Genomic DNA, 70,254 nt, shown 5'->3' with positions numbered 1-70,254 from the left:
ACGTTCTGTTGAAACGATCCACCAGACCATTGGTCTGGGGGTGGTATGCAGAAGAGAACTTGTAGGTGACCCCACATTCTTTCCACATAGCCTGCATATACTACGACATAAAGTTGCTGCCACGATCCAACACAACTTCTTTAGGGAAGCCAACCCTAGTAAATATGCCAAGTAAAGCTTTTGCAACTGACTTGGCAGTTACAGTTTTCAATGGGATGGCCTCAGGATATCTGGTTGCATGGTCGACCAGCACCAGGATAAACCTATTGCCCAAGGATGTTTGCGGGTCAAGGGGACCAACAATGTCGATCCCTACCCTTTCAAATGGTACCCCCACAACTGGGAGCGGTACCAACGGAGCTTGGATTGTCGCGACAACCTTACCAGACAACTGGCAGGAGGCCCAACTCCTGCAGTGACTTTCTACTTGCACCCCCATCTTGGGCCAGTAGAAGTGCATGGATAACCTTTGCTTGGTCCTCTTCATACCAAGGTGACCAGCAAGGGGCACTTCATGCGCCAACTGCAGGAGGAAGGGCCTAACAGCAAGGGGAACCACCATCCTCCTATGGTCTCCTTCTGTAGACTCTGTGGGCTCACTATACAGGAGTCCACCTTCCCAATAAATCCTATGCGTCCCAGGAGGTTCACCCTCAAGCTGGGAGCAGGCCTGTCTCCTTAGGCCTTCCAGAGATGGGCACTCACGTTGGCCTTTACTGAATTCGTCCCTATCAGGACCTCCTTCAACTAACAAGTCTTTTAGTTCAGGATGGTCGTTGGGGTCAAATACTTCAGGCATCGCCACCTCCTCGTCAGGCCCGGGCGATTGACCAACTTCCTCCACCGCAGTGGTAGGCGAGCTCGGGGGAATATTCTCTTTCCCTCGTCGTGACTTGTTGACTCCTTTCGCCTTGGGTTTCCCCTTCGGCTGGGGCGGCATATTGGTCTTGGCCAATGCTGCCAGTCCTTGAGACCGTGTGTAGGGTCTTTCGGCAGTGTCTCCTACGAGCCCTAAAGCTCTGAGATCATTACCTAACAAGACCTTTCCCGGGACGTTTCTCTGAATGCTCACTGGAATCCTGACTGCTGTACCATTTAAAGTAAGATTTACAGGTATTACTGGGAACATACGGAGTGGGCCGTCAGCCAACTTAGTGGGCATCAGAGTAGCTCTGGCAACTTCCTCTGAGTCTACCAAGGTAGAATCCACTACAGTGCGACTGCACCCACTATCCCTAAGAGCTGGAGTATCTACTCCATTGATCAGCACACTGTCTTTAAAGTAGTGCTTGGTATTATCTGGAATCCTAGCATAAGCCTCTGCGACTTTAGGCTCCCAGGAACCCAGGGAAACTAAAACTACCTCAGCCTCTATCCCGCTGGGAAATGAGTCTGAGGAGAAGGATGCTCCTGTAATCTCTTCTTCCTCGTAGGAGGAGAAGGCCAGATTAGCGGAGTGGACCCCCAAAGGTCTAACCTTACACCGGGGATCCCCCTTCACATGGTCAGTTGCTCCACAAGCAAAACAAGATCCATTGGGTATGTTTACATAGGGAGGCTTATTGTAACCAGAGTTCTGTTTCGGAAGCTGACCTCCACTACCCTGTGAGTTCTTTTGTGTCTTACCCTTATTTTTCTTTTTGTGGCCCTTATGAGAAGAAGATTTATCAGATTCTCCACCCTCCTTATCTTTGGACTTTTTCCCTTCCTCCTGCTTACCAGGATGAGTTTTGTCCTTATGGGACACTCGATGTGACACCCATAAATCGGCTGCAATGGCCAGCTTCTTAGGATCTATCTCCTTCGAATCGGCCAAATGCTGCTTAAGCTCCGGGGAAGAAGATGCAAAAATGTGTTCCAGCATGACAAGATTTATCATGCCTTCGAAGGTAGAAACCTTATAACTTTCGACCCAGCCAGTTAAGTTTTTCAAGGATTCAGTGACATAAGATACCCAAGTACCACCTTCCTTTTTCTTATACTCTCTGAAACGTTTCAAATATTGGGCCGGAGTCTTCCCAAACTTTAAAATGAGAGTTTGCTTTAACATTGCGAAATCAGCTCGCTCAGCCTTCGACATTTCCATAATGGCACTACAGCCAGAATGGGGCAGTCTGCTGAGTAACCAGGCAATCTTATCAGCATTGTCAACTTGTTGGACTTCGCAGGCATACTCAAACGCATTCAGCCAGTCCATAATGTCATTCCTTTCCTCATACACACTGAGCAGATCTTTCGGAAACCGTGGATGAGAGGAAGCCCCAGGCCCATGTCCAGGACCCTTGGACCCATTTGCAACCTGAAGCTTGGCCAGTTCCAACTGGTGATCCCTGTCTTTCTGTTTTTCTGCCTGTTCGATTTTTAGTTTGGCTATGCTGAATTCAAGCTCCTGCTGCCTAAACCGCAGCTCTTGCTTCTTGAATTCAAGCATAGCCTCCCCATCAGCACTGGCAGAGGAAACATTAGACATCTCATCCTCCCTGTCTTCGTGGTCGCGGTGGATCAGTGCAGTGGCAGAACCGTCGGTTCTACCAGTGAGAGCAGCCCCACCTCCTTCCGCACTGTCCTCAGAAGTTATAGCGTCAAGCTGCGCTTCTTGCCACGCCACGATTCTTTGGATCATATCCAATTTCGTGCCTTGAGAGGAAACACCTCTCCCCGCACACATCTTTTTCAATGTTTCTGATTTGGAAGCATTTAAAGTTAACAAGGTATTTGTTTCCATACTGTTAGATAGGACTATGGCCTTTTTAAAGTTATACTAGAACAATTCACTACGTGTCCTGGTTGGAATAACCTGAAATGCCTTAGTTCGTGCGCAACACTGGATACCTTCAGTCATATCCCACCGCTGTACACAATTTGTTAAGACGGATTTCTGAACTCTGTCCTGGTGGCGCAGAAGTTCAGAAGGCCAACCTAGTTACTTGGAACAGGGTAACCTCTGGACGAGCCAGACCAATCAAGGTAGCAATCGCGGCGGTCAAGACTAGGTCTCAAGAGGGGTGAGGGTGACTGAAAGCCCGCAATGAGCACACAAAGCAAGAACACTTACAAACTACTCCAAACAGGTGTTATATTAAAAATATATACACATTTATTCCAAGGCCTTTAACACAATGACCGTAGCGAGAAAATCACAATATAACTATAGTAAACCAACACATACCATATCAACACAATATATATACAAATACAACAAGTCTCAAGCGTTAGATGCACAAAATGTGTAGTCCACCTAAAAGGGAGGGAAAACAGGCAGTGCAAAATAATGCTTAGACCCAGTCCGCCTTCAGAGGCACCTAACTAAAAGGAAGTCCGAGCCCTACGAAGAGTGGAGCCTTGTGCTCAAAAGTACCTGCACACGCTGGTGCCAACGGGCAAAAGGGGAGCCTCTTCAAGGGAAATCAGGCAGTTCAGTTTAGTGCACAAATGAAGAAGGACAAGTTCCGCAACTCAAGCGCAGCCTCCACTGTGGGCAGAAGCAGAGCGCGAGTACGGAAAAGGGTGCTGTTTTGACACAGCGGGAAAACGCTATGGGCTCCTGCAGGAGGGCGACCAGTTCCTAGCTATGCTACTCACCGGTCCCCGATGCAAGCAGACCCAGGCTTCTCCGCGTCAGTTTCAGTCGCTGGCAGGTTCAGAAGAGCAGGGAACGTCTCGTCGTCGTGTTGAGTCTGCAGCGGCAGAGTTGAGTAAAAGACGTCCCAATCGAAGAAACCCGCACAGTTTGTTACCACAGCAGGGCAACGGAGCGGCCGTGTGTATCTGAGCCAAATGTACACTACTCACTTCAGACCTGGGAACGCCAAGTGTACGAAGCGTGTGAGAGTGCTATAATACTATACAACCTGGCGGCGGTTACAGAGCAAGTCTCCCGTGTAAGCTGGTCAGTCTACTGGATGGCCCAGAGGCGCTTCCGAAGGCTTACTGGCAGGAGATGGTGAAGATGCCGAGAATAGCTGTTCCCACTATTCCAAGGGTCGAAGTACCAGTACAGGCCTTCTGGTTCGATCAATGGTAAAAAGGGTGTCACAAGGCGACAGCGGTGCAGAGGGGAAGTCCTTCAGCGGGACACCAGCGATTCCTCGGTTCAGCCTCTTGGTTGCAGGATACTTGACACCTGTATTCCTTCGTTCGTGAGAACTCAGGAGATCGACATGGTAGTGGTGTTTCCAGCCCCCTCTTATCCACGGTTCCCTTCGTGCCAAAACGGAGGGGACCCAATGGGAGATCCGCTCATCAACACTCACACCATTCGTGGACCAATCACGGACCACGGTGGTCCCAGGCATTCACACCACCCTAGACTCTCTGGCACCCAGGATGTGTATTGGGACCAGACATCCCAGCCCACATCCTGGAGGCACACACAAGACATGTAGAAGCCCGCGAAAGCATCCGTGTTTCGCGGGAAAGTACATGCCCAAATAAGGATGGCCCCGGGTCGGCTCGACCTGGGGAAGGTGAAGGGAGCAAGACGGTCAGCGGACAGGACAAAGGAGCCTCGTGGTCTGGCCATTTTGGGAGCCAGGCCACCATTTTGGGTTAAGCGCGAGAAACGCGCTTAGAACGCCAAAAGGAGCTCAAAACACAAGAAACGATCGCTGCCACCATTCCCGTCCGTGAATCACTTGCACCGATCAGTTACAATCCTAAACGAGTATCTAGGGCCCGTAGAAGGCTAGAGACCCAAGAGAGCTGTAACTTAGCTTACAGTGCCCTCTTGTGTCATGTTGCACGAAAGCCGCAACATGATAAAAGAAACTACGGAAAACAGCGTTTCCCGGTACTGACTGTCTTAAGGGCATGTCAGTTTCCCCGTAAGAAAGGAGCGAAAGCCCAGAGGCGTGCGGCAGAAGGCTGCACTTCTCTGGCAAAGTCGAGAACAAGGTGTAAAACAACAGCAAAAAGTTTAGGGGTTGCCACATGGAAGGAAAATTACCTACAATTACGAAATCTTTCCTAACAGTGGGTTAGTTCCCATTAGACGAGAGGACCTTTCTGCCTCTGCAGGTCTGAGCGTCATTTCTCTAATGGGAAATAGCTGCTTCAGTGTCAATGGGCTAGTTCCCATTAGACGAGAGGACCTTTCTGCCTCTCCAGGTCGGAGGGCCGTTTCTCTAATGGGAAATAGCTGCTTCAGTCTGAATGGGCTAATTCCATTCGACGAGAGGACCTTTCTGCCTCTGCAGGTCAGAGGGCCGTTTCTCTAATGGGTACCAGCCTTATCAGTTTGAGTAGGCTAGTTCTCATTATTATGCAGGACTTGGCCACTCGGGGCAAAAAGAGCCATTTCTCTAATGGGAACTAGCCTTCTCAGTGTGAATGGGGTAGTTCCCATTAGACGAGAGGACCTTTCTGCCTCTGTAGGTCAAAGGGCCGTTTCTCTAATGGGAAATAGCTGCTTCAGTGTGAATGGGCTAGTTCCCATTAGACGAGAGGACCTTTCTGTCTCTGTAGGTCAGAGGGCCGTTTCTCTAATGGGAAATAGCTGCTTCAGTGTGAGTGGGCTAGTTCCCATTATTATGCAGGACTTGGCCACTCTGGGCAAAAAGAGCCATTTCTCTAATGGGAACTAGCCTTCTCAGTGTGAGTAGGCTAGTTCCCATTATTATGCAGGACTTGGCCACTAGGGGCAAAAGGGGCCATTTCTCTAATGGAAACTAGTCTTCTCAGTGTGAATGGGCTAGTTCCCATTAGACGAGAGGACCTTTCTGCCTCTGTAGGTCAGAGGGCCGTTTCTCTAATGGGAAATAGCTGCTTCAGTGTGAATGGGCTAGTTCCCATTAGACGAGAGGACCTTTCTGCCTCTGCAGGACGTAGGGCCATTTCTCTAATGGGAAATAGCTGCTTCAGTGTGAGTGGTCTAGTTCCCATTAGACGAGAGGACCTTTCTGCCTCTGCAGGTCAAAGGGGCGTTTCTCTAATGGGAAATAGCTGCTTCAGTGTGATTGGTTAGTTCCCATTAGACGAGAGGACCTTTCTGCCTCTGCAGGTCGGAGGGTTGTTTCTCTAATGGGAAATATCTGCTTCAGTGTGAGTGGGCTAGTTCCAATTAGATGAGAGGACCTTTCTGCTTCTGCAGGTCGAGGGCCGTTTCTCTAATGGGAAATAGCTGCTTCAGTGTGAATGGGCTAGTTCCCATTAGATGAGAGGACCTTTCTGCCTCTGCAGTTCAGAGGGCCGTTTCTCTAATGGGAAATAGCTGCTTCAGTGTGAGTGGGCTAGTTCCCATTAGACGAGAAGACCTTTCTGCCTCTGCAGGTCGGAGGGCGGTTTCTCTAATGGGGAATAGCTGCTTCAGTGTGAATGGGCTAGTTCCCATTAGACGAGAGGACCTTTCTGCCTCTGCAGGTCAGAGGGCCGTTTCTCTAATGGGAAATAGCTGCTTCAGTGTGAGTGGGCTAGTTCCCATTAGACGAGAGGACCTTTCTGCCTCTGAAGGTCAGAGGCCTGTTTCTCTAATGGGTACTAGCCTTCTCAGTTTGAGTAGGCTAGTTCCCATTATTATGCAGGACTTGGCCACTCGGGGCAAAAAGAGCCATTTCTCTAATGGGAACTAGCCTTCTCATTGTGAGTAGGCTAGTTCCCATTATTATGCAGGACTTGGCCACTAGGAGAGCAAAAGGGCCATTTCTCTAATGGGAACTAGCCTTCTCTGTGTGAGTGGGCTAGTTATCATTATTATGCAGGACTTGGCCACTAGGGGCAAAAAGGGCCATTTCTCTAATGGGAACTAACCTTCTCAGTGTGAATGGGGTAGTTCCCATTAGACGAGAGGACCTTTCTGCCTCTGCCGGTCGGAGGGACGTTTCTCTAATAGGAAATAGCTGCTTCAGTGTGAATGGGCTAGTTCCCATTAGACGAGAGGACCTTTCTGCCTCTGCAGGTCAGAGGGCCGTTTCTCTAATGGGAAATAGCTGCTTCAGTGTGAGGGGTCTAGTTCCGATGAGACGAGAGGACCTTTCTGCCTCTGCATGTCGGAGGGACGTTTCTCTAATGGGAAATAGCTGCTTCAGTGTGAATGGGCTAGTTCCCATTAGACGAGTGGACCTTTCTGCCTCTGCAGGTCAGAGAGCCGTTTCTCTAATGGGAAATAGCTGCTTCAGTGTGAGGGGTCTAGTTCCGATTAGACGAGAGGACCTTTCTGCCTCTGCAGGTCGGAGGGACGTTTCTCTAATGGGAAATAGCTGCTTCAGTGTGAATGGGCTAGTTCCCATTAGACGAGAGGATCTTTCTGCATCTTCAGTTCAGAGGGCCGTTTGGGACAGTTCCCATTAGACGACAGGAACTTTCTGCCTCTGCAGGTCGGAGGGCCATTTCTCTAATGGGAAATAGCTGGTTCAGTGTGATTGGGCTAGTTCCCATTAGACAATAGGACCTTTCTGCCTCTGCAGGTCGGAGGGCCGTTTCTCTAATGGGAAATAGCTGCTTCAGTGTGAGTGGGCTAATTGCCATTAGACGAGAGGACCTTTCTGCCTCTGCAAGTCAAAGGGCCGTTTCTCTAATGGGAAATAGCTGCTTCAGTGTGATTGGGCTAGTTCCCATTAGACAAAAGGATCTTTCTGCCTCTGCAGGTCGGAGGGCCGTTTCTCTAATGGGAAATAGCTGCTTCAGTGTGAATGGGCTAGTTCCCATTGGACGAGAGGACCTTTCTGCCTCTGCATGTCGGAGGGCCGACTCTCTAATGGGAAATAGCTGCTTCAGTGTGAATGTTGGCTACTTCCAATTAGACGAGAGGACCTTTCTGCCTCTGCAGGTCGGAGGGTCGTTTCTCTAAAGGTGAAATAGCTGCTTCAGTGTGAATGGGCTAGTAGTACCCATTAGACGAGAGGACCTTTCTGCCTCTGCAGGTCAGAGGGCCGTTTCTCTAACGGGAAATAGCTGCTTCAGTGTGAATGGGCTAGTTCCCATTAGACGAGAGGACCTTTCTGCCTCTGCAGGTCAGAGGGCCGTTTCTCTAATGGGGAAATAGCTGCTTCAGTGTGAGTGGTCTAGCTCCGATTAGACGAGAGGACCTTTCTGCCTCTGCAGGTCAGAGGGACGTTTCTCTAATGGGAAATATCTGCTTCAGTGTGAATGGGCTAGTTCCCATTAGACGACAGGACCTTTCTGCCTCTGCAGGTCGGAGGGCCATTTCTCTAATGGGAAATAGCTGCTTCAGTGTGAGTGGGCTAATTACCATTAGACGAGAGGACCTTTCTGCCTCTGCAGGTCAAAGGGCCGTTTCTCTAATGGGAAATAGTTGCTTCAGTGTGATTGGGCTAGTTCCCATTAGACAAGAGGATCTTTCTGCCTCTGCAGGTCGGAGGGCCGTTTCTCTAATGGGAAATAGCTGCTTCAGTGTGAATGGGCTAGTTCCCATTGGACGAGAGGACCTTTCTGCCTCTGCAGGTCGGAGGGTCATTTCTCTAATGTGAAAAACTGCTTCAGTGTGAATGGGCTAGTAGTACCCATTAGACGAGAGGACCTTTCTGCCTCTGCAGGTCAGAGGGCCGTTTCTCTAATGGGAAATAGCTGCTTCAGTGTGAATGGGCTAGTTTCCATTAGACGAGAGGACATTTCTGCCTCTGCAGGTCAGAGGTCAGTTTCTCTAATGGGAAATAGCTGCTTCAGTGTGAATGGGCTAGTTCCCATTATTATGCAGGACTTGGCCACTCGGGGCAAAAAGAGCAATTTCTCTAATTGGAACTAGCCTTCTCAGTGTGAGTAGGCTAGTTCCCATTATTATGCAGGACTTGGCCACTAGGGGCAAAAAGGGCCATTTCACTAATGAAAACTAGCCTTCTCAGTGTGAATGGGCTAGTTCCCATTAGACGAGAGGACCTTTCTGCCTCTGCATGTCGTAGGGCCGTTTCTCTAATGGGAAATAGCTGCTTCAGTGTGAGTGGTCTAGTTCCCATTAGACGAGAGGACCTTTCTGCCTCTGCATGTCGTAGGGCCGTTTCTCTAATGGGAAATAGCTGCTTCAGTGTGAGTGGTCTAGTTCCCATTAGACGAGAGGACCTTTCTGCCTCTGCAGGTGCAAGGGCCATTTCTCTAATGGAAAATAGCTGCTTCAGTGTGATTGGCTAGTTCCCATTAGACGAGAGGATCTTTCTGCCTCTGAAGGTCGGAAGGCCGTTTCTCTAATGGGAAATAGCTGCTTCAGTGTGAATTGGCTAGTTCCCATTGGACGAGAGGATCTTTCTGCCTCTGCAGGTCGGAGGGTTGTTTCTCTAATGGGAAATAGCTGCTTCAGTGTGAGTGGGCTAGTTCCCATTAGACGAGAGGACCTTTCTGCCTCTGCAGGTCGGAGGGCCGTTTCTCTAATGGGGAATAGCTGCTTCAGTGTGAATGGGCTAGTTCCCATTAGACGAGAGGACCTTTCTGCCTCTGCAGGTCAGAGGGCCGTTTCTCTAATGGGAAATAGCTGCTTCAGTGTGAGTGGGCTAGTTCCCATTAGACGAGAGGACCTTTCTGCCTCTGCAGGTCGGAGGGACGTTTCTCTAATGGGAAATAGCTGCTTTAGTGTGAATGGGCTAGTTCGCATTAGACGAGAGGACCTTTCTGCCTCTCCAGGTCGGAGGGACGTTTCTTTAATGGGAAATAGCTGCTTCAGTGTGAATGGGCTAGTTCCCATTAGACGAGAGGGCCTTTCTGCCTCTGCAGGTCAGTGGGCCGTTTCTCTAATGGGAAATAGCTGCTTCAGTGTGAGTGGTCTAGTTCCCATTAGACAAGAGGACCTTTCTGCCTCTGCAGGTCGGAGGGACGTTTCTCTAATGGGAAATAGCTGCTTCAGTGTGAGTGGGCTAGTTCCCATTAGACAAGGTGACCTTTCTGCCTCTGCAGGTCAGATGGCCGTTTCTCTAATGGGAAATAGTTGCTTCATTGTGAGTGCGTTAGTTCCCATTAGACGAGAGGACCTTTCTGCCTCTGCAGGTCAGAGGGCCGTTTCTCTAATGGGAAATAGTTGCTTCATTGTGAGTGGGTAAGTTCCCATTAGACGAGAGGACCTTTCTGCCTCTGCAGGTCTGAGCGTCATTTCTCTAATGGGAAATAGCTGCTTTAGTGTGAATGGGCTAGTTCCCATTAGACGAGAGGACCTTTCTGCCTCTGCAGGTCAGAGGGCCGTTTCTCTAATGGGAAATAGCTGCATCAGTGTGAGTGGGCTAGTTCCCATTAGACGAGAGGACCTTTCTGCCTCTGAAGGTCAGAGGGCTATTTCTCTAATGGTACTAGCCTTCTCAGTTTGAGTAGGCTAGTTCCCATTATTATGCAGGACTTGGCCACTCGGGGCAAAAAGAGCCATTTCTCTAATGGGAACTAGCCTTCTCATTGTGAGTAGGCTAGTTCCCATTATTATGCAGGACTTGGCCACTAGGAGAGCAAAAGGGCCATTTCTCTAATGGGAACTAGCCTTCTCTGTGTGAGTGGGCTAGTTATCATTATTATGCAGGACTTGGCCACTAGGGGCAAAAAGGGCCATTTCTCTAATGGGAACTAACCTTCTCAGTGTGAATGGGGTAGTTCCCATTAGACGAGAGGACCTTTCTGCCTCTGCCGGTCGGAGGGACGTTTCTCTAATAGGAAATAGCTGCTTCAGTGTGAATGGGCTAGTTCCCATTAGACGAGAGGACCTTTCTGCCTCTGCAGGTCAGAGGGCCGTTTCTCTAATGGGAAATAGCTGCTTCAGTGTGAGGGGTCTAGTTCCGATGAGACGAGAGGACCTTTCTGCCTCTGCAGGTCGGAGGGACGTTTCTCTAATGTGAAATAGCTGCTTCAGTGTGAATGGGCTAGTTCCCATTAGACGAGAGGACCTTTCTGCCTCTGCAGGTCAGAGGGCCGTTTCTCTAATGGGAAATAGCTGCTTCAGTGTGAGGGGTCTAGTTCCGATTAGACGAGAGGACCTTTCTGCCTCTGCAGGTCGGAGGGACGTTTCTCTAATGGGAAATAGCTGCTTCAGTGTGAATGGGCTAGTTCCCATTAGACGAGAGGATCTTTCTGCATCTTCAGTTCAGAGGGCCGTTTGGGACAGTTCCCATTAGACGACAGGAACTTTCTGCCTCTGCAGGTCAGAGGGCCATTTCTCTAATGGGAAATAGCTGGTTCAGTGTGATTGGGCTAGTTCCCATTAGACAATAGGATCTTTCTGCCTCTGCAGGTCGGAGGGCCGTTTCTCTAATGGGAAATAGCTGCTTCAGTGTGAGTGAGCTAATTGCCATTAGACGAGAGGACCTTTCTGTCTCTGCAAGTCAAAGGGCCGTTTCTCTAATGGGAAATAGCTGCTTCAGTGTGATTGGGCTAGTTCCCATTAGACAAAAGGATCTTTCTGCCTCTGCAGGTCGGAGGGCCGTTTCTCTAATGGGAAATAGCTGCTTCAGTGTGAATGGGCTAGTTCCCATTGACGAGAGGACCTTTCTGCCTCTGCATGTCGGAGGGCCGTTTCTCTAATGGGAAATAGCTGCTTCAGTGTGAATGTTGGCTACTTCCAATTAGACGAGAGGACCTTTCTGCCTCTGCAGGTCGGAGGGTCGTTTCTCTAATGGGAAATAGCTGCTTCAGTGTGAATGGGCTAGTAGTACCCATTAGACGAGAGGACCTTTCTGCCTCTGCAGGTCAGAGGGCCGTTTCTCTAATGGGAAATAGCTGCTTCAGTGTGAATGGGCTAGTTCCCATTAGACGAGAGGACCTTTCTGCCTCTGCAGGTCAGAGGGCCGTTTCTCTAATGGGAAATAGCTGCTTCAGTGTGAGTGGTCTAGCTCCGATTAGACGAGAGGACCTTTCTGCCTCTGCAGGTCAGAGGGACGTTTCTCTAATGGGAAATATCTGCTTCAGTGTGAATGGGCTAGTTCCCATTAGACGACAGGACCTTTCTGCCTCTGCAGGTCGGAGGGCCATTTCTCTAATGGGAAATAGCTGCTTCAGTGTGAGTGGGCTAATTACCATTAGACGAGAGGACCTTTCTGCCTCTGCAGGTCAAAGGGCCGTTTCTCTAATGGGAAATAGTTGCTTCAGTGTGATTGGGCTAGTTCCCATTAGACAAGAGGATCTTTCTGCCTCTGCAGGTCGGAGGGCCGTTTCTCTAATGGGAAAAACTGCTTCAGTGTGAATGGGCTAGTAGTACCCATTAGACGAGAGGACCTTTCTGCCTCTGCAGGTCAGAGGGCCGTTTCTCTAATGGGAAATAGCTGCTTCAGTGTGAATGGGCTAGTTTCCATTAGACGAGAGGACATTTCTGCCTCTGCAGGTCAGAGGTCAGTTTCTCTAATGGGAAATAGCTGCTTCAGTGTGAATGGGCTAGTTCCCATTATTATGCAGGACTTGGCCACTCGGGGCAAAAAGAGCAATTTCTCTAATTGGAACTAGCCTTCTCAGTGTGAGTAGGCTAGTTCCCATTATTATGCAGGACTTGGCCACTAGGGGCAAAAAGGGCCATTTCACTAATGGAAACTAGCCTTCTCAGTGTGAACGGGCTAGTTTCCATTAGACGAGAGGACCTTTCTGCCTCTGCATGTCGTAGGGCCGTTTCTCTAATGGGAAATAGCTGCTTCAGTGTGAGTGGTCTAGTTCCCATTATAGACGAGAGGACCTTTCTGCCTCTGCAGGTGCAAGAGCCATTTCTCTAATGGGAAATAGCTGCTTCAGTGTGATTGGCTAGTTCCCATTAGACGAGAGGATCTTTCTGCTTCTGAAGGTCGGAAGGCCGTTTCTCTAATGGGAAATAGCTGCTTCAGTGTGAATTGGCTAGTTCCCATTGGACGAGAGGATCTTTCTGCCTCTGCAGGTCGGAGGGTTGTTTCTCTAATGGGAAATAGCTGCTTCAGTGTGAGTGGGCTAGTTCCCATTAGGCGAGAGGACCTTTCTGCCTCTGCAGGTCGGAGGGCCGTTTCTCTAATGGGGAATAGCTGCTTCAGTGTGAATGGGCTAGTTCCCATTTGACGAGAGGACCTTTCTGCCTCTGCAGGTCAGAGGGCCGTTTCTCTAATGGGAAATAGCTGCTTCAGTGTGAGTGGGCTAGTTCCCATTAGACGAGAGGACCTTTCTGCCTCTGCAGGTCGGAGGGACGTTTCTCTAATGGGAAATAGCTGCTTTAGTGTGAATGGGCTAGTTCCCATTAGACGAGAGGACCTTTCTGTCTCTCCAGGTCTGAGGGACGTTTCTCTAATGGGAAATAGCTGCTTCAGTGTGAATGGGCTAGTTCCCATTAGACGAGAGGGCCTTTCTGCCTCTGCAGGTCAGTGGGCCGTTTCTCTAATGGGAAATAGCTGCTTCAGTGTGAGTGGTCTAGTTCCCATTAGACAAGAGGACCTTTCTGCCTCTGCAGGTCAGAGGGACGTTTCTCTAATGGGAAATAGCTGCTTCATTGTGAGTGGGCTAGTTCCCATTAGACAAGGTGACCTTTCTGCCTCTGCAGGTCAGATGGCCGTTTCTCTAATGGGAAATAGTTGCTTCATTGTGAGTGCATTAGTTCCCATTAGACGAGAGGACCTTTCTGCCTCTGCAGGTCAGAGGGCCGTTTCTCTAATGGGAAATAGTTGCTTCATTGTGAGTGGGTAAGTTCCCATTAGACGAGAGGACCTTTCTGCCTCTGCTGGTCTGAGCGTCATTTCTCTAATGGGAAATAGCTGCTTTAGTGTGAATGGGCTAGTTCCCATTAGACGAGAGGACCTTTCTGCCTCTGAAGGTCAGAGGCCTGTTTCTCTAATGGGTACTAGCCTTCTCAGTTTGAGTAGGCTAGTTCTCATTATTATGCAGGACTTGGCCACTCGGGGCAAAAAGAGCCATTTCTCTAATGGGAACTAGCCTTGTCATTGTGAGTAGGCTAGTTCCCATTATTATGCAGGACTTGGCCACTAGGAGAGCAAAAGGGCCATTTCTCTAATGGGAACTAACCTTCTCAGTGTGAATGGGGTAGTTCCCATTAGACGAGAGGACCTTTCTGCCTCTGTAGGTCAGAGGGCCGTTTCTCTAATGGGAAATAGCAGCTTCAGTGTGAATGGGCTAGTTCCCATTAGACGAGAGGACCTTTCTGCCTCTGCAGGTCAGAGGGCCGTTTCTCTAATGGGAAATAGCTGCTTCAGTGTGAGTGGTCTAGTTCTGATTAGACGAGAGGACCTTTCTGCCTCTGCAGGTCGGAGGGACGTTTCTCTAATGGGAAATAGCTGCTTCAGTGTGAATGGGCTAGTTCCCATTAGATGAGAGGATCTTTCTGCATCTCCAGTTCAGAGGGCCGTTTGGGACAGTTCCCATTAGACGACAGGACCTTTCTGCCTCTGCAGGTCAGAGGGCCGTTTCTCTAATGGGAAATAGCTGCTTCAGTGTGAATGGGCTAGTTTCCATTAGACGAGAGGACCTTTCTGCCTCTGCAGGTCAGAGGTTAGTTTCTCTAATGGGAAATAGCTGCTTCAGTGTGAATGGGCTAGTTCCCATTATTATGCAGGACTTGGCCACCTTGGGGCAAAAAGAGCCATTTCTCTAATGGGAACTAGCCTTCTCAGTGTGAGTAGGCTAGATCCCATTATTATGCAGGACTTGGCCACTTGGGGCAAAAGGGGCCATTTCACTAATGGAAACTAGTCTTCTCAGTGTGAATGGGCTAGTTCCCATTAGACGAGAGGACCTTTCTGCCTGTGTAGGTCAGAGGGCCGTTTCTCTAATGGGGAAATAGCTGCTTCAGTGTGAATGGGCTAGTTCCCATTAGACGAGAGGACCTTTCTGCCTCTGCAGGACGTAGGGCCGTTTCTCTAATGGGAAATAGCTGCTTCAGTGTGAGTGATCTAGTTCCCATTAGACGAGAGGACCTTTCTGCCTCTGCAGGTCGGAAGGCTGTTTCTCTAATGGGAAATAGCTGCTTCAGTGTGAATTGGCTAGTTCCCATTGGACGAGAGGACCTTTCTGCCTCTGCAGGTCGGAGGGTTGTTTCTCTAATGGGAAATAGTTGCTTCAGTGTGAGTGGGCTAGTTCCGATTAGACGAGAGGACCTTTCTGCTTCTGCAGGTCGGAGGGACGTTTCTCTAATGGGAAATAGCTGCTTCAGTGTGAATGGGCTAGTTCCCATTAGACGAGAGGATCTTTCTGCATCTCCAGTTCAGAGGGCCGTTTGGGACAGTTCCCATTAGACGACAGGACCTTTCTGCCTCTGCAGGTTGGAGGGCCATTTCTCTAATGGGAAATAGCTGCTTCAGTGTGAGTGGGCTAATTGCCATTAGACGAGAGGACCTTTCTGCCTCTGCAGGTCAAAGGGCCGTTTCTCTAATGGGAAATAGCTGCTTCAGTGTGATTGGGCTAGTTCCCATTAGACAAGAGGATCTTTCTGCCTCTGCAGGTCGGAGGGCCGTTTCTCTAATGGGAAATAGCTGCTTCAGTGTGAATGGGCTAGTTCCCATTGGACGAGAGGACCTTTCTGCCTCTGCAGGTCGGAGGGCCGTTTCTCTAATGGGAAATAGCTGCTTCAGTGTGAATGTTGGCTACTTCCAATTAGACGAGAGGACCTTTCTGCCTCTGCAGGTCGGAGGGTCGTTTCTCTAATGGGAAATAGCTGCTTCAGTGTGAATGGGCTAGTAGTACCCATTAGACGAGAGGACCTTTCTGCCTCTGCAGGTCAGAGGGCCGTTTCTCTAATGGGAAATAGCTGCTTCAGTGTGAATGGGCTAGTTTCCATTAGATGAGAGGACCTTTCTGCCTCTGCAGGTCAGAGGTCAGTTTCTCTAATGGGAAATAGCTGCTTCAGTGTGAATGGGCTAGTTCCCATTATTATGCAGGACCTGGCCACCTTGGGGCAAAAAGAGCCATTTCTCTAATGGGAACTAGCCTTCTCAGTGTGAGTAGGCTAGTTCCCATTATTATGCAGGACTTGGCCACTAGGGGCAAAAAGGGCCATTTCACTAATGGAAACTAGTCTTCTCAGTGTGAATGGGCTAGTTCCCATTAGACGAGAGGACCTTTCTGCCTGTGTAGGTCAGAGGGCCGTTTCTCTAATGGGAAATAGCTGCTTCAGTGTGAATGGGCTAGTTCCCATTAGACGAGAGGACCTTTCTGCCTCTGCAGGACGTAGGGCCGTTTCTCTAATGGGAAATAGCTGCTTCAGTGGGAGTGGTCTAGTTCCCATTAGACGAGAGGACCTTTCTGCCTCTGCAGGTCAGAGGTCAGTTTCTCTAATGGGAAATAGCCTTCTCAGTTTGAGTAGGCTAGTTCCCATTATTATGCAGGACTTGGCCACTCGGGGCAAAAAGAGCCATTTCTCTAATGGGAACTAGCCTTCTCATTGTGAGTAGGCTAGTTCCCATTATTATGCAGGACTTGGCCACTAGGAGAGCAAAAGGACCATTTCTCTAATGGGAACTAGCCTTCTCTGTGTGAGTGGGCTAGTTATCATTATTATGCAGGACTTGGCCACTATGGGCAAAAAGGGCCATTTCTCTAATGGGAACTAACCTTCTCAGTGTGAATGGGGTAGTTCCCATTAGACGAGAGGACCTTTCTGCCTCTGCAGGTCAGAGGGCCGTTTCTATAATGGGAAATAGCTGCTTCAGTGTGAGGGGTCTAGTTCCGATTAGACGAGAGGACCTTTCTGCCTCTGCAGGTCGGAGGGACGTTTCTCTAATGGGAAATAGCTGCTTCAGTGTGAATGGGCTAGTTCCCATTAGACGAGAGGACCTTTCTGCCTCTGCAGGTCAGAGGGCCGTTTCTCTAATGGGAAATATCTGCTTCAGTGTGAGGGGTCTAGTTCCGATGAGACGAGAGGACCTTTCTGCCTCTGCAGGTCGGAGGGACGTTTCTCTAATGGGAAATAGCTGCTTCAGTGTGAATGGGCTAGTTCCCATTAGACGAGAGGACCTTTCTGCCTCTGCAGGTCAGAGGGCCGTTTCTCTAACGGGAAATAGCTGCATCAGTGTGAGGGGTCTAGTTCCGATTAGACGAGAGGACCTTTCTGCCTCTGCAGGTCGGAGGGCCGTTTCTCTAATGGGAAATAGCTGCTTCAGTGTGAATGGGCTAGTTCCCATTAGACGAGAGGATCTTTCTGCATCTTCAGTTCAGAGGGCCGTTTGGGACAGTTCCCATTAGACGACAGGAACTTTCTGCCTCTGCAGGTCGGAGGGCCATTTCTCTAATGGGAAATAGCTGCTTCAGTGTGAGTGGGCTAATTGCCATTAGACGAGAGGACCTTTCTGCCTCTGCGGGTCAAAGGGCCGTTTGTCTAATGGGAAATAGCTGCTTCAGTGTGAGTGGTCTAGTTCCCATTAGACGAGAGGACCTTTCTGCCTCTGCAGGTCAAAGGGTCGTTTCTCTAATGGGAAATAGCTGCTTCAGTGTGATTGGCTAGTTCCCATTAGACGAGAGGATCTTTCTGCCTCTGCAGGTCGGAGGGTCGTTTCTCTAATGGGAAATAGCTGCTTCAGTGTGAATGGGCTAGTTCCCATTAGACGAGAGGACCTTTCTGCCTCTGCAGGTCGGAGGGTCGTTTCTCTAATGGGAAATAGCTGCTTCAGTGTGAGGGGTCTAGTTCCGATTAGACGAGAGGACCTTTCTGCCTCTGCAGGTCGGAGGGACGTTTCTCTAATGGGAAATAGCTGCTTCAGTGTGAATGGGCTAGTTCCCATTAGACGAGAGGATCTTTCTGCATCTTCAGTTCAGAGGGCCGTTTGGGACAGTTCCCATTAGACGACAGGAACTTTCTGCCTCTGCAGGTCGTAGGGCCGTTTCTCTAATGGGAAATAGCTGCTTCACTGTGAATGGGCTAGTTCCCATGAGACGAGAGGACCTTTCTGCCTCTGCAGGTCGTAGGGCCCTTTCTCTAATGGGAAATAGCTGCTTCAGTGTGAGTAGTCTAGTTCCCATTAGACGAGAGGACCTTTCTGCCTCTGCAGGTCAAAGGGACGTTTCTCTAATGGGAAATAGCTGCTTCAGTGTGATTGGCTAGTTCCCATTAGACGAGAGGATCTTTCTGCCTCTGCAGGTCGGAGGGCCATTTCTCTAATGGGAAATAGCTGCTTCAGTGTGAGTGGGCTAGTTCCCATTAGACAAGAGGACCTTTCTGCCTCTGCAGGTCGGAGGGCAATTTCTCTAATGGGAAATAGCTGCTTCAGTGTGAATGGGCTAGTTCCCATTAGACGAGGGGGTCTTTCTGCCTCTCTAGGCCAGAGGGCCGTTTGGGCTAGTTCCCATTAGACAAGAGGACCTTTCTGTCTCTGCAGGTCAGAGGGCCGTTTCTCTAATGGGAAATAGCTGCTTCAGTGTGAGTGGGCTAGTTCACATTAGACGAGAGGAGCTTTCTGCCTCTCCAGGTCGCAGAGCCGTTTCTCTAATGGGAAATAGCTGCTTCAGTGTGAGTGGGCTAGTTCCCATTAGACGAGAAGACCTTTATGTCTCTGCAGGTCGGAGGGCCGTTTCTCTAATGGGAAATAGCTGCTTCAGTGTGAGTGGGCTAGTTCCCATCAGATGAGAGGACCTTTCTGCCTCTGCAGGTCGGCGGGCCGTTTCTCTAATGGAAAATAGCTGCTTCAGAGTCAATGGGTTACTTCCCATTAGACGAGAAGACCTTTATGTCTCTGCAGGTCGGAGGGCCGTTTCTCTAATGGGAAATAGCTGCTTCAGTGTGAGTGGGCTAGTTCCCATTAGACGAGAGGATCTTTCTGCCTCTCCAGGTCTGAGGGCCGTTTGGGCTAGTTCCGATTAGACGATAGGACCTTTCTGTCTCTGCAGGTCGGAGGCCTGTTTTTCTGATGGGAAATAGCTGCTTCAGTGTGATGGGGCTAGTTCCATTAGATGAGAGGACCTTTCTGCCTCTGCAGGTCAGAAGGCTGTTTCTCTAATGGGAAGGAGCTGCTTCAGTGTGATGGGGCTAGTTCCATTAGATGAGAGGACCTTTCTGCCTCTGCAGGTCGGAGGGCTGTTCTCTAATGGGAAATAGCTGCTTCAGTGTGAATGGGCTAGTCCCCATTAGACGAGAGGACCTTTCTGCCTCTCCAGGTCGGAGGGCCATTTCTTGGGCTAGTTCCCATTAGATGAGAGGACCTTTCTGGCTCTGCAGGTCAGAGGGCCGTTTCTCTAATGGGAAATAGGTGCTTCAGTGTGAATGGGCTAGTTCCCATTAGACGAGAGGACCTTTCTGCCTCTCCAGGTCGGAGGGCCGTTTCTTGGGCTAGTTCCCATTAGATGAGAGGACCTTTCTGCCTCTGCAGGTCAGAGGGCTGTTTCTGTAATGGGAAATAGCAGCTTCAGGGTGAATGGGCTGGTTCCCATTAGATGAGAGGACCTTTCTGCCTCTCCAGGTCGCAGGGCCGTTTCTCTAATGGGAAATAGCTGCTTCAGTGTGAGTGGGCTAGTTCCCATTATACGAGAGGACCTTTCTGCCTCTGCAGGTCGGAGGTCGTTTCTCTAATGGGAAATAGCTGCTTCAGTGTGAATGGGCTAGTTCAAATTAGACGAGAGGACCTTTCTGCCTCTGCAGGTCGGAGGGCCATTTCTCTAATGGGAAATAGCTGCTTCAGTGTGAGTGGGCTAGTGCCCATTAGACGAGAGGACCTTTCTGCCTCTGCAGGTCGGAGGTCGTTTCTCTAATGGGAAATAGCTGCTTCAGTGTGAATGGGCCAGTTCAAATTAGACGAGAGGACCTTTCTGCCTCTGCAGGTCAGAGGGCCGTTTCTCTAATGGGAAATAGCTGCTTCAGTGTGAGTGGGCTAGTTCCCATTAGATGAGAGGACCTTTCTGTCTCTGCAGTCGGTGGGCTGTTTCTCTAAAGGGAAATAGCTGCTTCAGTCTGAATGGGCTAATTCTCAATCGACGAGAGGACCTTTCTGCCTCTGCAGGTCAGAAGGCCGTTTCTCTAATGGGAAATAGCTGCTTCATTGTGAGTGGGGTAGTTCCCATTAGACGAGAGGACCTTTCTGCCTCTCCAGGTCGGAGGGCCGTTACCCTAATGGGAAATAGCTGCTTCAGTCTAAAAGGCTAGTTCCCATTCGACGAGATGACCTTTCTGCCTCTGCAGGCCAGAGGGCCGTTTCTCCAATGGGAACTAGCCTTCTCAGTTTGAGTAGGCTAGTTCCCATTATTATGCAGGACTTGGCCACTAGGGGCAAAAAGAGCCATTTGTCTAATGGGAACTAGCCTTCTCAGTGTGAATGGGCTAGTTCCCATTAGACGAGAGGACTTTTCTGCCTCTGCAGGTCAGAGGGCTGTTTCTCTAATGGGAAATAGCTGCTTCAGTATGAATGTGCTAGTACCCATTAGACGAGAGGACCTTTCTGCCTCTGCAGGTCAGAGGGCCGTTTCTCTAATGGGAAATAGCTGCTTCAGTGTGAGTGGGCTAGTTCCCATTAGATGAGAGGACCTTTCTGCCTCTGCAGTCGGCGGGCCGTTTCTCTAATGGAAAATAGCTGCTTCAGAGTGAATGGGCTAGTTCCCATTAGACGAGAGGATCTTTCCGCCTCTCCAGGTCTGAGGGCCGTTTGGGCTAGTTCCCATTAGACAAGATGACCTTTCTGCCTCTGCAGGTCAGAGTGTCGTTTCTCTAATGGGAAATAGCTGCTTCAGTGTGAGTGGGCTAGTTCCCATTAGACGAGAGGACCTTTCTGCCTCTGCAGTTCGAAGGGCCGTTTCTCTAATGGGAAATAGCTGCTTCAGTGTGAGTGGGCTAGTTCCCATCAGATGAGAGGACCTTTCTGCCTCTGCAGGTCGGCGGGCCGTTTCTCTAATGGAAAATAGCTGCTTCAGAGTGAATGGGCTACTTCCCATTAGACGAGAGGACCTTTCTGCCTCTCCACGTCAGAAGGCCGTTTCTCTAATGGGAAATAGCTGCTTCAGTGTGAGTGGGCTAGTTCCCGTTAGACGAGAGGACCTTTCTGCCTCTCCAGGTCGGAGGGCTGTTTCTCTAAAGGGAAATAGCTGCTTCAGTGTGAATGGGCTAGATCCCATTAGACGAGAGGATCTTTCTGCCTCTCCAGGTCGGAGGGCCGTTTCTCTAATGGGAAATAGCTGCTTCAGTGTGAGTGGGATAGTTCTGATTAGACTAGAGGACCTTTCTGCCTCTGCAGGTCAGAGGGCCGTTTCTCTATTGGGAAATAGCTGCTTCAGTGTGAATCGGCTAGTTCCCATTAGACGAGAGGACCTTTCTGCCTCTGCAGGTCATAGGGCTGTTTCTCTAAAGGGAAATAGCTGCTTCAGTCTGAATGGGCTAATTCTCAATCGACGAGAGGACCTTTCTGCCTCTGCAGGTCAGAAGGCCGTTTCTCTAATGGGAAATAGCTGCTTCAGTCTGAATGGGCTAGTTCCCATTAGACGAGAGGACCTTTCTGCCTCTCCAGGTGGGAGGGCCGTTACCCTAATGGGAAATAGCTGCTTCAGTCTGAAAGGCTAATTCCCATTCGACGAGATGACCTTTCTGCCTCTGCAGGTCAGAGGGCCGTTTCTCTAATGGGAACTAGCCTTCTCAGTTTGAGTAGGCTAGTTCCCATTATTATGCAGGACTTGGCCACTAGGGGCAAAAAGAGCCATTTCTCTAATGGGAACTAGCCTTCTCAGTGTGAGTAGGCTAGTTCCCATTATTATGCAGGACTTGGCCTCTAGGAGAGCAAAAGGGCCATTTCTCTAATGGGAACTAGCCTTCTCAGTGTGAATGGGCTAGTTCCCATTAGACGAGAGGACTTGTCTGCCTCTGCAGGTCAGAGGGCCGTTTCTCTAATGGGAAAAAGCTGCTTCAGTATGAATGTGCTAGTACCCATTAGACGATAGGACCTTTCTGCCTCTGCAGGTCAGAGGGCTGTTTCTCTAATGGGAAATAGCTGCTTCAGTGTGAGTGGGCTAGTTCCCATTAGACAAGAGGACCTTTCTGCCTCTGCAGGTCGGAGGGCCGTTTCTCTAATGGGAAATAGCTGCTTCACTGTGAATGGGCTAGTTCCCATTAGACGAGAGGATCTTTCTGCCTCTCCAGGCCATAGGGCCGTTTGGGCTAGTTCCCATTAGACGAGAGGCCCTTTCTGTCTCTGCAGGTCGGAGGGCCGCTTCTCTAGTGGGAAATAGCTGCTTCAGTGTGAATGGGCTAGTTCCCATTAGACGAGAGGATCTTTCTGCCTCTCCAGGTCGGAGGGCCATTTCTCTAATGGGAAATAGCTGCTTTAGTGTGAGTGGGATAGTTCCGATTAGACTAGAGGACCTTTTTGCCTCTGCAGGTCAGAGTGCCGTTTCTCTATTGGGAAATGGCTACTTCAGTGTGAATCGGCTAGTTCCCATTAGACGAGAGGACCTTTCTGCCTTTGCAGGTCAGAGGGCCGTTTCTCTAATGGGAAATAGCTGCTTCAGTGTGAGTGGGCTAGTTCCCATTAGAGGAGAGGACCTTTCTGCCTCTGCAGGTCGGGGCGCCGTTTCTCTAATGGGAAATAGCTGCTTCAGTGTGAGTGGGTTAGTTCCCATTAGACGAGAGGACCTTTCTGCCTCTGCAGTTCGAAGGGTCGTTTCTCTAATGGGAAATAGCTGCTTCAGTGTGAATGGGCTAGACGAGAGGACCTTTCTGCCTCTCCAGGTCGGAGGGCCATTTCTCTAATGGGAAATAGCTGCTTCAGTGTGAGTGGGTTAGTACCCATTAGACGAGAGGACCTTTCTGCCTCTCCAGGTCAGAGGGCCGTTTCTCTAATGGGAAATAGCTGCTTCAGTGTGAGTGGGATAGTTGCCATTAGACGGATGACCTTTCTGCCTCTGCAGGTCGGAGGGCCTTTTCACTAATGGGAAATAGCTGCTTCAGTGTGAGTGGTTAGTTCCCATTAGACGAGAGGACCTTTCTGCCTCTGCAGTTCGGAGGGTCGTTTCTCTAATGGGAAATAGCTGCTTCAGTGTGAATGGGCTAGTTCCCATTAGACGAGAGGACCTTTCTGCCTCTCCAGGTCAGAGGGCCGTTTCTCTAATGGGAAATAGCTGCTTCAGTGTGAGTGGGATAGTTGCCATTAGACGGATGACCTTTCTGCCTCTGCAGGTCGGAGGGCCTTTTCACTAATGGGAAATAGCTGCTTCAGTGTGAGTGGTTAGTTCCCATTAGACGAGAGGACCTTTCTGCCTCTCCAGGTCGGAGGGCTGTTTCTCTAAAGGGAAATAGCTGCTTCAGTGTGAATGGGCTAGATCCCATTAGACGAGAGGATCTTTCTGCCTCTCCAGGTCGGAGGGCCGTTTCTCTAATGGGAAATAGCTGCTTCAGTGTGAGTGGGATAGTTCTGATTAGACTAGAGGACCTTTCTGCCTCTGCAGGTCAGAGGGCCGTTTCTCTATTGGGAAATAGCTGCTTCAGTGTGAATCGGCTAGTTCCCATTAGACGAGAGGACCTTTCTGCCTCTGCAGGTCATAGGGCTGTTTCTCTAAAGGGAAATAGCTGCTTCAGTCTGAATGGGCTAATTCTCAATCGACGAGAGGACCTTTCTGCCTCTGCAGGTCAGAAGGCCGTTTCTCTAATGGGAAATAGCTGCTTCAGTCTGAATGGGCTAGTTCCCATTAGACGAGAGGACCTTTCTGCCTCTCCAGGTCGGAGGGCCGTTTCTCTAATGGGAACTAGCCTTCTCAGTTTGAGTAGGCTAGTTCCCATTATTATGCAGGACTTGGCCACTAGGGGCAAAAAGAGCCATTTCTCTAATGGGAACTAGCCTTCTCAGTGTGAGTAGGCTAGTTCCCATTATTATGCAGGACTTGGCCTCTAGGAGAGCAAAAGGGCCATTTCTCTAATGGGAACTAGCCTTCTCAGTGTGAATGGGCTAGTTCCCATTAGACGAGAGGACTTGTCTGCCTCTGCAGGTCAGAGGGCCGTTTCTCTAATGGGAAAAAGCTGCTTCAGTATGAATGTGCTAGTACCCATTAGACGATAGGACCTTTCTGCCTCTGCAGGTCAGAGGGCTGTTTCTCTAATGGGAAATAGCTGCTTCAGTGTGAGTGGGCTAGTTCCCATTAGACAAGAGGACCTTTCTGCCTCTGCAGGTCGGAGGGCCGTTTCTCTAATGGGAAATAGCTGCTTCACTGTGAATGGGCTAGTTCCCATTAGACGAGAGGATCTTTCTGCCTCTCCAGGCCATAGGGCCGTTTGGGCTAGTTCCCATTAGACGAGATGATCTTTCTGCCTCTGCAGGTCGGAGGGCCGCTTCTCTAGTGGGAAATAGCTGCTTAAGTGTGAATGGGCTAGTTCCGATTAGACTAGAGGACCTTTTTGCCTCTGCAGGTCAGAGGGCCGTTTCTCTATTGGGAAATGGCTACTTCAGTGTGAATCGGCTAGTTCCCATTAGACGAGAGGACCTTTCTGCCTCTGCAGGTCAGAGGGCCGTTTCTCTAATGGGAAATAGCTGCTTCAGTGTGAGTGGGCTAGTTCCCATTAGAGGAGAGGACCTTTCTGCCTCTGCAGGTCGGGGCGCCGTTTCTCTAATGGGAAATAGCTGCTTCAGTGTGAGTGGGTTAGTTCCCATTAGACGAGAGGACCTTTCTGCCTCTGCAGTTCGAAGGGTCGTTTCTCTAATGGGAAATAGCTGCTTCAGTGTGAATGGGCTAGACGAGAGGACCTTTCTGCCTCTCCAGGTCGGAGGGCCATTTCTCTAATGGGAAATAGCTGCTTCAGTGTGAGTGGGTTAGTACCCATTAGACGAGAGGACCTTTCTGCCTCTCCAGGTCAGAGGGCCGTTTCTCTAATGGGAAATAGCTGCTTCAGTGTGAGTGGGATAGTTGCCATTAGACGGATGACCTTTCTCCCTCTGCAGGTCGGAGGGCCTTTTCACTAATGGGAAATAGCTGCTTCAGTGTGAGTGGTTAGTTCCCATTAGACGAGAGGACCTTTCTGCCTCTGCAGTTCGGAGGGTCGTTTCTCTAATGGGAAATAGCTGCTTCAGTGTGAATGGGCTAGTTCCCATTAGACGAGAGGACCTTTCTGCCTCTCCAGGTCGGAGGGCCGTTTCTCTAAAGGGAAATAGCTGCTTCAGTCTGAATGGGCTAATTCTCAATCGACGAGAGGACCTTTCTGCCTCTGCAGGTCAGAAGGCCGTTTCTCTAATGGGAAATAACTGCTTCATTGTGAGTGGGTTAGTTCCCATTAGACGAGAGGACCTTTCTGCCTCTCCAGGTCGGAGGGCCGTTACCCTAATGGGAAATAGCTGCTTCAGTCTAAAAGGCTAATTCCCATTCGACGAGATGACCTTTCTGCCTCTGCAGGCCAGAGGGCCGTTTCTCCAATGGGAACTAGCCTTCTCAGTTTGAGTAGGCTAGTTCCCATTATTATGCAGGACTTGGCCACTAGGGGCAAAAAGAGCCATTTGTCTAATGGGAACTAGCCTTCTCAGTGTGAGTAGGTTAGTTCCCATTATTATGCAGGACTTGGCCTCTAGGAGAGCAAAAGGGCCATTTCTCTAATGGGAACTAGCCTTCTCAGTGTGAATGGGCTAGTTCCCATTAGACGAGAGGACTTTTCTGCCTCTGCAGGTCAGAGGGCCGTTTCTCTAATGGGAAATAGCTGCTTCAGTATGAATGTGCTAGTACCCATTAGACGAGAGGACCTTTCTGCCTCTGCAGGTCAGAGGGCCGTTTCTCTAATGGGAAATAGCTGCTTCAGTGTGAGTGGGCTAGTTCTCATTAGACGAGAGGACCTTTCTGCCATCTGCAGGTCGGAGGGCCGTTTCTCTAATGGGAAATAGCTGCTTCAATGTGAATGGGCTAGTTCCCATTAGACGAGAGGATCTTTCTGCCTCTCCAGGCCATAGGGCCGTTTGGGCTAGTTCCCATTAGACGAGGGGACCTTTCTGTCTCTGCAGGTCGGAGAGCCGCTTCTCTAATGGGAAATAGCTGCTTCAGTGTGAATGGGCTAGATCCCATTAGACGAGAGGATCTTTCTGCCTCTCCAGGTCGGAGGGCCGTTTCTCTAATGGGAAATAGCTGCTTCAGTGTGAGTGGGATAGTTCTGATTAGACTAGAGGACCTTTCTGCCTCTGCAGGTCAGAGGGCCGTTTCTCTATTGGGAAATAGCTGCTTCAGTGTGAATCGGCTAGTTCCCATTAGACGAGAGGACCTTTCTGCCTCTGCAGGTCATAGGGCTGTTTCTCTAAAGGGAAATAGCTGCTTCAGTCTGAATGGGCTAATTCTCAATCGACGAGAGGACCTTTCTGCCTCTGCAGGTCAGAAGGCCGTTTCTCTAATGGGAAATAGCTGCTTCAGTCTGAATGGGCTAGTTCCCATTAGACGAGAGGACCTTTCTGCCTCTCCAGGTCGGAGGGCCGTTACCCTAATGGGAAATAGCTGCTTCAGTCTGAAAGGCTAATTCCCATTCGACGAGATGACCTTTCTGCCTCTGCAGGTCAGAGGGCCGTTTCTCTAATGGGAACTAGCCTTCTCAGTTTGAGTAGGCTAGTTCCCATTATTATGCAGGACTTGGCCACTAGGAGCAAAAAGAGCCATTTCTCTAATGGGAACTAGCCTTCTCAGTGTGAGTAGGCTAGTTCCCATTATTATGCAGGACTTGGCCTCTAGGAGAGCAAAAGGGCCATTTCTCTAATGGGAACTAGCCTTCTCAGTGTGAATGGGCTAGTTCCCATTAGACGAGAGGACTTGTCTGCCTCTGCAGGTCAGAGGGCCGTTTCTCTAATGGGAAATAGCTGCTTCAGTGTGAGTGGGCTAGTTCCCATTAGACAAGAGGACCTTTCTGCCTCTGCAGGTCGGAGGGCCGTTTCTCTAATGGGAAATAGCTGCTTCACTGTGAATGGGCTAGTTCCCATTAGACGAGAGGATCTTTCTGCCTCTCCAGGCCATAGGGCCGTTTGGGCTAGTTCCCATTAGACGAGAGGCCCTTTCTGTCTCTGCAGGTCGGAGGGCCGCTTCTCTAGTGGGAAATAGCTGCTTCAGTGTGAATGGGCTAGTTCCCATTAGACGAGAGGATCTTTCTGCCTCTCCAGGTCGGAGGGCCTTTTCTCTAATGGGAAATAGCTGCTTTAGTGTGAGTGGGATAGTTCCGATTAGACTAGAGGACCTTTTTGCCTCTGCAGGTCAGAGGGCCGTTTCTCTATTGGGAAATGGCTACTTCAGTGTGAATCGGCTAGTTCCCATTAGACGAGAGGACCTTTCTGACTCTGCAGGTCAGAGGGCCGTTTCTCTAATGGGAAATAGCTGCTTCAGTGTGAGCGGGCTAGTTCCCATTAGAGGAGAGGACCTTTCTGCCTCTGCAGGTCGGGGCGCCGTTTCTCTAATGGGAAATAGCTGCTTCAGTGTGAGTGGGTTAGTTCCCATTAGACGAGAGGACCTTTCTGCCTCTGCAGTTCGAAGGGTCGTTTCTCTAATGGGAAATAGCTGCTTCAGTGTGAATGGGCTAGACGAGAGGACCTTTCTGCCTCTCCAGGTCGGAGGGCCATTTCTCTAATGGGAAATAGCTGCTTCAGTGTGAGTGGGTTAGTACCCATTAGACGAGAGGACCTTTCTGCCTCTGCAGCTCGGAGGATCGTTTCTCTAATGGGAAATAGCTGCTTCAGTGTGAATGGGCTAGTTCCCATTAGACAAGAGGACCTTTCTGCCTCTCCAGGTCAGAGGGCCGTTTCTCTAATGGGAAATAGCTGCTTCAGTGTGAGTGGGATAGTTGCCATTAGACGGATGACCTTTCTGCCTCTGCAGGTCGGAGGGCCTTTTCACTAATGGGAAATAGCTGCTTCAGTGTGAGTGGTTAGTTCCCATTAGACGAGAGGACCTTTCTGCCTCTGCAGTTCGGAGGGTCGTTTCTCTAATGGGAAATAGCTGCTTCAGTGTGAATGGGCTAGTTCCCATTAGACAAGAGGACCTTTCTGCCTCTCCAGGTCGGAGGGCCGTTTCTCTAATGGGAAATAGCTGCTTCAGTCTGAATGGGCTAATTCCCATTCAACGAGACAACCTTTCTGCCTCTGCAGGTCAGAGGGCCGTTTCCCATTATTATGCAGGACTTGGCCACTAGGGGCAAAAAGAGCCATTTCTCTAATGGGAACTAGCCTTCTCAGTCTGAGTAGGCTAGTTCCCATTATTATGCAGGACTTGGCCACTAGGCGAGCAAAAGGGCCATTTCTCTAATGGGAACTAGCCTTCTCTGTGTGAGTGGACTAGTTCCCATTATTATGCAGGACTGTGCCACTAGGGTCAATAAGGGCCATTTCTCTAATGGGAACTAGCCTTCTCAGTGTGAGTGGGCTAGTTCCCATTAGACGAGAGGACCTATCTGCCTCTGCAGGTCGGGGTGTCATTTCTCTAATGGGAAATAGCTGCTTCAGTGTGAGTAGGCTAGTTCCCGTTAGACGAGAGGACCTTTCTGCCTCTCCAGGTCGGAGGGCTGTTTCTCTAAAGGGAAATAGCTGCTTCAGTCTGAATGGGCTAATTCTCAATTGACGAGAGGACTTTTCTGCCTCTGCAGGTCAGAAGGTCGTTTCTCTATTGGGAAATAGCTGCTTCAGTGTGATGGGGCTAGTTCCCATTAGACGAGAGGACCTTTCTGCCTCTCCAGGTCGCAGGGCTGTTTCTCTAATGGGAAATAGCTGCTTCAGTGTGAATGGGCGAGTTCCCATTAGACGAGAGGATCTTTCTGCATCTCCAGGTCAGAGGGCCGTTTCTCTAATGGGAAATAGCTGCTTCAGTGTGAGTGGGCTAATTCTCAATCGACGAGAGGACCTTTCTGCCTCTGCAGGTCAGAAGGCCGTTTCTCTATTGGGAAATAGCTGCTTCAGTGTGAATGGGCTAGTTCCCATTAGACGAGAGGACCTTTCTTTCTCTCCAGGTCGGAGGGCCGTTTCTCTAATGGGAAACAGCTGCTTCAGTCTGAATGGGCTAATTCCCATTCGACAAGACGACCTTTCTGCCTCTGCAGGTCAGAGGGCCGTTTCTCTAATGGGAACTAGGATTCTCAGTGTGAGTAGGCTAGTTCCCATTATTATGCAGGACTTGGCCACTAGGAGAGCAAAAGGGCAATTTCTCTAATGGGAACTAGCCTTCTCAGTGTGAATGGGCTAGTTCCCATTAGACGAGAGGACCTTTCTGCCTCTGCAGGTCAGAGGACCGTTTCTCTAATGGGAAATAGCTGCTTCAGTGTGAATGGGCTAGTTCCCATTAGACGAAAGGACCTTTCTGCCTCTCCAGTTCGGAGGGCCGTTTCCGTAATGGGAAATAGCTGCTTCAGTCTGAAAGGCTAATTCCCATTCAACGAGATGACCTTTCTGCCTCTGCAGGTCAGAGGGCCGTTTCTCTAATGGGAACTAGCCTTCTCAGTTTGAGTAGGCTAGTTCCCATTATTATGCAGGACTTGGCCACTAGGGGCAAAAAGAGCCATTTCTCTAATCTGAACTAGCCTTCTCAGTGTGAGTAGGCTAGTTCCCATTATTATGCAGGACTTGGCCTCTAGGAGAGCAAAAGGGCCATTTCTCTAATGGGAACTAGCCGTCTCAGTGTGAATGGGCTAGTTCCCATTAGACGAGAGGACCTTTCTGCCTCTGCAGGTCAGAGGGCCGTTTCTCTAATGGGAAATAGCTGCTTCAGTATGAATGTGCTAGTACCCATTAGACGAGAGGACCTTTCTGCCTCTGCAGGTCAGAGGGCTGTTTCTCTAATGGGAAATAGCTGCTTCAGTGTGAGTGGGCTAGTTCCCATTAGACGAGAGGACCTTTCTGCCTCTGCAGGTCGGAGGGCAGTTTCTCTAATGGGAAATAGCTGCTTCAGTGTGAATGGGCTAGTTCCCATTAGACGAGAGGACCTTTCTGCCTCTGTAGGTCAGAGGGCCGTTTCTCTAATGGGAAATAGCTGCTTCAGTGTGAGTGGGCTAGTTCCCATTAGAGGAGAGGACCCTTCTGCCTCTGCAGGTCGGGGGGCCGTTTCTCTAATGGGAAATAGCTGCTTCAGTGTGAGTGGGTTAGTTCCCATTAGACGAGAGGACCTTTCTGCCTCTGCAGTTCGAAGGGTCGTTTCTCTAATGGGAAATAGCTGCTTCAGTGTGAATGGGCTAGTTCCCATTAGACGAGAGGACCTTTCTGCCTCTCCAGGTCGGAGGGCCATTTCTCTAATGGGAAATAGGTGCTTCAGTGTGAATGGGCGAGTTCCCATTAGACGAGAGGATCTTTCTGCATCTCCAGGTCAGAGGGCCGTTTCTCCAATGGGAAATCGCTGCTTCAGTGTGAGTGGGATAGTTGCCATTAGACGGAAGACCTTTCTGCCTCTGCAGGTCGGAGGGCCGTTTCTCTAATGGGAAATAGCTGCTTCAGTGTGAGTGGGTTAGTTCCCATTAGACGAGAGGACCTTTCTGCCTCTGCAGCTCGGAGGGTCGTTTCTCTAATGGGAAATAGCTGCTTCAGTGTGAATGGGCTAGTTCCCATTAGACGAGAGGACCTTTCTGCCTCTCCAGGTCAGAGGGACGTTTCTCTAATGGGAAATAGCTGCTTCAGTGTGAGTGGGATAGTTGCCATTAGACGGATGACCTTTCTGCCTCTGCAGGTCGGAGGGCCTTTTCACTAATGGGAAATAGCTGCTTCAGTGTGAGTGGTTAGTTCCCATTAGACGAGAGGACCTTTCTGCCTCTGCAGTTCGGAGGGTCGTTTCTCTAATGGGAAATAGCTGCTTCAGTGTGAATGGGCTAGTTCCCATTAGACGAGAGGACCTTTCTGCCTCTCCAGGTCGGAGGGCCGTTTCTCTAATGGGAAATAGCTGCTTCAGTCTGAATGGGCTAATTCCCATTCAACGAGACAACCTTTCTGCCTCTGCAGGTCAGAGGGCCGTTTCCCATTATTATGCAGGACTTGGCCACTAGGGGCAAAAAGAGCCATTTCTCTAATGGGAACTAGCCTTCTCAGTCTGAGTAGGCTAGTTCCCATTATTATGCAGGACTTGGCCACTAGGAGAGCAAAAGGGCCATTTCTCTAATGGGAACTAGCCTTCTCTGTGTGAGTGGACTAGTTCCCATTATTATGCAGGACTGTGCCACTAGGGTCAATAAGGGCCATTTCTCTAATGGGAACTAGCCTTCTCAGTGTGAGTGGGCTAGTTCCCATTAGACGAGAGGACCTATCTGCCTCTGCAGGTCGGGGTGTCATTTCTCTAATGGGAAATAGCTGCTTCAGTGTGAGTAGGCTAGTTCCCGTTAGACAAGAGGACCTTTCTGCCTCTCCAGGTCAGAAGGCTGTTTCTCTAAAGGGAAATAGCTGCTTCAGTGTGAATGGGCGAGTTCCCATTAGACGAGAGGACCTTTCTGCCTCTCCAGGTCGGAGGGCTGTTTCTCTAATGGGAAATAGCTGCTTCAGTGTGAATGGGCTAGTTCCCATTAGACGAGAGGACCTTTCTTTCTCTCCAGGTCGGAGGGCCGTTTCTCTAATGGGAAACAGCTGCTTCAGTCTGAATGGGCTAATTCCCATTCGACAAGACGACCTTTCTGCCTCTGCAGGTCAGAGGGCCGTTTCTCTAATGGGAACTAGGATTCTCAGTGTGAGTAGGCTAGTTACCATTATTATGCAGGACTTGGCCACTAGGAGAGCAAAAGGGCAATTTCTCTAATGGGAACTAGCCTTCTCAGTGTGAATGGGCTAGTTCCCATTAGACGAGAGGACCTTTCTGCCTCTGCAGGTCAGAGGACCGTTTCTCTAATGGGAAATAGCTGCTTCAGTGTGAGTGGGCTAGTTCCCATTAGACGAGAGGACCTATCTGCCTCTGCAGGTCGGAGTGTTGTTTCTCTAATGGGAAATAGCTGCTTCAGTGTGAGTGGGCTAGTTCCCATTAGACGAGAGGACCTTTCTGCCTCTGCAGGTCAGAAGGTCGTTTCTCTATTGGGAAACAGCTGCATTCAGTGTGATGGGGCTAGTTCCCATTAGACAAGAGGACCTTTCTGCCTCTCCAGGTCGCAGGGCTGTTTCTATAATGGGAAATAGCTGCTTCAGTGTGAGTGGGCAGGTTCCCATTAGACGAGAGGACCTTTCTGCCTCTGCAGGTCGGAGGGCCGTTTCTCTAATGGGAAATAGCTGCCTCAGTGTGAATGGGCGAGTTCCCCTTAGACGAGAAGATCTTTCTGCATCTCCAGGTCAGAGGGCCGTTTCTCTAATGGGAAATAGCTGCTTCAGTGTGAGTGGGATAATTCTGATTAGACTAGAGGACCTTTCTGCCTCTGCAGGTCAGAGGGCCGTTTCTCTAATGGGAAATAGCTGCTTCAGTCTGAATGGGCTAATTCTCCATCGACGAGAGGACCCTTCTGCCTCTGCAGCTCAGAAGGCCGTTTCTCTAATGGGAAATAGCTGCTTCAGTCTGAATGGGCTAGTTCCCATTAGACGAGAGGACCTTTCTGCCTCTCCAGGTCGGAGGGCCGTTTCCCTAATGGGAAATAGCTGCTTCAGTCTGAAAGGCTAATTCCCATTCGACGAGATGACCTTTCTGCCTCTGCAGGTCAGAGGGCCGTTTCTCTAATGGGAACTAGCCTTCTCAGTTTGAGTAGGCTAGTTCCCATTATTATGCAGGACTTGGCCACTAGGGGCAAAAAGAGCCATTTCTCTAATGGGAACTAGCCTTCTCAGTGTGAGTAGGCTAGTTCCCATTATTATGCAGGACTTGGCCTCTAGGAGAGCAAAAGGGCCATTTCCCTAATGGGAACTAGCCGTCTCAGTGTGAATGGGCTAGTTCCCATTAGACGAGAGGACCTTTCTGCCTCTGCAGGTCAGAGGGCCGTTTCTCTAATGGGAAATAGCTGCTTCAGTATGAATGTGCTAGTACCCATTAGACGAGAGGACCTTTCTGCCTCTGCAGGTCAGAGGGCTGTTTCTCTAATGGGAAATAGCTGCTTCAGTGTGAGTGGGCTAGTTCCCATTAGACGAGAGGACCTTGCTGCCTCTGCAGGTCGGAGGGCCGTTTCTCTAATGGGAAATAGCTGCTTCAGTGTGAATGGGCTAATTCCCATTAGACGAGAGGATCTTTCTGCCTCTCCAGGCCTAGGGCCGTTTGGGCTAGTTCCCATTAGACGAGAGGACCTTCCTGTCTCTGCAGGTCGGAGGGCCGCTTCTCTAATGGGAAATAGCTGCTTCAGTGTGAATGGGCTAGTTCCCATTAGACAAGAGGATCTTTCTGCCTCTCCAGGTCGGAGGGCCGTGTCTCTAATGGGAAATAGCTGCTTCAGTGTGAGTGGGATAGTTCAGATTAGACGAGAGGACCTTTCTGCCTCTGCAGGTCAGAGGGCTGTTTCTCTGATGGGAAATAGCTGCTTCAGTGTGAGTGGGCTAGTTCCCATAAGACAAGAGGACCTTTCTGCCTCTCCAGGTCGCAGGGCCGTTTCTCTAATGGGAAATAGATCCTTCATTGTTAGTGGGCTAGTTCCCATTAGACGAAAGAATCTTTCTGCCTCTACAGGTCAGAGAGCCGTTTGGGCTAGTTCTGATTAGACGATAGGACCTTTCTGCCTCTGCAGGTCGGAGGGCCGTTTCTCTAACGGGAAATAGCTGCTTCAGTGTGAATGGGCTAGTCCCCATTAGACGAGAGGACCTTTCTGCCTCTCCAGGTCAGAGGGCCATTTCTTGGGCTAGTTCCCATTAGATGAGAGGACCTTTCTGCCTCTGCAGGTCAGAGGGCCGTTTCTCTAATGGGAAATAGCAGCTTCAGGGTGAATGGGCTGGTTCCCATTAGATGAGAGGACCTTTCTGCCTCTCCAGGTCGCAGGGCCGCTTCTCTAATGGAAAATAGCTGCTTCAGTGTGAGTGGGATAGTTCCCATTAGACAAGAGGACCTTTCTGCCTCTGCAGGTCGGAGGGCCATTTCTCTAATGGGAAATAGCTGCTTCAGTGTGAGTGGGCTAGTGCCCATTAGACGAGAGGACCTTTCTGCCTCTGCAGGTCGGAGGGTCGTTTCTCTAATGGGAAATAGCTGCTTCAGTGTGAATGGGCGAGTTCCCATTAGACGAGAAGATCTTTCTGCATCTCCAGGTCAGAGGGCCTTTTCTCTAATGGGAAATAGCTGCTTCAGTGTGAGTGGGATAGTTCTGATTAGACTAGAGGACCTTTCTGCCTCTGCAGGTCAGAGGGCCGTTTCTCGATTGGGAAATAGCTGCTTCAGTGTGAATCGGCTAGTTCCCATTAGACGAGAGGACCTTTCTGCCTCTGCAGGTCAGAGGGCTGTTTCTCTAAAGGGAAATAGCTGCTTCAGTCTGAATGGGCTAATTCTCAATTGACGAGAGGACCTTTCTGCCTCTGCAGGTCAGAAGGTCGTTTCTCTATTAGGAAATAGCTGCATTCAGTGTGATGGGGCTAGTTCCCATTAGACGAGAGGACCTTTCTGCCTCTCCAGGTCGCAGGGCTGTTTCTATAATGGGAAATAGCTGCTTCAGTGTGAGTGGGCAGGTTCCCATTAGACGAGAGGACCTTTCTGCCTCTGCAGGTCGGAGGGCCGTTTCTCGAATGGGAAATAGCTGCCTCAGTGTGAATGGGCGAGTTCCCATTAGACGAGAAGATCTTTCTGCATCTCCAGGTCAGAGGGCCGTTTCTCTATTGGGAAATAGCTGCTTCAGTGTGAATCGGCTAGTTCCCATTAGACGAGAGGACCTTTCTGCCTCTGCAGGTCAGAGGGCTGTTTCTCTAAAGGGAAATAGCTGCTTCAGTCTGAATGGGCTAATTCTCCATCGACGAGAGGACCCTTCTGCCTCTGCAGCTCAGAAGGCCGTTTCTCTAATGGGAAATAGCTGCGTCAGTCTGAATGGGCTAGTTCCCATTAGACGAGAGGACCTTTCTGCCTCTCCAGGTCGGAGGGCCGTTTCCCTAATGGGAAATAGCTGCTTCAGTCTGAAAGGCTAATTCCCATTCGACGAGATGACCTTTCTGCCTCTGCAGGTCAGAGGGCCGTTTCTCTAATGGGAACTAGCCTTCTCAGTTTGAGTAGGCTAGTTCCCATTATTATGCAGGACTTGGCCTCTAGGAGAGCAAAAGGGCCATTTCTCTAATGGGAACTAGCCGTCTCAGTGTGAATGGGCTAGTTCCCATTAGACGAGAGGACCATTCTGCCTGTGCAGGTCAGAGGGCCGTTTCTCTAATGGGAAATAGCTGCTTCAGTATGAATGTGCTAGTACCCATTAGACGAGAGGACCTTTCTGCCTCTGCAGGTCAGAGGGCTATTTCTCTAATGGGAAATAGCTGCTTCAGTGTGAGTGGGCTAGTTCCCGTTAGACGAGAGGACCTTGCTGCCTCTGCAGGTCGGAGGGCCGTTTCTCTAATGGGAAATAGCTACTTCAGTGTGAATGGGCTAGTTCCCATTAGACGAAAGGATCTTTCTGCCTCTCCAGGCCTAGGGCCGTTTGGGCTAGTTCCCATTAGACAAGAGGACCTTCCTGTCTCTGCAGGTCAGAGGGCCGCTTCTCTAATGGGAAATAGCTGCTTCAGTGTGAATGGGCTAGTTCCCATTAGACGAGAGGACCTTTCTGCCTCTGCAGGTCCGAGGGCCGTTTCTCTAATGGGAAATAGCTGCTTCAGTGTGAATGGGCTAGTTCCCATTAGACGAGAGGACCTTTCTGTCTCTGCAGGTCAGAGGGCTGTTTCTCTGATGGGAAATAGCTGCTTCAGTGTGAGTGGGCTAGTTCCCATAAGACGAGAGGACCTTTCTGCCTCTCCAGGTCGCAGGGCCGTTTCTCTAATGGGAAATAGATCCTTAAGTGTTAGTGGGCTAGTTCCCATTAGACGAAAGAATCTTTCTGCCTCTACAGGTCAGAGAGCCGTTTGGGCTAGTTCCGATTAGACGATAGGACCTTTCTGCCTCTGCAGGTCGGAGGGCCGTTTCTCTAACGGGAAATAGCTGCTTCAGTGTGAATGGGCTAGTCCCCATTAGACGAGAGGACCTTTCTGCCTCTCCAGGTCGGAGGGCCATTTCTTGGGCTAGTTCCCATTAGATGAGAGGACCTTTCTGCCTCTGCAGGTCAGAGGGCCGTTTCTCTAATGGGAAATAGCAGCTTCAGGGTGAATGGGCTGGTTCCCATTAGATGAGAGGACCTTTCTGCCTCTCCAGGTCGCAGGGCCGCTTCTCTAATGGAAAATAGCTGCTTCAGTGTGAGTGGGATAGTTCCCATTAGACAAGAGGACCTTTCTGCCTCTGCAGGTCGGAGGGCCATTTCTCTAATGGGAAATAGCTGCTTCAGTGTGAGTGGGCTAGTGCCCATTAGACGAGAGGACCTTTCTGCCTCTGCAGGTCGGAGGGTCGTTTCTCTAATGGGAAATAGCTGCTTCATTGTGAATGGGCTAGTTCCCATTCGACGAGAGGACCTTTCTGCCTCTGCAGGTCGGAGGGAAATTTCTCTAATGGGAAATAGCTGCTTCAGTGTGAATGGGCTAGTTCCCATTAGACGAGGGGATCTTTCTGCCTCTCCAGGCCTAGGGCCGTTTGAGCTAGTTCCCATTAGACAAGAGGACCTTTCTGTCTCTGCAGGTCGGAGGGCCGTTTCTCTAATGGGAAATAGCTGCTTCAGTGTGAGTGGGCTAGTTCCCATTAGACGACAGGACCTTTCTGCCTCTCCAGGTCGCAGGGCCGTTTCTCTAATGGGAAATAGCTGCTTCAGTGTGAGTGGGCTAGTTCCCATTAGACGAGAGGACCTTTCTGCCTCTGCAGTTCGGAGGGCCGTTTCTCTAATGGGAAATAGCTGCTTCAGTGTGAATGGGTAAGTTCCCATTAGACGAGAGGACCTTTCTGTCTCTGCAGGTCGGAGGGCCGTTTCTCTAATGGGAAATAGCTGCTTCAGTGTGAGTGGGCTAGTTCCCATTAGATGAGAGGACCTTTCTGCCTTTGCATGTCGGCGGGCCGTTTCACTAATGGAAAATAGTTGCTTCAGTGTGAATGGGCTAGTTCCCATTAGACGAGAGGACCTTTCTGCCTTTTCAAGTTAGAGGGCAGTTTATCTAATGGGAAATAGCTGCTTCAGTGTGAATGGGCTAGTTCCCAGTAGACGAGAGGATCTTTCTGCCTTTCCAAGTTAGAGGGCCGTTTCTCTAATGGGAAATAGCTGCTTCAGTGTGAATGGGCTAGTTCCCAGTAGACGAGAGGACCTTTCTGCCTCTCCACGTCAGACGGCCGTTTCTCTAATGGGAAATAGCTGCTTCAGTGTGAGTGGGCTAGTTCCCATTAGACGAGAGGATCTTTCTGCCTCTCCAGGTCTAAGGGCCGTTTGGGCTAGTTCCCATTAGACGAGATGACCTTACTGACTCTGCAGGTCGGAGGGCCGTTTCTCTAATGGGAAATAGCTGCTTCAGTGTGAGTGGGCTAGTTCCCGTTAGACGAGAGGACCTTTCTGCCTCTCCAGGTCGGAGGGCTGTTTCTCTAATGGGAAACAGCTGCTTCAGTCTGAATGGGCTAATTCCCATTCAACAAGACAACCTTTCTGCCTCTGCAGGTCAGAGGGCCGTTTCTCTAATGGGAACTAGGATTCTCAGTGTGAGTAGGCTAGTTCCCATTATTATGCAGGACTTGGCCACTAGGAGAGCAAAAGGGCCATTTCTCTAATGGGAACTAGCCTTCTCTGTGTGAGTGGACTAGTTCCCATTATTATGCAGGACTGTGCCACTAGGGTCAATAAGGGCCATTTCTCTAATGGGAACTAGCCTTCTCAGTGTGAATCGGCTAGTTCCCATTAGGCGAGAGGACCTTTCTGCCTCTGCAGGTCAGAGGACCGTTTCTCTAATGGGAAATAGCTGCTTCAGTGTGAGTGGGCTAGTTCCCATTAGACGAGAGGACCTTTCTGCCTCTGCAGGTCAGAGGACCGTTTCTCTAATGGGAAATAGCTGCTTCAGTGTGAGTGGGCTAGTTCCCATTAGACGAGAGGACCTATCTGCCTCTGCAGGTCAGAGGGCCGTTTCTCTAATGGGAAATAGCTGCTTCAGTGTGAGTGGGATAGTTCCGATTAGACTAGAGGACCTTTCTGCCTCTGCAGGTCAGAGGGCCGTTTCTCTATTGGGAAATAGCTGCTTCAGTGTGAGTGGGCAGGTTCCCATTAGACGAGAGGACCTTTCTGCCTCTGCAGGTCGGAGGGACGTTTCTCTAATGGGAAATAGCTGCCTCAGTGTGAATGGGCGAGTTCCCATTAGACGAGAAGATCTTTCTGCATCTCCAGGTCAGAGGGCCGTTTCTCTAATGGGAAATAGCTGCTTCAGTGTGAGTGGGATAGTTCCGATTAGACTAGAGGACCTTTCTGCCTCTGCAGGTCAGAGGGCCGTTTCTCTATTGAGAAATAGCTGCTTCAGTGTGAATCGGCTAGTTCCCATTAGACGAGAGGACCTTTCTGCCTCTGCAGGTCAGAGGGCTGTTTCTCTAAAGGGAAATAGCTGCTTCAGTCTGAATGGGCTAATTCTCAATCGACGAGAGGACCCTTCTGCCTCTGCAGCTCAGAAGGCCGTTTCTCTAATGGGAAATAGCTGCTTCAGTCTGAATGGGCTAGTTCCCATTAGACGAGAGGACCTTTCTGCCTCTCCAGGTTGGAGGGTCGTTACCCTAATAGGAAAGAGCTGCTTCAGTCTGAAAGGCTAATTCCCATTCGACGAGATGACCTTTCTGCCTCTGCAGGTCAGAGGGCCGTTTCTCTAATGGGAACTAGCCTTTTCAGTTTGAGTAGGCTAGTTCCCATTATTATGCAGGACCTGGCCACTAGGGGCAAAAAGAGCCATTTCTCTAATGGGAACTAGCCTTCTCAGTGTGAGTAGGCTAGTTCCCATTATTATGCAGGACTTGGCCTCTAGGAGAGCAAAAGGGCCATTTCTCTAATGGGAACTAGCTGCTTCAGTATGAATGTGCTAGTACCCATTAGACGAGAGGACCTTTCTGCCTCTGCAGGTCAGAGGGCCGTTTCTCTAATGGGAAATAGCTGCTTCAGTGTGAGTGGGCTTGTTCCCATTAGACGAGAGGACCTTTCTGCCTCTGCAGGTCGGAGGGCCGTTTCTCTAATGGGAAATAGCTGCTTCACTGTGAATGGGCTAGTTCCCATTATACGAGAGGATCTTTCTGCCTCTCCAGGCCATAGGGCCGTTTGGGCTAGTTCCCATTAGACGAGAGGACCTTTCTGTCTCTGCAGGTCGGAGGGCCGCTTCTCTAATGGGAAATAGCTGCTTCAGTGTGAATGGGCTAGTTCCCATTAGACAAGAGGATCTTTCTGCCTCTCCAGGTCGGAGGGCATTTTCTCTAATGGGAAATAGCTGCTTCAGTGTGAGTGGGATAGTTCCGATTAGACTAGAGGACCTTTCTGCCTCTGCAGGTCAGAGGGCCGTTTCTCTATTGGGAAATAGCTGCTTCAGTGTGAATCGGCTAGTTCCCATTAGATGAGAGGACCTTTCTGCCTCTGCAGGTCAGAGGGCCGTTTCTCTAATGGGAAATAGCTGCTTCAGTGTGAGTGGGCTAGTTCCCATTAGAGGAGAGGACCTTTCTGCCTCTGCAGGTCGGGGGGCCGTTTCTCTAATGGGAAATAGCTGCTTCAGTGTGAGTGGGTTAGTTCCCATTAGACGAGAGGACCTTTCTGCCTCTGCAGTTCGAAGGGTCGTTCCTCTAATGGGAAATAGCTGCTTCAGTGTGAATGGGCTAGTTCCCATTAGACGAGAGGACCTTTCTGCCTCTCCAAGTCGGAGGGCCATTTCTCTAATGGGAAATAGGTGCTTCAGTGTGAATGGGCGAGTTCCCATTAGACGAGAGGATCTTTCTGCATCTCCAGGTCAGAGGGCCGTTTCTCCAATGGGAAATCGCTGCTTCAGTGTGAGTGGGATAGTTGCCTTTAGACGGAAGACCTTTCTGCCTCTGCAGGTCGGAGGGCCATTTCTCTAATGGGAAATAGCTGCTTCAGTGTGAGTGGGTTAGTTCCCATTAGACGAGAGGACCTTTCTGCCTCTGCAGCTCGGAGGGTCGTTTCTCTAATGGGAAATAGCTGCTTTAGTGTGAATGGGCTAGTTCCCATTAGACGAGAGGACCTTTCTGCCTCTCCAGGTCAGAGGGCCGTTTTTCTAATGGGAAATAGCTGCTTCAGTGTGAGTGGGATAGTTGCCATTAGACGGATGACCTTTCTGCCTCTGCCGGTCGGAGGGCCTTTTCACTAATGGGAAATAGCTGCTTCAGTGTGAGTGGTTAGTTCCCATTAGACGAGAGGACCTTTCTGCCTCTGCAGTTCGGAGGGTCGTTTCTCTAATGGGAAATAGCTGCTTCAGTGTGAATGGGCTAGTTCCCATTAGACGAGAGGACCTTTCTGCCTCTCCAGGTCGGAGGGCCGTTTCTCTAATGGGAAATAGCTGCTTCAGTCTGAATGGGCTAATTCCCATTCGACGAGACAACCTTTCTGCCTCTGCAGGTCAGAGGGCCGTTTCTCTAATGGGAACTAGCCTTCTCTGTGTGAGTGGACTAGTTCCCATTATTATGCAGGACTGTGCCACTAGGGTCAATAAGGGCCATTTATCTAATGGGAACTAGCCTTCTCAGTGTGAGTGGGCTAGTTCCCGTTAGACGAGAGGACCTTTCTGCCTCTCCAGGTCGGAGCGCTGTTTCTCTAAAGCGAAATAGCTGCTTCAGTCTGAATAGGCTAATTCTCAATTGACGAGAGAACTTTTTTGCCTCTGCAGGTCAGAAGGTCATTTCTCTAATGGGAAATAGCTGCTTCAGTGTGAATGGGCTAGTTCCCATTAGACGAGAGGACCTTTCTGCCTCTCCAGGTCGCAGGGCTGTTTCTCTAATGTGAAATAGCTGCTTCAGTGTGAATGGGCGAGTTCCCATTAGACAAGAGGATCTTTCTGCATCTCTAGGTCAGAGGGCCGTTTCTCTAATGGGAAATAGCTGCTTCAGTGTGAGTGGGATAGTTGCCATTAGACGAGAGGACCTTTATGCCTCTGCAGCTCGGAGGGTCGTTTCTCTAATGGGAAATAGCTGCTTCAGTGTGAATGGGCTAGTTCCCATTAGACGAGAGGACCTTTCTGCCTCTCCAGTTCGGAGGGCCGTTTCCGTAATGGGAAATAGCTGCTTCAGTCTGAAAGGCTAATTCCCATTCAACGAGATGACCTTTCTGCCTCTGCAGGTCAGAGGGCCGTTTCTCTAATGGGAACTAGCCTTCTCAGTTTGAGTAGGCTAGTTCCCATTATTATGCAGGACTTGGCCACGAGGGGCAAAAAGAGCCATTTCTCTAATGGGAACTAGCCTTCTCAGTGTGAGTAGGCTAGTTCCCATTATTATGCAGGACTTGGCCTCTAGGAGAGCAAAAGGGCAATTTCTCTAATGGGAAGTAGCCATCTCAGTGTGAATGGGCTAGTTCCCATTAGACGAGAGGACCTTTCTGCCTCTGCAGGTCAGAGGGCCGTTTCTCTAATGGGAAATAGCTTCTTCAGTATGAATGTGCTAGTACCCATTAGACGAGAGGACCTTTCTGCCTCTGCAGGTCAGAGGGCTGTTTCTCTAATGGGAAATAGCTGCTTCACTGTGAGTGGGCTAGTTCCCATTAGACGAGAGGACTTTTCTGCCTCTCCAGGTCGCAGGGCCGTTTCTCTAATGGGAAATAGCTGCTTCAGTGTGAGTGGGCTAGTTACCATTAGACGAGAGGACCTTTCTGCCTCTGCAGGTCGGAGGGCCGTTTCTCTAATGGGAAATAGCTGCTTCAATGTCAATGGGCTAGTTCCCATTAGACAAGAGGACCTTTCTGCCTCTGCAGGTCAGAGGGCCGTTTCTCTAATGGGAAATAGCTGCTTCAGTGTGAGTGGGCTAGTTCCCATTAGAGGAGAGGACCCTTCTGCCTCTGCAGGTCGGGGGGCCGTTTCTCTAATGGGAAATAGCTGCTTCAGTGTGAGTGGGTTAGTTCCCATTAGACGAGAGGACCTTTCTGCCTCTGCAGTTCGAAGGGTCGTTTCTCTAATGGGAAATAGCTGCTTCAGTGTGAATGGGCTAGTTCCCATTAGACGAGAGGACCTTTCTGCCTCTCCAGGTCGGAGGGCCATTTCTCTAATGGGAAATAGGTGCTTCAGTGTGAATGGGCGAGTTCCCATTAGACGAGAGGATCTTTCTGCATCTCCAGGTCAGAGGGCCGTTTCTCCAATGGGAAATCGCTGCTTCAGTGTGAGTGGGATAGTTGCCATTAGACGGAAGACCTTTCTGCCTCTGCAGGTCGGAGGGCCGTTTCTCTAATGGGAAATAGCTGCTTCAGTGTGAGTGGGTTAGTTCCCATTAGACGAGAGGACCTTTCTGCCTCTGCAGCTCGGAGGGTCGTTTCTCTAATGGGAAATAGCTGCTTCAGTGTGAATGGGCTAGTTCCCATTAGACGAGAGGACCTTTCTGCCTCTCCAGGTCAGAGGGCCGTTTCTCTAATGGGAAATAGCTGCTTCAGTGTGAGTGGGATAGTTGCCATTAGACGGATGACCTTTCTGCCTCTGCAGGTCGGAGGGCCTTTTCACTAATGGGAAATAGCTGCTTCAGTGTGAGTGGTTAGTTCCCATTAGACGAGAGGACCTTTCTGCCTCTGCAGTTCGGAGGGTCGTTTCTCTAATGGGAAATAGCTGCTTCAGTGTGAATGGGCTAGTTCCCATTAGACGAGAGGACCTTTCTGCCTCTCCAGGTCGGAGGGCCGTTTCTCTAATGGGAAATAGCTGCTTCAGTCTGAATGGGCTAATTCCCATTCAACGAGACAACCTTTCTGCCTCTGCAGGTCAGAGGGCCGTTTCCCATTATTATGCAGGACTTGGCCACTAGGGGCAAAAAGAGCCATTTCTCTAATGGGAACTAGCCTTCTCAGTCTGAGTAGGCTAGTTCCCATTATTATGCAGGACTTGGCCACTAGGAGAGCAAAAGGGCCATTTCTCTAATGGGAACTAGCCTTCTCTGTGTGAGTGGACTAGTTCCCATTATTATGCAGGACTGTGCCACTAGGGTCAATAAGGGCCATTTCTCTAATGGGAACTAGCCTTCTCAGTGTGAGTGGGCTAGTTCCCATTAGACGAGAGGACCTATCTGCCTCTGCAGGTCGGGGTGTCATTTCTCTAATGGGAAATAGCTGCTTCAGTGTGAGTGGGCTAGTTCCCGTTAGACGAGAGGACCTTTCTGCCTCTCCAGGTCGGAGGGCTGTTTCTCTAAAGGGAAATAGCTGCTTCAGTCTGAATGGGCTAATTCTCAATTGACGAGAAGACTTTTCTGCCTCTGCAGGTCAGAAGGTCGTTTCTCTATTGGGAAATAGCTGCTTCAGTGTGATGGGGCTAGTTCCCATTAGACGAGAGGACCTTTCTGCCTCTGCAGGTCAGAGGGCCGTTTCTCTAATGGGAAATAGCTGCTTCAGTGTGAGTGGGCTAGTTCCCATTAGACGAGAGGACCTTTCTGCCTCTGCAGGTCGGAGGGAAATTTCTCTAATGGGAAATAGCTGCTTCAGTGTGAATGGGCTAGTTCCCATTAGACGAGAGGATCTTTCTGCCTCTCCAGGTCTGAGGGCCGTTTGGGCTAGTTCCCATTAGACGAGATGACCTTACTGAGTCTGCAGGTCGGAGGGCTGTTTCTCTAATGGGAAATAGCTGCTTCAGTGTGAGTGGATTAGTTCCCATTAGACGAGAGGACCTTTCTGCCTCTGCAGGTCGGAGTGTCGTTTCTCTAATGGGAAATCGCTGCTTCAGTGTGAGTGGGCTAGTTCCCGTTAGACGAGAGGACCTTTCTGCCTCTCCAGGTCGGAGGGATGTTTCTCTAAAGGGAAATAGCTGCTTCAGTCTGAATGGGCTAATTCTCAATCAACGAGAGGACCTTTCTGCCTCTGCAGGTCAGAAGGCCGTTTCTCTATTGGGAAATAGCTGCTTCAGTGTGAATGGGCTAGTTCCCATTAGACGAGAGGACCTTTCTGCCTCTCCAGGTCGGAGGGCCGTTTCTCTAATGGGAAACAGCTGCTTCAGTCTGAATGGGCTAATTCCCATTCGACGAGACGACCTTTCTGCCTCTGCAGGTCAGAGGGTCGTTTCTCTAATGGGAACTAGGATTCTCAGTGTGAGTAGGCTAGTTCCCATTATTATGCAGGACTTGGCCACTAGGAGAGCAAAAGGGCCATTTCTCTAATGGGAACTAGCCTTCTCTGTGTGAGTGGACTAGTTCCCATTATTATGCAGGACTGTGCCACTAGGGTCAATAAAGGCCATTTCTCTAATGGGAACTAGCCTTCTCAGTGTGAATGGGCTAGTTCCCATTAGACGAGAGGACCTTTCTGCCTCTGCAGGTCAGAGGACCGTTTCTCTAATGGGAAATAGCTGCTTCAGTGTGAGTGGGCTAGTTCCCATTAAACGAGAGGACCTATCTGCCTCTGCAGGTCGGAGTGTCGTTTCTCTAATGGTAAATAGCTGCTTCAGTGTGAGTGGGCTAGTTCCCGTTAGCCGAGAGGACCTTTCTGCCTCTCCAGGTCGGAGGGCTGTTTCTCTAAAGGGAAATAGCTGCTTCAGTCTGAATGGGCTAATTCTCAATTGACGAGAGGACCTTTCTGCCTCTGCAGGTCAGAAGGTCATTTCTCTATTGGGAAATAGCTGCTTCAGTGTGATGGGGCTAGTTCCCATTAGACGAGAGGACCTTTCTGCCTCTCCAGGTCGCAGGGCTGTTTCTATAATGGGAAATAGCTGCTTCAGTGTGAGTGGGCAGGTTCCCATTAGACGAGAGGAACTTTCTGCCTCTGCAGGTCGGAGGGCCGTTTCTCTAATGGGAAATAGCTGCTTCAGTGTGAATGGGCGAGTTTGTTAGGGAGAATTCTCTGTTTAGGCTGAATTTCCCTACCCAGTGAGTCCCCCAGCAGCTTTGCTGGATTTCTGGGGTTTATTTTTTTCTCCTGCCAAGAGTGAGACTCTTTTACCCTCACTCTTGGACATGTTGAACTGTGTTATCTTGGACAAACCTTGTGTTGAATGGGCTATGGGGTCTTTTACTCCATAGGGCCTCATGTATTTTTGTGATGTGGGTTACACAGCACCCTCTGTGCCGTGACCCAGGGGTGTCCTAGGGACTCCCCAACATAGACTCCATACCCTGGGACTGACTACTGTCTCCCAGGGCATGTAAAGTCACCAAAGACTTTGCTAGTCTTGAAGCCTTAAACATACCGCCGGTTTATATATTTATTTTTATAACTCCGGTTGGGACTTTTTGCCAAAACTTGATTCTAAAATGGCGTTGGTGTTCGCCTCTGTAACTCTGACCCAAAGTGGAGCCCTTTGTTCCACTTTTGGCGGGCTTCTCCACAGAAGCCCTCCAAAGTGGTGCCACTCTGTCTGGGGTACTTAGGAGGGGTGGAGGGGGATTTAGGCACCCTGGACTGAGTTACCTTGGTAACTCAAGTCGCACTCCGTTCTGATTGGCCCAAGTGGTGAGCCGCCCCGCTCACCACTTAGCATGTTTGAGTGACAGCTAGGCTGGGTGAATGGGGGTTTGCTGCATAAAAGCAGGGCTTTGGGGACTGGAACTTCAGAAGTCGCCACAGGACCAAGAATCCGACGAGGGAAGAGCTGAGCCGACCTGCTTCGACGACACCACCCGGTGGAGCCCTGCTGAACCGTCTCACCACTTTTCCCGACGACCGAGGAGAACTCTTAACAGAGTGGCTCCTTCCCTTGACTGGTGGGGACAACCAGTTTTCGCCTTCTTTTCGCTTCTCGAGGTATCTCGTGGCCGCCTTGCCAGTGCCAAGCACCCCGGCAACCGGAACCCCACCACTTTTACCCCAACCACGAAAGTCGGTACAACCCTTCAACCGGAGGACTCCGCGGCTGGTTTCTTCCCGGGCAGTGCAACGACCCTCTTCTTCTGCTCTTCAGCGAGAACTTCTTCTCCCCTGACCGACGTCGAGCCCTGCTGCCACTGCCTGGAACAACTGCCACCGCTGGAGGATCCTTTCCGCTTAAGGTACCGTGTTCCGCCTGGCTTCCCTTGCTACCGACTGTACGGGGTAGATTTAGCCCCCGGCTTTCGAACCTGGGAGCGCCTGGAGCACCTTGGCTAAACTTTCTAAGCCACTCTACACTCTTTCTAACTCTTTGCAAGACTTTGAATCCCTAATAACAGTGTGATCTTGGGCACATTTTCGCTCCGGCTACTCTAAGAGTGGGCCCTGCCTAGTGACTTTTGCTCACCTGTGACTTTGTGCTTCTTTGAGCCTATTGCAAGTGTTCTGGATCTTAGAGTGGTGTGTTTAACCCATTTCTGTTTCTTTTTTACCCCTTTCCTTAACCTACTAGAGTGTCATCTAACGTTAAGCGCTCACCTCTGTTTTAATTATGTGGTGTTAACTTAGAGTTGTCTAGATAGGAGTAAGGGTTGGGACAGCTTTCATTATAACTGTGTTTGAAGTGTTTTTACTATACTTTGCTAGAGTGTTTTCAACTTATGTGTGTTTTATAAATAAATAACTATCTACTTTTGAAACCAAGCTCTGGTCAGTGTTTGCTTGTGCTATTGTGTCTGAGGACATATTGTGTATACTTTGCATACTGCCTAACTCTTCTTGAGGGAAGTCTGACTGCTCAGCCACAGCTACCAGGTAAATCTGGGTGGTACAGACTGCTACCAAGTGGGTTTACTGCTATACCTGTAGTCTTAAATCTTTTGCAGTGTTCCCCAAGGGAACTGCACAGGTTTCTGCCTAACACTGGTGTACAGCGGTGGGATTTGTATTGAGTATACATTTTATTGTGCTTTAGATACCTTAGTGCAACTAACCACAAAGCTTAGCACTGTAAAAGTAAAACCTCTAACATGTCAGTTATAGAAAACTATAGTCAAGAGTCCCTTGCAGCCAAAACTGCTGATTGTTTAAGAGTGCTCTGTAAACATAAGGATCTCCTGACTAAGGGCAAGAAAATGGAGCTGATTGAAAGATTGTTAGCTAACCAAAGTCTGGGTGATGGTTCAGAGGAACCTACCACTCCAGCAACTGTAGATGACAGTGTTGAAGTTAACATGGAGAAAAATGTTGATGATTCTGAGGAAGAGTCAGAAGAGGAGGGTGAGGCTGTTGTAACTGTCCCCCCTAGGCCTCTGCCTGCTCTACCTGCTGTGCCTACTGGACCTTTACCAGGTCCCACATTTAGTCCTCAGTACTTTGAACTGGAGAAAATGAAGCTAGAATTGGAGTATAAGAAACTTAATGCTCAAACTGACAAAGAACTAAGGCTAAGGGAAATGGAGCTCAAGTATGACTTAGAAATGAAGAAATTATCTGTTGAGAATGTTTCTCTCTCTGGCTCCTCTAGAAGTTCCAGTCCTAAAAGACCCCGGATGCCTAAAGAATTGGTTGGTATGTATGAGCCTAAGTTGGATGTGTTGGATTGGTTGTCTCTGTTTGAATATAATCATGGGCTCCAGAACATGACAGGAAATGACTTACTCACCTGGTTGTTCTCTAGGCTCCCCCCTGTTGCAACTGATGTGGTAATGGAGATGGGGGAGGAGGATAGGAAGGACTATGAATGTGTGAAACTAGCTTTGATAGCTAGGTTTGGGAAGACCCCTTCCCAGTATCTTAAGAGGTTTAGGAACCTCAAAAAGCATGATGGTACCCCTTGGGCTACCTGGGTGAGTGAATGTTTGAAAAACTTAGAGGGATGGATTAAGGGTTACAAGGTGAACACTTATGAAGGTATGAAGAATTTGTTTATGTTGGAGACTATTTATGATGCCTGCTCTCCTGAGCTCAGACAACACTTGGCTGATTCCAGGGAATTGGATTCCCGGAAGCTAGCTAAGGCTGCTGACTTGTGGGTTGCCAACAGGGCCACTCACAAGGATTCTGGGGTAACTCAGAAGAAGGATGGGGAGAAACAGTCTAAAAAGGACTCCAAAGAGAATTCTAATACTACAAATTCCAAAGAGGGCCCCAAACAAAACTATAAGGGTAAGCCACAAGGGAAACCAAATCAGGCTAGTGTACCTTCTGGTCCCAGACCAGAAGGAGGTCAGAACAAGCCTCCATTCCAGCGAGCCTTTGGCTCATGCTTTGTTTGTAAGGCTACTGACCATGTGAAAGGAGATCCCAGATGTAAGGGTAAACCTTCAGGGGTCCAGCTTGCCTCCTTAGCCTTCGCTCCAGAAGAGGAAGTACATATGGCAAGTGGAAACTTTCTATTACTAGCTGATGAACCCACTGGAGTCTCAGCTAGTGTTTCTTTAGTCTCTCTGGGGTTGTGGGAACAACAGAATTTAGATGTCTATAACTCTATCCCAGATAATACTAAAGAGTATTATAAGGACAGTGTCCAGGTGAATGGTCAGGAGACTCCTGCCATTAGGGACACTGGAGCCAGCATAACTGTGGTGGATGAATCATTTTTCAAGGCAGAGGATGTTGCTAAGGCACCCAAATGCCTCACCAAGTTAGCTGGTGGGCCTGTGCAGATGTGTCCCCAGTTACCAGTTCTCATCCAATGTAATGATATGGCTGTAAAAATACCTGTCAGTGTACAATGTGAAGTGCCAGGTAGGGTTATGTTGGGTAATGACCTCAAAGCTCTTGGAGTTGTATCTCATACCCCCAGACCTCCTAGCAAAAGGTTCCAGGAACTCACAAAACCTGCAAGGGAGAAAACCCTGAGAGGGTTATCTCAGGAGATGATGACAGAAATCACTCCTCTCCCACTGGAGCAGCTTACTGCAGTAACTACCAGATCAGGAGCAAAGGGGCAACCCAAGACTCCTAGGAAAAAGCCAGCAGCAAGCACTCCAGTGCTTCCAACAAGGACTTCCCCTAGGTTGTCCAAAGTTACACCTGTAACTCCACCTCCAGCTGAGGCTGAGAGGGAGGTACAACCCTGTGTGGTTGAGCTAGACTCTGAGGAAGAGCTAGAAGGAGGCCCCAACCTTATTGGAGATTTGGACCCTGAGGACCATCCTGAGCTGCAGTCTTTACTGGCAGAAGGTGGGCCTAGCAGGGCAGCTTTTCGTAAGGGGCAAAGAGAATGTCCAACTCTGGAAGGTCTCCGCCACCAGGCAGCTTCTCAAGCTGATGGGCAAGAGCCTGGGAAGTATAGGTTGCACTGGGAAGATGGCCTCTTCTACAGTGAACCCACTGAGTCTGAACCTGGAGACTACAAACGCCTTGTAGTCCCACAAGAGAACAGACAACAGTTCTTACAACTAGCCCATGAGATACCTTTGGCTGGTCACTTGAGTTTCAAGAAGACCAAGGAAAGGCTCTCACTCTACTTTTATTGGCCAAAGATGGGGGCTGAAGTAGATAGATATTGTAAGAGCTGCCATACCTGCCAGACTTCTGGTAAGGTTGGTTCCAAGAATGTGGCACCTTTAGTGCCTCTCCCAGTTGTGGGAGTCCCATTTGAGAGGGTAGGGATTGACATTGTTGGTCCCCTTGATCCTCCAACCTCCTCAGGCAACAGGTTTATCCTTGTTGTAGTAGACCATGCTACTAGGTACCCTGAGGCAATTCCTATGAGGACTGTTACAGCTCCGGCTGTGGCTAAGGCCCTCCTTGGTATTTTTACCAGGGTTGGGTTTCCTAAGGAGGTAATCTCTGACAGGGGGTCAAACTTTATGTCCCACTACATGAAGGCCATGTGGAAAACCTGTGGAGTTACCTACAAGTTCTCAACCGCCTACCACCCTCAGACAAACGGGTTGGTTGAAAGGTTTAACAGAACCATGAAGAGCATGATAGGTGCTTTGGAAGAACCCCTTAAGAAAAAGTGGGACCTTCTACTGCCATGCCTTCTCTTTGCTTATAGAGAAGTCCCTCAGGAGGGAGTAGGTTATTCTCCCTTTGAGCTTCTCTATGGCCATCCAGTCAGAGGTCCATTGGCCCTGATTAAGGAGGGGTTGGAAGGTGCTCCTCCCCTCAAGCCAGTCAGAGTGACTGACTATGTGATAGGTCTCCGGAGGAGAATGTCACACATGATGGCAGAAGCAAGTGACAACTTGAAAGCTGGTCAAGCCCTGGTCAAACATTGGCACGACCAGAAGGCTAACATGGTTGAGTTTACTCAAGACCAGCTAGTTCTAGTTATGCTCCCATGTTAGGCAGAAACCTGTGCAGTTCCCTTGGGGAACACTGCAAAAGATTTAAGACTACAGGTATAGCAGTAAACCCACTTGGTAGCAGTCTGTACCACCCAGATTTACCTGGTAGCTGTGGCTGAGCAGTCAGACTTCTCTCAAGAAGAGTTAGGCAGTATGCAAAGTATACACAATATGTCCCCAGACACAATAGCACAAGCAAACACTGACCAGAGCTTGGTTTCAAAAGTATATAGTTATTTATTTATACAACACACATAAGTTGAAAACACTCTAGCAAAGTATAGTAAAAACACTTCAAACACAGTTATAATGAAAGCAGTTTCAACCCTTACTCCTATCTAGACAACTCTAAGTTAACACCACATAATTAAAACAGAGGTGCGCGCTTAACGTTAGATGACACTCTAGGAGGTTAAGGCAAGGGGTAAAAAGAAACAGAAATGGGTTAAACACACCACTCTAAGATCCAGAACACTTGCAATAGGCTCAAAGAAGCACAAAGTCACAGGTGAGCAAAAGTCACTAGGCAGGGCCCACTCTTAGAGTAGCCGGAGCGAAAATGTGCCCAAGATCACACTGTTATTAGGGATTCAAAGTCTTGCAAAGAGTTAGAAAGAGTGTAGAGTGGCTTAGAAAGTTTAGCCAGGGTGTCCCAGGCACTCCCAGGTTCGAAAGCCGGGGGCTAAATCTACCCCGTACAGTCGGTAGCAAGGGAAGCCAGGCGGAACACGGTACCTTAAGCGGAAAGGATCCTCCAGCGGGGGCAGTAGTTCCAGGCAGTGGCAGCAGGGCTCGACGTCGGTCAGGGGAGAAGAAGTTCTCGCTGAAGAGCAGAAGAAGAGGGTCGTTGCACTGCCCGGGAAGAAACCAGCCGCGGAGTCCTCCGGTTGAAGGGTTGTACCGACTTTCGTGGTTGGGGTAAAAGTGGTGGGGTTCCGGTTGCCGGGGTGCTTGGCACTGGCAAGGCGGCCACGAGATACCTCGAGAAGCGAAAAGAAGGCGAAAACTGGTTGTCCCCACCAGTCAAGGGAAGGAGCCACTCCGTTAAGAGTTCTCCTCGGTCGTCGGAAAAAGTGGCGAGACGGTTCAGCAGGGCTCCACCGGGTGGTGTCGTCGAAGCAGGTCGGCTCAGCTCTTCCCTCGTCGGATTCTTGGTCCTGTGGCGACTTCTGAAGTTCCAGTCCCCAAAGCCCTGCTTTTATGCAGCAAACCCCCATTCACCCAGCCTAGCTGTCACTCAAACATGCTAAGTGGTGAGCCGGGCGGCTCACCACTTGGGCCAATCAGGACGGAGTGCGACTTGAGTTACCAAGGTAACTCAGTCCAGGGTGCCTAAACCCCCCTCCACCCCTCCTAAGTACCCCAGACAGAGTGGCACCACTTTGGAGGGCTTCTGTGGAGAAGCCCGCCAAAAGTGGAACAAAGGGCTCCACTTTGGGTCAGAGTTACAGAGGCGAACACCAACGCCATTTTAGAATCAAGTTTTGGCAAAAAGTCCCAACCGGAGTTATAAAAATAAATATATAAACCGGCGGTATGTTTAAGGCTACCGTAAATAAATAATTAAATGTGTTAGCCTAAAACAATGGGAAATCCCATAGGAAAATATTCGCGGTCAAATATAAAACGTAGTTTCCACTGCCACCAGCCAAAACTCGATCAGGGGGGACGGAGACGTGCCCCCTCGACTAACAGACCCTGGGGCAATCGAATTGCCCCAGCCAGTACGTCCACAATATGATGGTTTGTACTGGTTCTGTTCAGGATTCAAGACTAGCAAAGTCTTTGGTGACTTTACATGCCCTGGGAGACAGTAGTCAGTCCCAGGGTATGGAGTCTATGTTGGGGAGTCCCTAGGACACCCCTGGGTCACGGCACAGAGGGTGCTGTGTAACCCACATCACAAAAATACATGAGGCCCTATGGAGTAAAAGACCCCATAGCCCATTCAACACAAGGTTTGTCCAAGATAACACAGTTCAACATGTCCAAGAGTGAGGGTAAAAGAGTCTCACTCTTGGCAGGAGAAAAAAAATAAACCCCAGAAATCCAGCAAAGCTGCTGGGGGACTCACTAGGTAGGGAAATTCAGCCTAAACAGAGAATTCTCCCTAACACTCGCCCCCCCCAGACTAAGGGACAGGAGGATTTAATCCACTCCTGGATGAACCTCATACCTCTAGTCGATGATATACATCCTAGAGAGTCCATCAGCATTTTGATGGTGACACCCTGACCTGTGCTTAAGGGAAAACTCAAAGGTTTTCTTTTGCAAGCTAAAGGACCTACAAACCCTTTGAGGAACATCAGTCTTTTTGTTATAGGGGATCTGGTTGACCAGTCCCTCAGAAGTTGGTACAAATTCTGAACCTATGTTAGGCTTTTTGAAGGGGTCCTTATAAAGGATTCCCTTAGATCTAGAGGGGCCTCCAAGGTTCCTCACCACCTCTCTTGTGGGAGCAGGTTGGGTTTTAGGCCTCTTGGTTGGAGGGGTTGGGGTTAGGCAATGCACCTGCTTCCCCTTCCTCTTAGATCTACCCTTACCTATCTTAGGAGTTTCCCCCCTAATATTAGGATTTGAGTTGGGGTCTTCAGTAGAAGGTCCAACAGTCTGAAGGTTTTTGGCCTTAGACTTTTCTTTTCTGGTTTTCCACCAGCACTGAGAATTACCAGTTCTCTCAGGTCCAGATAGGGGCCTAGTTGGTCTATCCACCTCTTCCTCAGAAGCAGGGGGAGTCAGAGACTCTGAGACTAGGGGAACAATGATGGAGCTTGGTTGGGGCGCCCATGTTCCTAGCATACTATCCGGAAATGTGCCTGGGTTAGAGGTCAACTTACTAACACCAGGGCTTGTAGTGGGGTTCTCAGTAGAGGGTCCCACAGGCTTAGAAGGGTCCTTCAAGGTAGCCTTTCTAGCCAATTTGGTTAAGTTCTGCTTCTCCATACTGGGAGGCCTGGGGGTATGTGACACTACTCCTAGAGTTCTTAGGTCATTCCCTAACAGGACCTTCCCAGGTACCTCAGCCTGAACACTGACAGGGATCCTTACTGTCATGTTGTTACATTGAATGAGGGCTGGTAGAATAGGAACCATTTGGACAGGGCCTCCAGACATCTTAGTGGGACCTTTGGGTGCTTTGGCCACATCCTCAGGTTGAAAGAAGCTTTCATCCACTACTGTTCTGCTGGCCCCCGTGTCTCTCCTGGATGGAGTATCCTGGCCATTGACAAGAACACTGTCCACATAATACACCTTAGAGTTAACAGGTAGGGAGTTATACACAACCCTATTCTGGGGACTAACTAGACCCATAGGCTCTAAGTTTACAGTTGCTTGAAGACCCAAGGGTTCTTCAGCAAAGAGTTCAAAGTGGGCACTAGCCATCTGTACTTCATCCTCAGGAGTGAAGGCTAAGGAGACTGTGCTGATCCCTGCAGGTTTACCCTTGCACTTGGGATCTCCTTTGATATGGTCAGTACCCTGACAGACATAGCATTGTCCAAATGCTCTCTGGAAGGGTGGTTTGTTCTGACCTCCTTCTGGCTTGTGGCCAGAAGGTACAGTAGCCTGACTAGGTTTCCCATGTGGCTTACCCTGGTTATTTTGTGGTTTGGGGCCCTCTTGGGGATAGGAATTATTAGAATTCTCTTTGGAGTCCTTTTTAGGCTGTTTCTCCCCATCCTTCTTCTGAGTTACCCCAGAATCCTTGTGAGTGGCCCTGTTGGCAACCCACAAGTCAGCAGCCTTAGCTAGTTTCCTAGGATCTAATTCCTGTGAATCAGCCAAGTGCTGTCTGAGCTCAGGAGAGCAGGCATCATAAATAGTCTCCAACATAAACAAATTCTTCATACCTTCATAAGTGTTCACCTTGTAACCCTTAATCCATCCCTCTAAGTTTTTCAAACATTCACTCACCCAGGTAGCCCAAGGGGTACCATCATGCTTTTTGAGGTTCCTAAACCTCTTAAGATACTGGGAAGGGGTCTTCCCAAACCTAGCTATCAAAGCTAGTTTCACACATTCATAGTCCTTCCTATCCTCCTCCCCCATCTCCATTACCACATCAGTTGCAACAGGGGGAAGCCTAGAGAACAACCAGGTGAGTAAGTCATTTCCTGTGATGTTCTGGAGCCCATGATTATATTCAAACAGAGACAACCAATCCAACACATCCAACTTAGGCTCATACATACCAACCAATTCTTTAGGCATCCGGGGTCTTTTAGGACTGGAACTTCTAGAGGAGCCAGAGAGAGAAACATTCTCAACAGATAATTTCTTCATTTCTAAGTCATACTTGAGCTCCATTTCCCTTAGCCTTAGTTCTTTGTCAGTTTGAGCATTAAGTTTCTTATACTCCAATTCTAGCTTCATTTTCTCCAGTTCAAAGTACTGAGGACTAAATGTGGGACCTGGTAAAGGTCCAGTAGGTACAGCAGGTAGAGCAGGCAGAGGCCTAGGGGGGACAGTTACAACAGCCTCACCCTCCTCTTCTGACTCTTCCTCAGAATCATCAACATTTATCTCCATGTTAACTTCAACACTGTCATCTACAGTTGCTGGAGTGGTAGGTTCCTCTGAACCATCACCCAGACTTTGGTTAGCTAACAATCTTTCAATCAGCTCCATTTTCTTGCCCTTAGTCAGGAGATCCTTATGTTTACAGAGCACTCTTAAACAATCAGCAGTTTTGGCTGCAAGGGACTCTTGACTATAGCTTTCTATAACTGACATGTTAGAGGTTTCACTTTTACAGTGCTAAGCTTTGTGGTTAGTTGCACTAAGGTATCTAAAGCACAATAAAATGTATACTCAATACAAATCCCACCGCTGTACACCAGTGTTAGGCAGAAACCTGTGCAGTTCCCTTGGGGAACACTGCAAAAGATTTAAGACTACAGGTATAGCAGTAAACCCACTTGGTAGCAGTCTGTACCACCCAGATTTACCTGGTAGCTGTGGCTGAGCAGTCAGACTTCTCTCAAGAAGAGTTAGGCAGTATGCAAAGTATACACAATATGTCCCCAGACACAATAGCACAAGCAAACACTGACCAGAGCTTGGTTTCAAAAGTATATAGTTATTTATTTATACAACACACATAAGTTGAAAACACTCTAGCAAAGTATAGTAAAAACACTTCAAACACAGTTATAATGAAAGCAGTTTCAACCCTTACTCCTATCTAGACAACTCTAAGTTAACACCACATAATTAAAACAGAGGTGCGCGCTTAACGTTAGATGACACTCTAGGAGGTTAAGGCAAGGGGTAAAAAGAAACAGAAATGGGTTAAACACACCACTCTAAGATCCAGAACACTTGCAATAGGCTCAAAGAAGCACAAAGTCACAGGTGAGCAAAAGTCACTAGGCAGGGCCCACTCTTAGAGTAGCCGGAGCGAAAATGTGCCCAAGATCACACTGTTATTAGGGATTCAAAGTCTTGCAAAGAGTTAGAAAGAGTGTAGAGTGGCTTAGAAAGTTTAGCCAGGGTGTCCCAGGCACTCCCAGGTTCGAAAGCCGGGGGCTAAATCTACCCCGTACAGTCGGTAGCAAGGGAAGCCAGGCGGAACACGGTACCTTAAGCGGAAAGTATCCTCCAGCGGGGGCAGTAGTTCCAGGCAGTGGCAGCAGGGCTCGACGTCGGTCAGGGGAGAAGAAGTTCTCGCTGAAGAGCAGAAGAAGAGGGTCGTTGCACTGCCCGGGAAGAAACCAGCCGCGGAGTCCTCCGGTTGAAGGGTTGTACCGACTTTCGTGGTTGGGGTAAAAGTGGTGGGGTTCCGGTTGCCGGGGTGCTTGGCACTGGCAAGGCGGCCACGAGATACCTCGAGAAGCGAAAAGAAGGCGAAAACTGGTTGTCCCCACCAGTCAAGGGAAGGAGCCACTCCGTTAAGAGTTCTCCTCGGTCGTCGGAAAAAGTGGTGAGACGGTTCAGCAGGGCTCCACCGGGTGGTGTCGTCGAAGCAGGTCGGCTCAGCTCTTCCCTCGTCGGATTCTTGGTCCTGTGGCGACTTCTGAAGTTCCAGTCCCCAAAGCCCTGCTTTTATGCAGCAAACCCCCATTCACCCAGCCTAGCTGTCACTCAAACATGCTAAGTGGTGAGCCGGGCGGCTCACCACTTGGGCCTATCAGGACGGAGTGCGACTTGAGTTACCAAGGTAACTCAGTCCAGGGTGCCTAAACCCCCCTCCACCCCTCCTAAGTACCCCAGACAGAGTGGCACCACTTTGGAGGGCTTCTGTGGAGAAGCCCGCCAAAAGTGGAACAAAGGGCTCCACTTTGGGTCAGAGTTACAGAGGCGAACACCAACGCCATTTTAGAATCAAGTTTTTTCAAAAAGTCCCAACCGGAGTTATAAAAATAAATATATAAACCGGCGGTATGTTTAAGGCTACCGTAAATAAATAATTAAATGTGTTAGCCTAAAACAATGGGAAATCCCATAGGAAAATATTCGCGGTCGAATATAAAACGTAGTTTCCACTGCCACCAGCCAAAACTCGATCAGGGGGGACGGAGACGTGCCCCCTCGACTAACAGACCCTGGGGCAATCGAATTGCCCCAGCCAGTACGTCCACAATATGATGGTTTGTACTGGTTCTGTTCAGGATTCAAGACTAGCAAAGTCTTTGTTGACTTTACATGCCCTGGGAGACAGTAGTCAGTCCCAGGGTATGGAGTCTATGTTGGGGAGTCCCTAGGACACCCCTGGGTCACGGCACAGAGGGTGCTGTGTAACCCACATCACAAAAATACATGAGGCCCTATGGAGTAAAAGACCCCATAGCCCATTCAACACAAGGTTTGTCCAAGATAACACAGTTCAACATGTCCAAGAGTGAGGGTAAAAGAGTCTCACTCTTGGCAGGAGAAAAAAAATAAACCCCAGAAATCCAGCAAAGCTGCTGGGGGACTCACTAGGTAGGGAAATTCAGCCTAAACAGAGAATTCTCCCTAACATCCCAACAAGGCAGAGGGCCTTGCAAGACAAATGGATGGGACCCTTCAAGTTTGTGGGAAAACTTGGAGAGGTCAACTATCTGGTGGATCTGGGCAGACCCAGGGAAGCTCCTAGAGTCTTCCACACCAACCGACTAAAAGCATACATCTCCAGACCTGATGTAGGAGCCTTGCTTCTAGCTTCAGCTGCAGAGGAGGAAGAGAGTGAATCTCTCCCTGATCTCCTCAGAGGTGTGCCTTTAGATGAAAAAGTTGAAGGAGTCAATCTCTCTTCAGACCTGACACCTGAGCAACAAGAGGAGTGCAAATCTATGTTAAATCAGTTTGCCTCCCTGTTCTCACTGTCACCAGGCTTGACCCCTTGGGGCCAGCATGAGATACTCACTGGTGACTGTCTGCCAGTCAAAAGCAGAGGATACAGAATGTCAGAACATATCAGAGCCCACATCAAAGGAGAGGTCAAGAAGATGCTTGATCTCGGGGTAATAGAGCCCTCTACTAGTCCATGGTCTAGCCCAGTTGTGTTAGTACCAAAGGCAGGATCCAAAGACTTGAGATTCTGTGTGGACTATAGAGCTCTAAATGCAGTCACCAAGACTGATGCCCACCCTTTGCCCAGGACAGATGAGTTGGTGGATAAACTTGGTGCAGCCAAGTACCTCAGCACATTTGACCTGACGTCAGGCTATTGGCAAATAGCCCTGACAGACCATGCCAAGGAGAAAACTGCATTTTCAACCCCAGTTGGCTTGTACCAGTTTAAGGTCATGCCTTTTGGACTAAAAAATGCACCTGCCACATTCCAAAGGATGGTGAACCAAGTTCTGGCTGGGATGGAAGATTTCTGCATGGCATACTTGGATGACATTGCAGTCTTCAGCCACTCCTGGGAAGAACATGTGAACCACCTAGGACATGTGTTGCAGGCTCTGGAACAGGCCCATTTGACAATCAAAGCCAGTAAGTGCCAGATTGGTCAAAGTAAAGTGGTCTACCTTGGACATGAGGTAGGAGGTGGAGAGATAAGGCCTTTGCCCAGCAAGATTGAAGCTGTGCAAAATTGGACAACACCAACTACTCAAACCCAAGTGAGAGCTTTTCTAGGCCTCACTGGATATTACAGGAATTTCATTGAGAACTATGGGACCATAGCTTCTCCACTGAATGTAATCTCCTCTCCCAAATTCCCTAAAAAGGTAAAATGGAATGAGGAGTGCAATCAGGCCTTTGAAAAACTGAAGAGAGCTCTTTGCCAAGCTCCAGTATTGAGAGCTCCTGACTACCACCAACCTTTCATTGTACAAACTGATGCTTCCAATGTAGGTATAGGTGCAGTTCTAAGCCAACTGGATGAGAAGGGTAGGGAGCACCCCATTTGCTTCATCAGTAGGAAACTGAAGGATCCTGAGACAAGGTGGGCAACTATCGAAAGAGAATGCTTTGCTATTGTGTGGGCACTGAAGAAGTTTAGGCCATACTTGTATGGTTCTACTTTTGTTATTCAGACTGACCACCAACCCTTGAGATGGTTAATGCAAATGAAAGGGGAAAATCCAAAACTATTGAGATGGTCAATCTGCCTGCAAGGGTTTGATTTCACCATTGAGCACAGGTCAGGGTGTCACCATCAAAATGCTGATGGACTCTCTAGGATGTATATCATCGACTAGAGGTATGAGGTTCATCCAGGAGTGGATTAAATCCTCCTGTCCCTTAGTCTGGGGGGGGCGAGTGTTAGGGAGAATTCTCTGTTTAGGCTGAATTTCCCTACCCAGTGAGTCCCCCAGCAGCTTTGCTGGATTTCTGGGGTTTATTTTTTTCTCCTGCCAAGAGTGAGACTCTTTTACCCTCACTCTTGGACATGTTGAACTGTGTTATCTTGGACAAACCTTGTGTTGAATGGGCTATGGGGTCTTTTACTCCATAGGGCCTCATGTATTTTTGTGATGTGGGTTACACAGCACCCTCTGTGCCGTGACCCAGGGGTGTCCTAGGGACTCCCCAACATAGACTCCATACCCTGGGACTGACTACTGTCTCCCAGGGCATGTAAAGTCACCAAAGACTTTGCTAGTCTTGAAGCCTTAAACATACCGCCGGTTTATATATTTATTTTTATAACTCCGGTTGGGACTTTTTGCCAAAACTTGATTCTAAAATGGCGTTGGTGTTCGCCTCTGTAACTCTGACCCAAAGTGGAGCCCTTTGTTCCACTTTTGGCGGGCTTCTCCACAGAAGCCCTCCAAAGTGGTGCCACTCTGTCTGGGGTACTTAGGAGGGGTGGAGGGGGATTTAGGCACCCTGGACTGAGTTACCTTGGTAACTCAAGTCGCACTCCGTCCTGATTGGCCCAAGTGGTGAGCCGCCCCGCTCACCACTTAGCATGTTTGAGTGACAGCTAGGCTGGGTGAATGGGGGTTTGCTGCATAAAAGCAGGGCTTTGGGGACTGGAACTTCAGAAGTCGCCACAGGACCAAGAATCCGACGAGGGAAGAGCTGAGCCGACCTGCTTCGACGACACCACCCGGTGGAGCCCTGCTGAACCGTCTCACCACTTTTCCCGACGACCGAGGAGAACTCTTAACAGAGTGGCTCCTTCCCTTGACTGGTGGGGACAACCAGTTTTCGCCTTCTTTTCGCTTCTCGAGGTATCTCGTGGCCGCCTTGCCAGTGCCAAGCACCCCGGCAACCGGAACCCCACCACTTTTACTCCAACCACGAAAGTCGGTACAACCCTTCAACCGGAGGACTCCGCGGCTGGTTTCTTCCCGGGCAGTGCAACGACCCTCTTCTTCTGCTCTTCAGCGAGAACTTCTTCTCCCCTGACCGACGTCGAGCCCTGCTGCCACTGCCTGGAACAACTGCCACCGCTGGAGGATCCTTTCCGCTTAAGGTACCGTGTTCCGCCTGGCTTCCCTTGCTACCGACTGTACGGGGTAGATTTAGCCCCCGGCTTTCGAACCTGGGAGCGCCTGGAGCACCTTGGCTAAACTTTCTAAGCCACTCTACACTCTTTCTAACTCTTTGCAAGACTTTGAATCCCTAATAACAGTGTGATCTTGGGCACATTTTCGCTCCGGCTACTCTAAGAGTGGGCCCTGCCTAGTGACTTTTGCTCACCTGTGACTTTGTGCTTCTTTGAGCCTATTGCAAGTGTTCTGGATCTTAGAGTGGTGTGTTTAACCCATTTCTGTTTCTTTTTTACCCCTTTCCTTAACCTACTAGAGTGTCATCTAACGTTAAGCGCTCACCTCTGTTTTAATTATGTGGTGTTAACTTAGAGTTGTCTAGATAGGAGTAAGGGTTGGGACTGCTTTCATTATAACTGTGTTTGAAGTGTTTTTACTATACTTTGCTAGAGTGTTTTCAACTTATGTGTGTTTTATAAATAAATAACTATCTACTTTTGAAACCAAGCTCTGGTCAGTGTTTGCTTGTGCTATTGTGTCTGAGGACATATTGTGTATACTTTGCATACTGCCTAACTCTTCTTGAGGGAAGTCTGACTGCTCAGCCACAGCTACCAGGTAAATCTGGGTGGTACAGACTGCTACCAAGTGGGTTTACTGCTATACCTGTAGTCTTAAATCTTTTGCAGTGTTCCCCAAGGGAACTGCACAGGTTTCTGCCTAACGAGTTCCCATTAGACGAGAGGATCTTTCTGCATCTCCAGGTCAGAGGGCCGTTTCTCTAATGGGAAATAGCTGCTTCAGTGTGAGTGGGATAGTTGCCATTAGACGGAAGACCTTTCTGCCTCTGCAGGTCGGAGGGCTGTTTCTCTAATGGGAAATAGCTGCTTCAGTGTGAGTGGGTTAGTTCCCATTAGACGAGAGGACCTTTCTGCCTCTGCAGCTCGGAGGGTCGTTTCTCTAATGGGAAATAGCTGCTTCAGTGTGAATGGGCTAGTTCCCATTAGACGAGAGGACCTGTCTGCCTCTGCAGGTCGGAGGGCCGTTTCCCTAATGGGAAATAGCTGCTTCAGTCTGAAAGGCTAATTCCCATTCAACGAGATGACCTTTCTGCTTCTGCAGGTCAGAGGGCCGTTTCTCTAATGGGAACTAGCATTCTCAGTTTGTGTAGGCTAGTTCCCATTATTATGCAGGACTTGGTCACTAGGGGCAAAAAGAGCAGTTTCTCTAATGGGAAATAGCTGCTTCAGTGTGAGTGAGCTAGTTCCCATTAGACGAGACGACCTTTCTGCCTCTGCAGGTCGATGGGCCGTTTCTCTCTCTAATGGGAAATAGCTGCTTCAGTGTGAATGGGCTAGTTCCCATTAGACGAGAGGATCTTTCTGCCTCTCCAGGTCGGAGGGCCGTTTCTCTAATGGGAAATAGCTGCTTCAGTGTGAGTGGCATAGTTCCGATTAGACGAGAGGACCGTTCTGCCTCTGCAGGTCAGAGGGCCGTTTCTCTATTGGGAAATAGCTTCTTCAGTGTGAATCGGCTAGTTCCCTTTAGATGAGAGGACCTTTCTGCCTCTGCAGGTCAGAGGGCCGTTTCTCTAATGGGAAATAGCTGCTTCAGTGTGAATGGGCTAGTTCCCATTAGATGAGAGGACCTTTCTGCCTCTCAAGGTCGCAGGGCCGTTTCTCTAATGGGAAATCGCTGCTTCAGTGTGAGTGGGCTAGTTCCCATTAGACGAGAGGACCTTTCTGCCTCTGCAGGTCGGGGGGCCGTTTCTCTAATGGGAAATAGCTGCTTCAGTGTGAGTGGGTTAGTTCCCATTAGACGAGAGGACCTTTCTACCTCTTCAGTTCGGAGGGTCGTTTCTCTAATGGGAAATAGCTGCTTCAGTCTGAATGGGCTAGTTCCCATTAGACGAGAGGACCTTTCTGCCTCTCCAGGTCGGAGGGCCATTTCTATAATGGGAAATAGCTGCTTCAGTGTGAATGGGTGAGTTCCCATTAGACGAGAGGATCTTTCTGCATCATCAGGTCAGAGGGCCGTTTCCCTAATGGGAAATAGCTGCTTCAGTCTGAAAGGCTAATTCCCATTCAACGAGATAACCTTTCTGTTTCTGCAGGTCAGAGGGCCGTTTCTCTAATGGGAACTAGCCTTCTCAGTTTGAGTAGGCTAGTTCCCATTATTATGCAGGACTTGGCCACTAGGGGCAAAAAGAGCAGTTTCTCTAATGGGAAATAGCTGCTTCAGTGTGAGTGGGCTAGTTCCCATTAGACGAGACGACCTTTCTGCCTCTGCAGGTCGGAGGGCCGTTTCTCTAAAGCGAAATAGCTGCTTCAGTCTGAATAGGCTAATTCTCAATTGACGAGAGAACTTTTCTGCCTCTGCAGGTCAGAAGGTCATTTCTCTATTGGGAAATAGCTGCTTCAGTGTGATGGGGCTAGTTCCCATTAGACGAGAGGACCTTTCTGCCTCTCCAGGTCGCAGGGCTGTTTCTCTAATGGGAAATAGCTGCTTCAGTGTGAATGGGCGAGTTCCCATTAGACAAGAGGATCTTTCTGCATCTCTAGGTCAGAGGGCCGTTTCTCTAATGGGAAATAGCTGCTTCAGTGTGAGTGGGATAGTTGCCATTAGACGAGAGGACCTTTCTGCCTCTGCAGCTCGGAGGGTCGTTTCTCTAATGGGAAATAGCTGCTTCAGTGTGAATGGGCTAGTTCCCATTAGACGAGAGGACCTTTCTGCCTCTCCAGTTCGGAGGGCCGTTTCCGTAATGGGAAATAGCTGCTTCAGTCTGAAAGGCTAATTCCCATTCAACGAGATGACCTTTCTGCCTCTGCAGGTCAGAGGGCCGTTTCTCTAATGGGAACTAGCCTTCTCAGTTTGAGTAGGCTAGTTCCCATTATTATGCAGGACTTGGCCACGAGGGGCAAAAAGAGCCATTTCTCTAATGGGAACTAGCCTTCTCAGTGTGAGTAGGCTAGTTCCCATTATTATGCAGGACTTGGCCTCTAGGAGAGCAAAAGGGCCATTTCTCTAATGGGAACTAGCCGTCTCAGTGTGAATGGGCTAGTTCCCATTAGACGAGAGGACCTTTCTGCCTCTGCAGGTCAGAGGGCCGTTTCTCTAATGGGAAATAGCTGCTTCAGTATGAATGTGCTAGTACCCATTAGACGAGAGGACCTTTCTGCCTCTGCAGGTCAGAGGGCTGTTTCTCTAATGGGAAATAGCTGCTTCACTGTGAGTGGGCTAGTTCCCATTAGACGAGAGGACTTTTCTGCCTCTCCAGGTCGCAGGGCCGTTTCTCTAATGGGAAATAGCTGATTCAGTGTGAGTGGGCTAGTTCCCATTAGACGAGAGGACCTTTCTGCCTCTGCAGGTCGGAGGGCCGTTTCTCTAATGGGAAATAGCTGCTTCAGTGTCAATGGGCTAGTTCCCATTAGACAAGAGGACCTTTCTGCCTCTGCAGGTCAGAGGGCCGTTTCTCTAATGGGAAATAGCTGCTTCAGTGTGAGTGGGCTAGTTCCCATTAGAGGAGAGGACCCTTCTGCCTCTGCAGGTCGTGGGGCCGTTTCTCTAATGGGAAATAGCTGCTTCAGTGTGAGTGGGTTAGTTCCCATTAGACGAGAGGACCTTTCTGCCTCTGCAGTTCGAAGGGTCGTTTCTCTAATGGGAAATAGCTGCTTCAGTGTGAATGGGCTAGTTCCCATTAGACGAGAGGACCTTTCTGCCTCTCCAGGTCGGAGGGCCATTTCTCTAATGGGAAATAGGTGCTTCAGTGTGAATGGGCGAGTTCCCATTAGACGAGAGGATCTTTCTGCATCTCCAGGTCAGAGGGCCGTTTCTCCAATGGGAAATCGCTGCTTCAGTGTGAGTGGGATAGTTGCCATTAGACGGAAGACCTTTCTGCCTCTGCAGGTCGGAGGGCCGTTTCTCTAATGGGAAATAGCTGCTTCAGTGTGAGTGGGTTAGTTCCCATTAGACGAGAGGACCTTTCTGCCTCTGCAGCTCGGAGGGTCGTTTCTCTAATGGGAAATAGCTGCTTCAGTGTGAATGGGCTAGTTCCCATTAGACGAGAGGACCTTTCTGCCTCTCCAGGTCAGAGGGCCGTTTCTCTAATGGGAAATAGCTGCTTCAGTGTGAGTGGGATAGTTGCCATTAGACGGATGACCTTTCTGCCTCTGCAGGTCGGAGGGCCTTTTCACTAATGGGAAATAGCTGCTTCAGTGTGAGTGGTTAGTTCCCATTAGACGAGAGGACCTTTCTGCCTCTGCAGTTCGGAGGGTCGTTTCTCTAATGGGAAATAGCTGCTTCAGTGTGAATGGGCTAGTTCCCATTAGACGAGAGGACCTTTCTGCCTCTCCAGGTCGGAGGGATGTTTCTCTAATGGGAAATAGCTGCTTCAGTCTGAATGGGCTAATTCCCATTCAACGAGACAACCTTTCTGCCTCTGCAGGTCAGAGGGCCGTTTCCCATTATTATGCAGGACTTGGCCACTAGGGGCAAAAAGAGCCATTTCTCTAATGGGAACTAGCCTTCTCAGTCTGAGTAGGCTAGTTCCCATTATTATGCAGGACTTGGCCACTAGGAGAGCAAAAGGGCCATTTCTCTAATGGGAACTAGCCTTCTCTGTGTGAGTGGACTAGTTCCCATTATTATGCAGGACTGTGCCACTAGGGTCAATAAGGGCCATTTCTCTAATGGGAACTAGCCTTCTCAGTGTGAGTGGGCTAGTTCCCATTAGACGAGAGGACCTATCTGCCTCTGCAGGTCGGGGTGTCATTTCTCTAATGGGAAATAGCTGCTTCAGTGTGAGTGAGCTAGTTCCCGTTAGACGAGAGGACTTTTCTGCCTCTGCAGGTCAGAAGGTTGTTTCTCTATTGGGAAATAGCTGCTTCAGTGTGATGGGGCTAGTTCGCATTAGACGAGAGGACCTTTCTGCCTCTCCAGGTCGCAGGGCTGTTTCTCTAATGGGAAATAGCTGCTTCAGTGTGAATGGGCGAGTTCCCATTAGACGAGAGGATCTTTCTGCATCTCCAGGTCAGAGGGCCGTTTCTCTAATGGGAAATAGCTGCTTCAGTGTGAATGGGCTAGTTCCCATTAGACAAGAGGACCTTTCTGCCTCTCCAGGTCGGAGGGCCGTTTCCGTAATGGGAAATAGCTGCTTCAGTCTGAAAGGCTAATTCCCATTCGACAAGATGACCTTTCTGCCTCTGCAGGTCAGAGGGCCGTTTCTCTAATGGGAACTAGCCTTCTCAGTTTGAGTAGGCTAGTTCCCATTATTATGCAGGACTTGGCCACTAGGGGCAAAAAGAGCCATTTCTCTAATGGGAACTAGCCTTCTCAGTGTGAGTAGACTAGTTCCCATTATTATGCAGGACTTGGCCTCTAGGAGAGCAAAAGGGCCATTTCTCTAATGGGAACTAGCCGTCTCAGTGTCAATGGGCTAGTTCCCATTAGACGAGAGGACCTTTCTGCCTCTGCAGGTCAGAGGGCCGTTTCTCTAATGGGAAATAGCTGCTTCAGTATGAATGTGCTAGTACCCATTAGACAAGAGGACCTTTCTGCCTCTGCAGGTCAGAGGGCTGTTTCTCTAATGGGAAATAGCTGCTTCAGTGTGAGTGGGCTAGGTCCCATTAGACGAGAGGACCTTGCTGCCTCTGCAGGTCAGAGGGCCGTTTCTCTAATGGGAAATAGCTGCTTCAGTGTGAATGGGCTAGTTCCCATTAGACGAGAGGATCTTTCTGCCTCTCCAGGCCTAGGGCCGTTTGGGCTAGTTCCCATTAGACGAGAGGACCTTTCTGTCTCTGCAGGTCGGAGGGCCGCTTCTCTAATGGGAAATAGCTGCTTCAGTGTGAATGGGCTAGTTCCCATTAGACGAGAGGATCTTTCTGCCTCTCCAGGTCGGAGGGCCGTGTCTCTAATGGGAAATAGCTGCTTCAGTGTGAGTGGGATAGTTCAGATTAGACAAGAGGACCTTTCTGCCTCTGCAGGTCAGAGGGCCGTTTCTCTATTGGGAAATAGTTGCTTCAATGTGAATCGGCTAGTTCCCATTAGACGAGAGGACCTTTCTGCCTCTGCAGGTCAGAGGGCTGTTTCTCTAATGGGAAATAGCAGCTTCAGGGTGAATGGGCTGGTTCCCATTAGATGAGAGGACCTTTCTGCTTCTCCAGGTCGCAGGGCCGCTTCTCTAATGGGAAATAGCTGCTTCAGTGTGAGTGGGCTAATTCCCATTAGACAAGAGGACCTTTCTGCCTCTGCAGGTCGGAGGGCCATTTCTCTAATGGGAAATAGCTGCTTCAGTGTGAGTGGGCTAGTGCCCATTAGACTAGAGGACCTTTCTGCCTCTGCAGATCGGAGGGTCGTTTCTCTAATGGGAAATAGCTGCTTCAGTGTGAATGGGCTAGTTCAAATTAAACGAGAGGACCTTTCTGCCTCTGCAGGTCAGAGGGCCGTTTCTCTAATGGGAAATAGCTGCTTCAGTGTGAGTGGGCTAGTTCCCATTAGACGAGAGGACCTTTCTGCCTCTGCAGGTCCGAGGGCCGTTTCTCTAATGGGAAATAGCTGCTTCAGTGTGAACGGGCTAGTTCCCATTAGACAAGAGGACTTTACTGTCTCTGCAGGTCAGAGGGCTGTTTCTCTGATGGGAAATAGCTGCTTCAGTGTGAGTGGGCTAGTTCCCATAAGACGAGAGGACCTTTCTGCCTCTCCTGGTCGCAGGGCCGTTTCTCTAATGGGAAATAGATGCTTCAGTGTTAGTGGGCTAGTTCCCATTAGACGAGAGAATCTTTCTGCCTCTACAGGTCAGAGAGCTGTTTGGGCTAGTTCCGATTAGACGATAGGACCTTTCTGCCTCTGCAGGTCAGAAGGCTGTTTCTCTAATGGGAAGTAGCTGCTTCAGTGTGATGGGGCTAGTTCCCATTAGACGAGAGGACCTTTCTGCCTCTCCAGGTCGGAGGGCCATTTCTTGGGCTAGTTCCATTAGATGAGAGGACCTTTCTGCCTCTGCAGGTCGGAGGGCCATTTCTCTAACGGGAAATAGCTGCTTCAGTGTGAATGGGCTAGTCCCCATTAGACGAGAGGACGTTTCTGCATCTCCAGGTCGGAAGGCCATTTCTTGGGCTAGTTCCCATTAGATGAGAGGACCTTTCTGCCTCTGCAGGTCGGAGGGTCGTTTCTCTAATGGGAAATAGCTGCTTCAGTGTGAATGGGCTAGTTCAAATTAAACGAGAGGACCTTTCTGCCTCTGCAGGTCAGAGGGCCGTTTCTCTAATGGGAAATAGCTGCTTCAGTGTGAGTGGGCTAGTTCCCATTAGACGAGAGGACCTTTCTGCCTCTGCAGGTCGGAGGGAAATTTCTCTAATGGGAAATAGCTGCTTCAGTGTGAATGGGCTAGTTCCCATTAGACGAGAGGATCTTTCTGCCTCTCCAGGTCTGAGGGCCGTTTGGGCTAGTTCCCATTAGACAAGATGACCTTACTGACTCTGCAGGTCGGAGGGCTGTTTCTCTAATGGGAAATAGCTGCTTCAGTGTGAGTGGATTAGTTCCCATTAGACGAGAGGACCTTTCTGCCTCTGCAGGTCGGAGTGTCGTTTCTCTAATGGGAAATCGATGCTTCAGTGTGAGTGGGCTAGTTCCCGTTAGACGAGAGGACCTTTCTGCCTCTCCAGGTCGGAGGGATGTTTCTCTAAAGGGAAATAGCTGCTTCAGTCTGAATGGGCTAATTCTCAATCAACGAGAGGACCTTTCTGCCTCTGCAGGTCAGAAGGCCGTTTTTCTATTAGGAAATAGTTGCTTCAGTGTGAATGGGCTAGTTCCCATTAGACGAGAGGACCTTTCTGCCTCTCCAGGTCGGAGGGCCATTTCTCTAATGGGAAACAGCTGCTTCAGTCTGAATGGGCTAATTCCCATTCGACGAGATGACCTTTCTGCCTCTGCAGGTCAGAGGGCCGTTTCTCTAATGGGAACTAGGATTCTCAGTGTGAGTAGGCTAGTTCCCATTATTATGCAGGACTTGGCCACTAGGAGAGCAAAAGGGCCATTTCTCTAATGGGAACTAGCCTTCTCTGTGTGAGTGGACTAGTTCCCATTATTATGCAGGACTGTGCCACTAGGGTCAATAAAGGCCATTTCTCTAATGGGAACTAGCCTTCTCAGTGTGAATGGGCTAGTTCCCATTAGACGAGAGGACCTTTCTGCTTCTGCAGGTCAGAGGACCGTTTCTCTAATGGGAAATAGCTGCTTCAGTGTGAGTGGGCTAGTTCCCATTAAACGAGAGGACCTATCTGCCTCTGCAGGTCGGAGTGTCGTTTCTCTAATGGTAAATAGCTGCTTCAGTGTGAGTGGGCTAGTTCCCGTTAGCCGAGAGGACCTTTCTGCCTCTCCAGGTCGGAGGGCTGTTTCTCTAAAGGGAAATAGCTGCTTCAGTCTGAATGGGCTAATTCTCAATTGACGAGAGGACCTTTCTGCCTCTGCAGGTCAGAAGGTCATTTCTCTATTGGGAAATAGCTGCTTCAGTGTGATGGGGCTAGTTCCCATTAGACGAGAGGACCTTTCTGCCTCTCCAGGTCGCAGGGCTGTTTCTATAATGGGAAATAGCTGCTTCAGTGTGAGTGGGCAGGTTCCCATTAGACGAGAGGAACTTTCTGCCTCTGCAGGTCAGAGGGCCGTTTCTCTAATGGGAAATAGCTGCTTCAGTGTGAATGGGCGAGTTCCCATTAGACGAGAGGATCTTTCTGCATCTCCAGGTCAGAGGGCCGTTTCTCTAATGGGAAATAGCTGCTTCAGTGTGAGTGGGATAGTTGCCATTAGATGGAAGACCTTTCTGCCTCTGCAGGTCGGAGGGCTGTTTCTCTAATGGGAAATAGCTGCTTCAGTGTGAGTGGGTTAGTTCCCATTAGACGAGAGGACCTTTCTGCCTCTGCAGCTCGGAGGTTCGTTTCTCTAATGGGAAATAGCTGCTTCAGTGTGAATGGGCTAGTTCCCATTAGACGAGAGGACCTGTCTGCCTCTGCAGGTCGGAGGGCCGTTTCCCTAATGGGAAATAGCTGCTTCAGTCTGAAAGGCTAATTCCCATTCAACGAGATGACCTTTCTGCTTCTGCAGGTCAGAGGGCCGTTTCTCTAATGGGAACTAGCCTTCTCAGTTTGTGTAGGCTAGTTCCCATTATTATGCAGGACTTGGTCACTAGGGGCAAAAAGAGCAGTTTCTCTAATGGGAAATAGCTGCTTCAGTGTGAGTGAGCTAGTTCCCATTAGACGAGACGACCTTTCTGCCTCTGCAGGTCGGAGGGCCGTTTCTCTAATGGGAAATCGATGCTTCAGTGTGAGTGGGCTAGTTCCCGTTAGACGAGAGGACCTTTCTGCCTCTCCAGGTCGGAGGGATGTTTCTCTAAAGGGAAATAGCTGCTTCAGTCTGAATGGGCTAATTCTCAATCAACGAGAGGACCTTTCTGCCTCTGCAGGTCAGAAGGCCGTTTTTCTATTAGGAAATAGTTGCTTCAGTGTGAATGGGCTAGTTCCCGGTAGACGAGAGGACCTTTCTGCCTCTCCAGGTCGGAGGGCCATTTCTCTAATGGGAAACAGCTGCTTCAGTCTGAATGGGCTAATTCCCATTCGACGAGATGACCTTTCTGCCTCTGCAGGTCAGAGGGCCGTTTCTCTAATGGGAACTAGGATTCTCAGTGTGAGTAGGCTAGTTCCCATTATTATGCAGGACTTGGCCACTAGGAGAGCAAAAGGGCCATTTCTCTAATGGGAACTAGCCTTCTCTGTGTGAGTGGACTAGTTCCCATTATTATGCAGGACTGTGCCACTAGGGTCAATAAAGGCCATTTCTCTAATGGGAACTAGCCTTCTCAGTGTGAATGGGCTAGTTCCCATTAGACGAGAGGACCTTTCTGCTTCTGCAGGTCAGAGGACCGTTTCTCTAATGGGAAATAGCTGCTTCAGTGTGAGTGGGCTAGTTCCCATTAAACGAGAGGACCTATCTGCCTCTGCAGGTCGGAGTGTCGTTTCTCTAATGGTAAATAGCTGCTTCAGTGTGAGTGGGCTAGTTCCCGTTAGCCGAGAGGACCTTTCTGCCTCTCCAGGTCGGAGGGCTGTTTCTCTAAAGGGAAATAGCTGCTTCAGTCTGAATGGGCTAATTCTCAATTGACGAGAGGACCTTTCTGCCTCTGCAGGTCAGAAGGTCATTTCTCTATTGGGAAATAGCTGCTTCAGTGTGATGGGGCTAGTTCCCATTAGACGAGAGGACCTTTCTGCCTCTCCAGGTCGCAGGGCTGTTTCTATAATGGGAAATAGCTGCTTCAGTGTGAGTGGGCAGGTTCCCATTAGACGAGAGGAACTTTCTGCCTCTGCAGGTCAGAGGGCCGTTTCTCTAATGGGAAATAGCTGCTTCAGTGTGAATGGGCGAGTTCCCATTAGACGAGAGGATCTTTCTGCATCTCCAGGTCAGAGGGCCGTTTCTCTAATGGGAAATAGCTGCTTCAGTGTGAGTG

Source organism: Ambystoma mexicanum, chromosome 5q, assembly GCF_040938575.1.
Source record: "Ambystoma mexicanum isolate Mex_15411 chromosome 5q, UKY_AmexF1_1, whole genome shotgun sequence".
NCBI lineage: Eukaryota > Metazoa > Chordata > Amphibia > Caudata > Ambystomatidae > Ambystoma > Ambystoma mexicanum.
This window is presented reverse-complemented; position numbering follows the sequence as displayed.